The 51315-nt window shown below is 44.0% G+C and overlaps 3 protein-coding genes, 1 long non-coding RNA gene and 2 pseudogenes across 4 annotated transcripts; all 6 read left to right on the forward strand.

Moving 5' to 3' along the window:
* Window positions 1–1538: 1538 nt before the first annotated feature.
* On the forward strand, window positions 1539–8025 carry LOC116503100 (annotated as a pseudogene).
* A 12239-nt stretch (window positions 8026–20264) lies between these two features.
* On the forward strand, window positions 20265–21305 carry LOC116503105. Its single transcript, XR_004254652.1, has 2 exons — window positions 20265–20356; window positions 21136–21305. It is a non-coding gene; the product is annotated as an uncharacterized LOC116503105 (long non-coding RNA).
* Window positions 21306–21658: 353 nt separating this feature from the next.
* On the forward strand, window positions 21659–22243 carry LOC116502448 (zinc finger protein 664-like; the record flags this gene model as incomplete). The annotated part of the gene is made up of 1 exon (XM_032208339.1): window positions 21659–22243. A coding segment is annotated over exon 1 (381 nt), but the record flags the coding sequence as incomplete, so codon positions are not given.
* A 447-nt stretch (window positions 22244–22690) lies between these two features.
* LOC116503104 (endothelial zinc finger protein induced by tumor necrosis factor alpha-like) lies at window positions 22691–25882 on the forward strand (the record flags this gene model as incomplete). Its single annotated transcript, XM_032209280.1, has 3 exons — window positions 22691–22842; window positions 23182–23779; window positions 23851–25882. Coding segments are annotated over 3 exons (975 nt in total), but the record flags the coding sequence as incomplete, so codon positions are not given.
* A 5733-nt stretch (window positions 25883–31615) lies between these two features.
* On the forward strand, window positions 31616–42117 carry LOC116503101 (annotated as a pseudogene).
* A 7543-nt stretch (window positions 42118–49660) lies between these two features.
* LOC116503103 (zinc finger protein 33B-like) lies at window positions 49661–50842 on the forward strand (the record flags this gene model as incomplete). The annotated part of the gene is made up of 1 exon (XM_032209279.1): window positions 49661–50842. A coding segment is annotated over one exon (1182 nt), but the record flags the coding sequence as incomplete, so codon positions are not given.
* Window positions 50843–51315: the final 473 nt, after the last annotated feature.

A 51315-nucleotide genomic window follows, 5' to 3' on the forward strand; every position in this document is an offset into this window, starting at 1 on the left:
ATGTAGATGAGGTAGGGTACGTGGTTCTCTTGCTCCTCCTGTAGAGGGCGTTTTTTAAGAGGCTTTTTTAAACACTTAAGCAGAGTCATCCATTGGGGACTCTGGCAGCCAGTAACCCAGCCTGACCTCAGCAGCTCTTGCCTTTTTCCTTTTATATTTTTACATTTTCATGATGGCAGGCAAGAGCAGAGTTGAAATCCTCTGTGATTGTGAAACAGCTGGAAAAGGTATGTGGGTCGGAGGGAGGGGAGGAATTCAAAATTAATGTAATTTTTAAAGTAATATATGTGTTTTTGTGTGTGTGTGTGCGTGTGTTGTTTCTTCACTCAAACAAACTCTCAATTTGAGAGAGAGTTTGTTTGAGAAGAGGGAGGGTGGTAGAAGAGGCAGCGAGGGCAGCTGGCCAGCTTTCTTTTACCCGTCTCTGCAGCCGGGCTGGCACTTTCTTTCTTTTGCCCAGAGGCGGGCAAAACAAATTAATCCCAAATGAAGATGAAATAATACGAAAGATTATGGATTGTGGCGAAATGGATAAACTAACTAAAAGAAATCCAGGGAAAGGAAGAATCAGAATTCTACCAGATATGGGATAAATGATATAGGTGGATGGAGGAAAGAAACAAAAATCAATGGAAGAATATAACAAAACTCAAAAATAATAGTTCTGAGTAAAATAAGAGGGTTAAGCATGATGAAATCTAAATGAAATACAATACAAGGGGAAATAATATAAGGTGAGCGGTATCGATTGATGATTGCTATTATAAAAAACAGGAAGTTCCCGTTCGTACTGTATTGTATAAATGTGGTGTACGTCTAATTTTTGTGTTTGTGTATTTTACATGTTTGTTAATAAAAACCTTTTTTTTAAAAAGCGGCTTTTGCCCGACCCGCCGCTATGTCCGACATAGAGTCAGGACACTTCTATGTCGGACGTAGAAAGAAAGCGGCTTTTTCCCACCCCACCTCTATATCAGACATAGTGGTGGGGCGGGCAAAAGCCGCTTTTTTCTTTTGCCGCACTGGAAGCTTTCAAAAAGAGATTTGATGGCCACCTCTGAAATGGTAGAGCAGAGGGATGGACTAGAAGACCTTTAAGGTCCCTTCCCACTCTATTATTCTGTTATATATTGTATTCATCTTAATTACAGTGATTCTAGCCAATAATTGCTATACGAAGAATTTGTATTGACCCAAGTCATGGTTGAATGCAAATGTGAACTTGGATCTCCATAATCTTCAATATGTCAAATAAATCATAATTAATCGAAGGTTATTTTAGCATTGTGGAATATTTCCTTTTTACCTTTAATGTATACAGTGTTTTTTTTTACATATAGGAATTGGGCATGTCTAGTCTAATGAGAAGGACTAGCGGAGACATAACAACAGTGTTCCAATATTTGAGGGGCTCCTATGAAGACAAAGACGTCCATTTATTTTCCAAAGTACCAAAAGAAACGATGGATGGAAACTAACCAAAGAGAGATGCAACCTATAACTAAAAGAAAATTCCAAGTAGAATGGTGGTCTTATTTACAGATACAACCAAGGTTTGCACAGGATAGGAAGAAGAAAGGTATTACCAAAGATTACACAATTTTAGATAAACCTTTGATGCAGACAGACAACAGGTTGATCAAAGTGTTATATAGATTTTTCTTGGAACATAAGCTAGAGGAGGAACATGTCAAAGAAATTATGGTCTCCTGGGTGAAAAAATTTGATTATAATGGGGAATTGGCTAAGTGGTAAAAACTTTGGATACTTAATCGGAAACTAACATTGGCTACGTCGTATAAAGAAAAATTTTATAAGATGTTCTACAGATGGCATCTCCCCCCCAACACGGCTATATAATGTGAATGTATGTTCACTTTGACTTTGCGGTACTGCATTGTTTTAAATGTAAAAATAATAAAAATATACTCAAAAAAAAAATCCTACCAATTACAGCAATCAACCAATGGAATAGCTTGCCTTCAGAAGTTTTGGGTCCTCCATCACTGGAAACTTTCAAAAAGAGATTTGACGGCCACTTCTGAGGGGTGGACTAGAAGACCGTTAAGGTCCCTTCCCACTCTATTATTCTGTTATATACTGTAGTCATCTTAATTACAGCGATTCTAGCCAATAATTGCTATTCTAAGAATTTGTATTGACCCAAGTCAACCAGAGAATTCCATGGTTGCATACCAATGTGAACTTGTGTCTCTGTAATCTTCAATGTGTCAAATAAATCATAATTAATCTAAGGTTATTTTAGCATTTTGGGATATTTCCTTTTTACCTTTAATGTATATGGTATTATTTTTTAATATGTATGTCTTCTGCAACCATTTTATAAGCAATTTCTTTGAATCTTACAGGCAAAGAGGATGCCAATAAGAGAACTCCGGATACCTGAGAATAACAAGCAACGTTAAAAAGGAAAGTTAATCAAGCCAGAAATCAAAACATTTCCATCTCCTACAGAAATCCACAAAATTCTCCTTCTTCCCCAGCAGGTAATCAAGAAGAGATTTCGAACTGGAAAACGTAGAATATGCAGAACACAAGGATACATTACACGTAGTTCTCGACTTATAACAGTTCATTTAGTAACTATTCAAAGTGACAGGGCCACTGAAAAACCTGACTGATGACCATTTTTCACACTTATGACTATTGCAGAAGCCCCATGGTAACGTGATCTATATTTGAATCCTTGGCAGCTAACTCACATTTATGACGGTTGCCATGTTTTACGGTGACATGATCCCCTTTTGCGGCTCCACAGATGTGGCTATCATGGGCAAAGTGCGTATTTCAAATCACAACTAAGTGTGCATGAAATGATCCACATTGGAGAAAAGCAATACTAATGTGGCCAAAGCTTTAGTCAGAACTGCTCCTTGTGGTTGGTTCATGGAAGGACCCACATAGGGGAGCCCTACATGTGCTCCCAAGGAACTGAGCTTGGCAACTTGGTGATACATTAGAGAACTCCCACCAGGGAGAATCCTGACTGTGAGAAAAGTTTCACTCTGAACTCCAGCCTGGTAATATATTAAAGGATGCACACAAAAAAGAAATCATATGAATGTTCTGATTGCGGGGAATGTTTCAGCAAGAATTCCAACCTGTTGAGACACCAGAGGACTCACACAGGAGAGAAACCCTTTGAATGTCCTGAGTGTGGGAAAGGTTTCAGGTACAAGTCCATCCTGTTGAGGCACCAGAGGACTCACACAGGAGAGAAACCCTTTGAATGTCCTGACTGTGGGAAAGGTTTCAGTTACAAGTCCATCCTGTTGACACACCAGAGGACTCACACAGGGGAGAAACCCTTTAAATGTCCTGACTGTGGGAAAGATTTCAGTGACAGGTCCAACCTGGTGATGCACCAGAGGACTCACACAGGGGAGAAACCTTTCGAATGTCCTGATTGTGGGAAAAGTTTCAGTTACAAGTCCATCCTGTTGACACACCAGAGGACTCACACAGGGAGAAACCCTTTAAATGTCCTGACTGTGGGAAAGGTTTCAGTCAGAATTCCAGCCTAGTAATACACCAGAGGACTCATACAGGAGAAAACCCTTTAAATGTCCTATTTGTGGGAAAGGTTTTAGTGATAATTCCAGCCTGGTGACACACCAGAGGACTCACACAGGAGAGAAACCTTTCGAATGTCCTGATTGTGGGAAAAGTTTCAGTAACAGGTCCGTCCTGTTGATACACCAGAGGACTCACACAGGAGAGAAACCGTACGAGTGTCCTGACTGTGGGAAAGGTTTCAGTCAGAATTCCATCCTGATGAGACACCAGAGGACTCACACAGGAGATAAACCCTTTGAATGTCCTGACTGTGGGAAAGCTTTCAGTCAGAATTCCTACCTAGTGATACACCAGAGGACTCACACAGGAGAGAAACCCTTTGAATGTCCTGATTGTGGGAAAGGTTTCAGTCAGAATTCCAGCCTAGTGCAACACCAGAGGACTCACACAGGAGAGAAACCCTTTGAATGTCCTGAATGTGAGAAAAGTTTCAGTAACAGGTCCGTCCTGTTGATACACCAGAGGACTCACACAGGAGAAACCCTTTAAATGTCCTGACTGTGGGAAAGATTTCAGTGACAGGTCCAACCTGGTGATGCACCAGAGGACTCACACAGGGGAGAAACCTTTCGAATGTCCTGATTGTGGGAAAAGTTTCAGTTACAAGTCCATCCTGTTGACACACCAGAGGACTCACACAGGGGAGAAACCCTTTAAATGTCCTGACTGTGGGAAAGGTTTCAGTCAGAATTCCCACCTGGTGATGCACCAGAGGACTCACACAGGGGAGAAACATTTCGAATGTCCTGATTGTGGGAAAAGTTTCAGTTACAAGTCCATCCTGTTGACACACCAGAGGACTCACACAGGGGAGAAACCCTTTGAATGTCCTGATTGTGGGAAAGGTTTCAGTCGGAATTCCCCGTGACACACCAGAGGACTCACACAGGGGAGAAACCCTTTAAATGTCCTGACTGTGGGAAAGGTTTCAGTCAGAATTCCCACCTGGTGATGCACCAGAGGACTCACACAGGGGAGAAACCTTTCGAATGTCCTGATTGTGGGAAAAGTTTCAGTAAGAGGTCCGTCCTGTTGATACACCAGAGGACTCACACAGGAGAAAACCCTTTAAATGTCCTGTTTGTGGGAAAGGTTTTAGTGCTAATTCCAGCCTGGTGACACACCAGAGGACTCACACAGGAGAGAAACCTTTCGAATGTCCTGATTGTGGGAAAGGTTTCAGTAACAGGTCCGTCCTGTTGATACACCAGAGGACTCACACAGGAGAGAAACCGTACGAGTGTCCTGACTGTGGGAAAGGTTTCAGTCAGAATTCCCTCCTGATGAGACACCAGAGGACTCACACAGGAGAGAAACCCTTTGAATGTCCTGACTGTGGGAAAAGTTTCAGTCAGAATTCCCACCTGGTGATGCACCAGAGGACTCACACAGGGGAGAAACCTTTTGAATGTCCTGACTGTGGGAAAGGTTTCAGTCACAATTACTACCTAGTTATACACCAGAGTACTCACACAGGAGAGAAACCCTTTGAATGTCCTGACTGTAGGAAATGTTTCAGTCACAAGTCCATCCTGTTGAGACACCAGAGGACTCACACAGGAGAGAAACCCTTTGAATGTCCTGACTGTGGGAAAGCTTTCAGTCAGAATTCCAGCCTAGTAATACACCAGAGGACTCATACAGGAGAGAAACCCTTTAAATGTCCTATTTGTGGGAAAGGTTTTAGTGATAATTCCAGCCTGGTGACACACCAGAGGACTCACACAGGAGAGAAACCTTTCGAATGTCCTGATTGTGGGAAAAGTTTCAGTAACAGGTCCGTCCTGTTGATACACCAGAGGACTCACACAGGAGAGAAACCGTACGAGTGTCCTGACTGTGGGAAAGGTTTCAGTCAGAATTCCATCCTGATGAGACACCAGAGGACTCACACAGGAGATAAACCCTTTGAATGTCCTGACTGTGGGAAAGCTTTCAGTCAGAATTCCTACCTAGTGATACACCAGAGGACTCACACAGGAGAGAAACCCTTTGAATGTCCTGATTGTGGGAAAGGTTTCAGTCAGAATTCCAGCCTAGTGCAACACCAGAGGACTCACACAGGAGAGAAACCCTTTGAATGTCCTGAATGTGAGAAAAGTTTCAGTAACAGGTCCGTCCTGTTGATACACCAGAGGACTCACACAGGAGAGAAACCGTACGAGTGTCCTGACTGTGGGAAAGGTTTCAGTCAGAATTCCATCCTGATGAGACACCAGAGGACTCACACAGGAGATAAACCCTTTGAATGTCCTGACTGTGGGAAAGCTTTCAGCACAAATTCCCACTTAGTGATACACCAGAGGACTCACACAGGAGAGAAACCCTTTGAATGTCCTGACTGTGGGAAAGGTTTCAGTCAGAATTCCAGCCTAGTGCAACACCAGAGGACTCACACAGGAGAGAAACCCTTTGAATGTCCTGACTGTGGGAAAGGTTTCAGTCAGGGTTCCAACCTAGTGATACACCAGAGGACTCACACAGGAGAGAAACCCTTTGAATGTCCTGATTGTGGGAAAGGTTTCAATCGGAATTCCCACCTAGTGACACACCAGAGGACTCACACAGGAGAGAAACCGTAGGAGTGTCCGGTTTGTGGGACAAGTTTCAGTTCCAGTTTCCGCCTGGTGCAACACCAGAGGATAGAAATCATGTCAGTGTCCATATGGGGAATGTTTCATTAGAAAATTCTACCTCATGAGTCACCAGAGAACTCATATAGGAGCAAAACCGAATGAGTGTCCCGTTTGTGGCAAAGGTTTCACTCAGAATTCTAACTTGATGAAACATCAGAGGTCTCACACGGGAGAGAAACCCTTTGAATGTCTTGACTGTGGAAAAGGTTTCACTACAAAATTATAGCTCACAAATCACCAGATGATACACACAGGAGAGAATGCTTTTGAATGTGCTGACTGTGGGAAAAGTTTCACCAAGAATTCCAGTTTGGTTAAACACCAGAGGACACACAAAGGAGAAACCGTATCAGTGTTCTCTTTGTGGCAAAAGTTTCAGTCAGAATTCCAACATGGTGATACATCAGAGGTCACATGAAAAACACGGAATGCCCTATTTAGGAAAAAGTTTTCAATGCAATTCCAACCTAGTGAAACACGAGAGGACTCACATGGGAGCGCCTTTCAAATGGCCAGTGTGGATAGTACTTTTGGCCAAAATGTCTCCTTATCGCAGGGTTGTCAAACTAGATTTCATTGAGGGCTGCATCATGGTTCTGTTTGACCTGGGTGGAGGGCTGTGGTGGAAGTGGACAGGGGGGCATAGCTATCTTGACGTCACTTGTGTTGGGGGCGCCTGTGGAAGCCCGAGTGCTTTACCAACAAAAATGGGATTTCGAGCTCCATTTTCGGCTGCAGTGGTCTCCTGCAACCCTCTATCAATAAAAACGGAGCTCAGGAGGGTCTCCTGCGTCCCCCGCAACCTCCATTTTTAGTTGCAATGGCCTCCTGCAATCCTCTGCCAGTGCAAATGCTGACAGAGGCACCATGGGCCAGTCCGATGTTTTCACGACAGCCCTGCGGCACGGATTTAACCCCCCTGCGGCCCGCATCTGACCCTGGGCCTTGGGTTTGACACCCCTTCCTTATTGCATACAACTAAACATATAAGAGGCAAAAGTTGATGAGTTTGGAGAAGGTTTGAATTTCATTTTGAACTGCCGTTGAGAGTGTAGGTGAGAACACTGAATATTGGCCTCATCTGAATACTGGCTGATCATTTTGCTTCTCTTCCTGATGAAGCCGTCAAATGAATGGGCAAATTGTTAAGCTCAACAGTGGCTACTTCAGAGTTTGGAGAATCCCACCCTTGGGTCCTCCTAGCCCTTTCCCTTCCTCACAGGTCCCAATAGGTCAGTCGTCCCCCATAGGCTCCCCACATGGTTCCTTAGTCCTCCCCACCCCCCCACAAACACAAACAGGATCTCCACTTCTACTGGATCCCTGCAGTCCTTAGGCCTGACTCCCACCCTACCAGGCATCACAGCCTCCTCCATACCTTTTGAAGATCTCTGAATCTCATGTGGGGAAAGGGGACAGGGCATGTATCTCTGGGCTGTGTGACTGCCTAATAGAAGGAGCCATTCCTTTGACTGTGCCCGGGATTCATCCGTAGGCCATGCAGTGAACTTGTGGAAGCAGCTGTCATTTTGCCATGGCTGCCTGTGTCAATAAGGCGGCTGCTTCTTGGTCACTGGGAGTGGGACAAATTGTTCTGTTTTGCTACCTTAACACTTTGTAGACTGTGTTAAGGAATTGTGAGTGCAATGAAAATGGTGTCTGCCTCTGGGAGATCTCCAAAAGGGCAGGCCATGTATCCCTGGGGTTCATGATGAGTGGACAAGTTCCTCTTGGCCAGCATTGTGCTGCAGTTGCCAATAACAGCCAATGTAGTCCTAGGTTGCATCAAGAGGGAATAATGTGAAGACAACAAGAAAATATAGAATTGCTTTACACAATACAACACTTAGAATACATAGTTGAGTGCTGGTCACCATGATATAAAAACGTTGAGACACTGGAAAATGTGCAAGAAGAGCAACCAAGGGGGACAAGATAGCTGTTTTCAAGTACTTATGCATCTGACACAAAGAAGAGCAGATTGACTTACTCTCTAGGGCACCAGATGGCAGGATAAGAATAATGGGCAGAAGCTAGTTAAAATGAGGCCCAGCCTAGAAGATATACATATACATGTATATGTATATTGTATATGGTATATATTTAAAGTCACAACGCCTGGTATGCCCCAATTATGGGAGGAAGCTAACTGCTTCCATTCTCAGTCCATCGGCTCGTCACAAGAGACCATCCAGACAGAAAGCCCAATATTTTAAGATTGCCTTTGTTACATTTATACATACATACATACATACATACATGTATGCATGCATGCATATATTTTGTCAGAGCAATTAATCAGTGGAATAGTTTGCCTCCTGGTTTTGTGGGTCACTGGAGGTTTTCAAGAGTAGACTGGACAACCATTTGAGAGGGATGGTTTAAGTGTCCTGCCTTGAAGAGCAGGTTGGACCAGAAGACCTCTGAGGTCCCTTCCAAGCCTATAATGCAACGTTTCCATGAATTTGGAGGCAGTTTAGAAGATAGGTAAAGAGCAACCACATGAACTTGCTTCTTGTGTCATTTTTTTTGGGGGGGGGGAAATTATTCAGAAAATTAATATCAATAAAACTCCAAAAAACCCCACAAAGCTTTAAAAGCAAAGCAAAAATAGAAACAAGGTTTAAAAAGAATGCAAAAAATGTGCAAAAACAGATTTACATACACTATCCCCTCCCCTTGAGTATTCATACGTATGTCGGAGCAATATGAGTTACCTCCCCTTGTGAAGCAGGCCCAAAATTTATAAAGTTCTACATCTATTTACAAACAATTAGATTTTCATCAATCTACTACACGAGAGGCAAAGTGGTTAACAGGTGAATAAACAGCAAAATTAAAATCGCATTAACAATTTTTTGCATTTAATTTGTATAAAGTCCAGAATGGCTTTTTATTTACCATAATCATTGTCTATGATCTATCCGGGATGAAATATCTTTGTTTGATTCTTACAAATAAAACTTTTTCTTAATATTTTGGTGGACTACAATAAAACAAGTATTGTGTTTTATTTCTCAAAATCATAAATCTTTGTTGTCGATACATTTTCACCACAGTCCAGTCCAATAGTTTTCCAGTTGGATATGGCAAGTCCATTTCCCAGCGACAACCAACTTCAATTCAAAGTCCGTTCATCACACATCGAATCTGTTCACTCCAAATCTGTAGAATCCACATCTCCTTCAGCCTTCTCCAAACAGTTTCCAAACCATGGCGAGGAATCTCTTAAGATGTGGCTGTGCTCCCTATGGAAGCTTCTTGGGAAGAGCTCAGGCTCACCAAGGGATTCATTTCTGTGCGCTCATAATCCCAAACGCTTCCATCAGTTTTTCAGGCCATTTCCAGGCTCTTTTTGGAGCCATTTTTGTGCTGTTTTTGTTTATTTTGGGGTTGTTTTTAAGGAGTTCCTGGGGGGGAGGAGCCGCCGCCGTCGGGAGCTCAACAAAGCTCCTGCCAGGACTCTGGTTCGTATATCTTATAAGATCTATAGATATCTCCCCTTTCTGGCAGAAAGGGGCAGGAGAAGGTCAGTCATTAGGATCTCTTTGTAATTCATAGCTTTTCTTTTTGCTGTGAATGGAGAAGAGGTTCAACATTAGCTGAGTCTTTACTCCGGCCAGTTTTTCCGCGCTGCCTTTTTTGCAGCCTAGGCAGGACTGCCTCCCCCCCCCAGGACCGCCAAGCTATTTAAAAGCCAATCCGGGCGGGATGTACCATTCCCAGGAATTTCTTCCATTACTATAAAATCCAGCTTCAATTTCGCAAAGGCTCCCTTCTTTTTTAGCTGCGTCACAAGAATGGGCTCGTAGCTTTGTGTTTGATGTGACGTACTTAGTTAGCCCTACCCTCCTGAAGGCTTCTCCGTACTAATTGCTAAAAGATTATGGGAGCAAGACTTTGATTTTTGGCTCGCTTGATTGCTTGTCTTTATTTTTATTCTGGAATGGCTCCCAAATCTAAACAGAAGCGCTTCCTTAAAACATAATCTCCAAAAACTGCTATGAAGTCGCTACCCTTGTCTCCTACAACCCTCCACGGGAGAATTGCTAACACAAGATTTCTTCTCAAAACGCTTAATGATTTCAGACAGAGATTAATCAACTGATATCGGATTTATGTCAATTTGATGCTAAAATTGCTCAGGCAAAGCAGGATATGATCGGAGTAATGACAGTCATGACAGATTATATTGCTGAAACGGAGGACAAATTGGAACTTTTGGAAGAAACTAACCTTAATCTGATATCAAAAATTCAAACGTGCAACAGGAAATTGAAACTGCTCAAAAAGAACTTGTTATGATAAATTATGATAAGACTGCTTTTGCTATAAGAGTTAGAGGACTGGCGTGAAAACCAACAGGAGAATTTGAAAAAGACTTCTTTGAGGCTTTCAGCCGCTTGGTGGGAAGTCCGGGACTTAACTTTGATTGGCAGATTCAAAGAATTTACCGCCAGAATTCCTGGGTAGCAAAACAGCGACAGCTTCCGAGGACATAATAATATCTTTAATACAAGGGAATCTAGAAATGAGATAATACAGAGGCTTTACGGAAAGAGGTTGAGAATTGATGGGAGGACTTGATTGTTTTTAAAGAGATACCATTCAAATATTAAGAACAAGGAGACAGTATGCTTTCTTAACCCAGAACTCAGAAACTCTCAGATTCCATACAAATGGGAAGTCCCACTGGTATTACAGTTACATTTGGCAACCAAAAACACCGCATTAATTCTGTCTGTGAAGCCCAAAAATTTTACTACGAGACCTTGAAGGCGGGACTTCCTGATTCATCCAGACCTGGAGAGAGACAAGGAGAAGGAGAAGACAAACAGCGAGACACGTGGCTACAAGGCGGAGGGTGTTGCTTTTCTCTTCCGGAAGGGCAGAAGACTACAGAATAAAGACTAAGCGATGTTTTTAAAGCTTTATGATTTCCGTCTGGGATAAAATGGAAAGTGGCATATCGATGATGAGACATGGAGACTGAAAGAAGCGTTGCTGATTGTGGACATATATTGTACATAAGTTTTGTCTGAACTCTAACTCAAATTGCGCATGAACCATTTTCTAAGGCGAGGAGAGCGAAATTGTGATTTTTCTGAGTTGTGGTTTGGGACGAACGGAGTTGGGAGGTGTGTGGAGAGGGAGGGGTAGCGAAAGCTTAACTAGATTACCTGGGGCTAGAACGCAAGCTGATGTTGTTTGATTGCTATCTCAATATAAGGTTAAGAAAGATTGGTCGGAGAATCTTCAGGAAGTGAGTAAACATGGGCGGATCAATGAATGTGGATAAATATATATGTGGATATGGATAAAGGCAGGGTGGAAGGTAAAAAATTTATATGTGGAGGTGGGTAAGGATAGAAAGGGAGGTGTTGGAAATGAAAAATGAAAGAAGTATTTGAGCTTAATGGTGTTATAGAAAGGTTTGGATATTTGGATAAAAAAAGAGATAATTAAAGGTCTGAATAGATAGACAAAGCAACGAGACTTTTAGTTGGGGAATCCTAATTGATCAACTTACCTGGCTCTAATACAGTTTGAAACCTGCAAGTAGCAAAATAACCGAAATTTGGAATGAACTACATTGTTTAAGGTTTATAGATAATGGGAAGCTGTGTTAACGTAGTGGGTTTATGACCCTTTTTGCTTCTTTCTTCTTTTTGTGTGTGAGTGTGTGTTTTTTTTTTAATTTCTTATTTCTAATATTTTTCCTTTTTCTTTTTGGCTTTACTTTTATTTTATTTTTTTTAATTTTAAAGTTAGCTGGCCTTATTATACTCAAATGCTTGTTAAAGAATTATGCCGGTTATGGGACCTGCGAAGCCGTAAGGGGGTTAGGGAGGGGGGATTATAGGGGGGAGGGGTGGAATTACAGTTTCAATCTTTAGAACAATAAATTCACTTGTATACTGCGGCTCGTTTTTCTTTTTTTTTTTTCTTTTTTTTTTTTTCTACTTTTATTTTAAAAACAAACTGAATTGTATAGATACACCAAAGTGAGGAGAAGAGGGAAAGAGAAGGGAGAAGTAAAGAGGGAGTGAGAGGGAATAGGAGGGTGAGATGGAGGGAGGGGAGATGTCTGAGGGGGTAGGGAAGTAGAAGAGGGGAATGCTGGAGGGGTGAAAGGAAAGTTGGGGGGGAGAAGAGAGGGTGTATGGGGGATGAGTGTTATGTTGGGTTTTCTTTTTCCTTTTTTTTTTTTTTATGCACAGTATATAAGTGATTGTATAAAATGAAAATGAAAAATGAAATAAAAATTTAAGTTGGGATCAAGGAGTTCCTGGGGTATATTTTGGACCATTTTTCAGGCTATTTACGGGCTGTTTCGGGGGCTTTCTTTTGGCTGTTTTTGGCCATTTTTTCAGGCCTTTTGGGGCATTTTCTGGGCTTTTGTCAGGCAGTATTTGGGCTGTATTTGGGATGTTTTGGGCCATTTTTGGCCTGTTATGGATTGTGCTTTTGGCCCAGTTTTGGGGTTGTTCTTAGGCAGTTTCTAGAGTGTTTTGGGGCCATTTTCAGGCCATTTACTGGCTGTTTTGGGCCATTTGGGGGCTGCTTTTTGGGCAACATTTGGACAATTGTGGGCCATTTACCAGCATGTTTTTGGGCCATTTTCAGACTGTTGTCAGATTGTATTCTGGGCGATATTTGGGGCTGTTTTTCAGGGTGTTTCCAGGGTTTTTTGGCCCATTTTTGGCTATTCATAGCCATTTTTTTGTGTGCTGTATTTTGGGATGTTTAGCCGTTTTCTGGGGGGTTTTGATTCTTTTTCAGCCTGTTTCTGGGATGTTTTTGGGGCAGTTTTTTGGCCATTTTTAGACATTTCCAGGGCTGTTTTTTGGACCATTTGTTTTGCCATTTCCAGGCCATTTTCAAGGTGTTTCTGAGAGGGTTTTGGGGGCATTTTAGCTGTTTTTCAGGCCCCAAAAATGTGTGGTGGTGGGACCAGCCAATGGTGGGATTAGCCGTTCACTGAACCGGGCCGAATTTTAACAACTGGCTTGCCCGAACCAATCCGAACTGGCTGAATCCCACCTCTGCCCAGAGGCCACCCTGGACTCAATGGGATCTGATGAGCTCACCTAGTCACTGGTCACTGCCGTGCCAGAGGTGGGCTGCCCTGCCGAGGGGCATCCATTGGTGTCTACTATTAAAAAGTCTTGTTGCCTCACCTTGGTTTTGGCCAGTGCTTCTGCCAAACTCTGTCAAGAAGGGGCCTGGTCCCAGGTCCCCTCACCACTTGGGTCTCCTGAGATCTGCCATGACCATCATCTAGCCGGAGTTTCAGGCTGGCCAGGCAGAACTGGGTGGGTGGACCACTGGCTTGACTGAACTGCAACAGGGCCCTCAGTGTGGCTGCTGCCTCCCCCCATTCAACTCCCCACGCTGCCAGGACCAACGTCACAAAAATGGCCTCACCAAACCGCTCCCAAAGCAGCACCATTGTTTGACTGCCAGGCTCGGTGGAAAAACTCCACCCCCATCATCATCACCTTCAGACAGGCACCTCTTCCGCCACCGCGTCGAATAGCTGCCAGACAGAATCGATGTCAGTAGCAGGGTCCCAAACCACCAGCTGCCAATGAACTCCACCACCATTCTCCGGTGGGTCCCATCTCTTGTCCCGCATCCTGGACTGATGTAACGTGGGCCAGCTGTACATGTCCAAGGGCCTCAGACTCCTTGGGGCATATATCTAACTGGGAAGCCCCATCGTCCTGCGCTGGAATGACTGCCACTAGGGACAGGTCCCCCCTCCCCCCCGCCACTCTGGCAGTGGCCTACATCACTGTTCCCTCAGCATTTCCCATGATACTCCCCTGAGGTGAGAGGGCGGGAGAGAGGATTGCAGAGAGGGTGAGAAGGAAGGGATGGAGTGGACTGGGAGAGAGGAATGGTAGAGGGGGAGGGAAGTAGGGTAGAGGGGAATGATGGAGGGAAGATAGTTGGAGGGGGGCGGAAGAAAGAGGTGTATTGAGAGTGGAAGAGGTATATTGGGTTTCTATTTGAGTTTGAGTTTCATTTTATTTATATTTCTGGGGGAATTGTTGACAAGAGGAATTGCTGTGAAAATAAAAACATTTTAACAGTCGATACTCCCCTGCCTTCTTATACCCTGCAGGGAACAGGTAGGCAACCAGCTGGAGACAAGGAGGGGGAGGAGGATGGAACACTGACTTACAGTCATGTTCCAAGCCTCCCGCGCCAGAAAACGGCAAGTGACACAGTTCTTGGCATGCGATGTGTTTTAATGCAGGCTTGAAAACTCAGCACAAAGTATCTGCAAAGTTATCGCTAGCTGCTGCTGCTTCACATCTGGTTTTAAGAGCCCTGTATGCCCCTCTCCTCCCCAGCAGCTTCTGGGTGCTGAGAATGGCGGAGAAGCTTTGGACCAGGGGTGGGTTCCGGTAGCCACAGCTCCTCTGTGCTCTCTTCTTTTTGGAAATTGATTGGCAGCCGTGGTGGAAGCTTCCTTTCGGTCGGCCCTCCTCCTCCTCTCGCAAGGGGGTGCCTGGCTGTGATAAGGCCGGGAGGGTGCACGCAGGCGCAGGGAGACGACCCCCCCCCCCTTTAAGCGAGTGCCAAAGGGCAGCAAACGCTCCAGCGGGGCCACTGGCTGCTTGCTTAAGGAGGATCCTAGCAGGACGCAAAAGAACGTGGCTTCTCTCCTGCATTAAGGCCCCAGCCTTGCCGTGTCCCCCAGCTGCTAAGCCGAGCGCGGAAGGCGCAAGCGGGCGGCTAACGCTGCGTTACACGCAAATGTGGCGTGACATGATGTACGGGGCCGTTTCTCTCGTGCGCTAAGGCTAAAGAGACCCTCCTCCTCCTCTCGTGGGGGGGGGGGAGGAATAACAGGGCAAGGCGATGGCTGGAGCCTTAGTGCAGGAGAGAAGCCGCGTCCTTTTTTCATCCTGTTAAGATCCTCCTTAAGCGATCCTTTGCTGTTCTTTGGCGCATGCTTGAGGGGGTCCCGGCTACAGAAAGCAGCTAGATGGGGAGGGGGTGTCTACCTGCTTTCTGTGTGTATGTGTATTGGGGGGGGGGCATGGATTGTTCGGCGCTGAGAGAGAAGCAGCTGCGGCAGCGGGGAAACGAGGCTCCTTTGCCAGCCTTCCAGCTGAGAAAACAGAGATATTCGCCCGTTCTGTGGGCGTGGCTAGGTGGGGGGCATTAACTGTGTGCTTGAGTGCCCCCATCTAGCCACGCCCACAGAGCCTTTAGCTTTAAAAAAATTGAAATCCACCCCGTGACTGTTTCAGAAGAGGAAGTTCCTCTGGGCTTCTCGCCTGCTCCTATCCTTTCTAGCAAAGCAGTTCTCGATGGTTTTAACTACTTTAAACTCAGCCACAGAGGCCGCAATTGTACTGTTGGCTCTTCAGTCACAGATGCTGCCATCTCTTGATAGGAGGCCGAAAAACAGAGTTGAGTCTTGCTGTGTGGTGGTAACGAAGGGGCTTTGGGCATTATGGCTTAAAGACTTTGTCCTTGTTTGGATCTGAATGAGGAGGGCTAATCCCATCACCCTGGAGCTCTTTTGTGTTGCAGATGAGATGTCTTTTGTCTTTCTGGAGCTATTAACAAAGGTGGGGGCTGCTTTCCAATAGAATGTGTCTCCTTTTCTCATCCAGGGAGGTATAATATTCTGCCTTTTTAATATTTCCTGCATTTCATTTTTCTAGGAGAGGGTGGGGGCTGTCTTTCTACACCGCCTTCGCATCAACTGAGTTACATGTTCCCCAAGTTCAAAATGGAATTAGGCACAGGAGACATAGGACACCACAACAAAGCTCTATATCACAATGCCAACCTAACTGAGGGCAGTTCATGCAAGCTTCTTTCCTAACTGCTATCAGCATTTGCAATATTTTTTTCAAAAACAGATTCAGGAGGGATCTTGAAAATCAAGGGGAAGGCATAAGGTACAGTGTTTCCTTCCTGTTTGATTGGCAGCAACATATTTACCTGTTTGGTGCTTAGGGAAGTTTCAATCAGCTGTTACTTATTTTCATCTCTGTACCTGTTGGCACCTCTATTTGGTTGCTAATTGACACTGCACTGAAGCTCCCTACTGTTTGGAGTCTCAGGAAGACAAGGCTTGGGAGAAGCACACAGTCCTCAGGATTTCTGTTTATACCTTGGTGGTAAAAGTTTGGAACTCTACTCCTGCAAAACGTGGGTTTTGAAAAGCATCTTTGGGACAGCAGCTTGAGTGCTAGAATATCCAGTTTGTTCAAACATGACTTAGATGAAGAGATTGGAAGAGAATCATCAAATTTGCAGGTGACATTCCGTTGCAGGGAACAGCCAATGCTTTAAACCATTGATGGCGAACCTATAGCACATGTACAATGCAGAACCATGTTGGCTGGCACATGCAGCATCGCCCCACTCCTCTTCTGGATTTCTGGCACACGTGCACTTGTGACAATCAGCTTTTCTTAACGTGTGTGGCAGTTTCCGGAAACTGGAAGTGCTGGTCTTCTGGTTTCTATTGTGGCATGTGAAATGGCCAGCTGATTGTTGTGCACGCATGCACGCCAGTAACCGGAAGAAAAGCTGGCTGGTGCACATGGGTGTGTCAGAAACGGGATGTTCATTTCCCAGTGCTTGTATGCCCACTTGGCACCTTCTGTTCCGGGTCACGTCCCTGAAAAGGTCTGCCCTCACTGCTTTAGAGGATAAGCCCAAGATACAGAAGGATCTTGACAGATGTGAGCACTGGGCCCTTTCCAGTAAAATGCAATTCAGTGGTGAGAAACTAACACTTAGGCAAGAAAGTCTAAATGCACATCTATGGAAGAGGTTGTACTTGGCTCAAGAGCAGAAATTGTGTCTGGGACCTAGAAACAATCACAGTGCACTGTAATTGCCGAAAAAGTCAATTCAGTCGTCCTCTGCAACATCACAGGGATAGTATCAAGATCATATAAAGTGTTAGTACTGTGTTATACTGTAGTAAGGCTACACTTTCAATCCTGCATCCAGTTTTGGTCACCAGAATACAAAAGTCTTGAGGCTGCAGAAAGAGTGCAGAGAAGAAGAACAAAGTCATTAGGGACTGGAGGATAAAACTACGATGAACAGTTTGTAGGATTTGGGTAACAGAGAGAAGGACTGGAGTGATGTGATAGCAGTTTTTCAGTACTTATTATATTTCTCTTGACTCAGCTGCAAATATAGGTTGCTAGGAGTCTGAACATGACTGATAGCACATAATCAGTGACAGGATCTGGCAATGCATAGTTAGATAGGACAAGCCTGTTTTTCAGCCTCCTGTCAGGAGATGGCAGCATCTGTGACTGAAGAGCCAACAGTAAAATTGCGGCCCTTCCAGTTGACCTTAAAGGAGTTAGAACATCGAGTACTGAATTGCTAGAAAGGATAGGGGAAAAGGAGCACAGAGGAACTTCTTCCGAAACACTCACGGAAGACGAGAGGGGAGAGTGACGCGCAGAGAGACTCTGGCGCCTCTTCCAAGGATCGAAGCAGGAATCTGGTAACCAACCTCATCTTTCCTTAACGTCTTGGAATAATTATATGTAATCCTTGGTTTCATCCCTTGTAATATAAACTCAGAGATCTCCATCTGCAATTGTTTAAATGGAGTATCACTTACAAGTATTTGTAAAGTCTAAAACAGAAAATGTATTTTTGGTAATTTGGGTTCTGGAGGTTAAAACGTACAAAGAATGGTTATAGGAATTGGGCATTTCTAGTCTAATGAGAAGGACTAAGGGAGACATGACAACAATGTTCCAATATTGAGGGGCTCCTATGAAGACAAAGGCGACTATTTATTTTCCAAAGTACCAAAAGGATGTAAACTAACCAAAGAGAGATACAACCTATAACTAAATAGAAAATTCCAAGTAGAATGGTTATTTACAGATACAACCAAGGTTTGCACAGGATAGAAAAAAGGAAGGTATTACCAAAGATTACACAATGTTAGATAAACCTTTGATACAGACAGAAAAGAGATCGATCAAAGTGTTACATAGATTTTCGTTGGAACATAAGCTAGAGGAGGAACATGTCACTGGGTGAAAAAATTTGGTTATTATGTGGAATTGGCTAAGTGGGAAAAACTTTGGATACTTAATCGGAAACTAACATTGGCTACGGCGTATAAAGAAAAATTTATAAGATGTTCTACAGATGGCATCTCCCCCAACATGGCTCTCCAAAATGTTTAAAAATCTGGCCCCAAATTGTCGGAAGGCACTTTTATCGTATGTGGTGGATATGCAATGAGGCCAAAAATACATAGGAAAATGATCAATCATGGTTAGAACAATGGTGGGAGACAAAATTCTGTTTAAACCAGAAATTTTTCTCCTAGGTATAATACCAGAAGGGTTTAAGAAAGATACACTTTATCTAATTATATCAGTGACCTGCAATCAGGGGAGGCAGAGCCTCACCACTGTCATCATGAAAGAAAGGAAAAAGGAAAAAGGCTGAGGTAGTTGCTTCCAGAGTCACAGTGGATGACTCTGCTTAGTGTTTAACTGTTTAAAAAAGCCTCTAAAAAAGTGCCCACTACAGGAGGAGGCGGGAGAACCACGTGCCTCATTTAGTCTGACTTTATGTTCACTCGAGCAGAGTTAAGCAAGGGTTGAAAGCCGAAAAATTCCTTATGTAGATGAGGTACATGGTTCTCTTGCCTCCTCCTGTAGAGGGAGTTTTTTAAGAGGCTTTTTTAAACACTTAAGCAGAATCATCCATTGGGGACTCTGGCAGCAGCTAACCCAGCCTGACCTCAGCAGCGCTTGCCTTTTTCCTTTTATATTTTTACATTTTCATGATGGCAGGCAAGAGCAGAGTTGAAATCCTCTGTGATTGTGAAACAGCTGGAAAAGGTATGTGGGTCGGAGGGAGGGGGAGGAATTCAAAATTAATGTAATTTTTTAAGTAATATGTGTGTTTTTGTGTGTGTGTGTGTGTGTGCGCGTGTGTTGTTTCTTCACTCAAACAAACTCGCAATTTCAGAGAGAGTTTGTTTGAGAAGAGAGGGAAGGTGGTAGAAGAGGCAGGGAGGGCAGCTGGCCAGCTTTCTTTCTCTGTGTCGGGGCAGCCTTTTACCCTCCTCTGCTGCCGGGCTGGCACTTTCTTTCTTTTGCCCAGAGGCGGGCAAAACAAATTATCCCAAATGAAGATGAAATAATATGAAAGATTATGGACTGTGGCGAAATGGATAACTAACTAAGAAATCCAGGGAAAGGAAGAATCAAGAATTCTAGCAGATATGGGATAAATGGCATAGGTGGATGGAGGAAAGAAACAAAATCAATGGAAGAATATAACAAAACTCAAAAATAATAGTTCTGAGTAAAATAAGAGGTTAAGAATGATGAAATCTAAATGAAATACAATACAAGGGAAATAATATAAGGTGAGCGGTATCGATTGATGATTGCTATTATAAAAAACAGGAAGTTCCTGTTCGTACTGTATTGTATAAACGTGGTGTACGTCTAATTTTGTGTTTGTGTATTTTACATGTTTGTTAATAAAAACCTTTTTTTTAAAAGCGGCTTTTGCCTGACCCGCCGCTGTGTCCGACATAGTGGTGGGGCGGGCAAAGCCGCTTTTTTCTTTTGCCGCACTGGCAGCTTTCAAAAAGAGATTTGACGGCCACTTCTGAAATGGTAGAGCAGAGGATGGACTAGAAGACTTTTAAGGTCCCTTCCCAATCTATTATTCTGTTATATATTGTATCATCTTAATTACAGTGATTCTAGCCAATAATTGCTATACTAAGAATTTGTATTGACCCAAGTCATGGTTGAATAATCTTCAATATGTCAAATAAATCATAATTAATCGAAGGTTATTTTAGCATTGTGGAATATTTCCTTTTTACCTTTAATGTATATACTGGTTTTTTTTTACATATAGAATTGGGCATGTCTAGTCTAATGAGAAGGACTAGCGGAGACATAACAACAGTGTTCCAATATTTGAGGGGCTCCTATGAAGACAAAGACGTCCATTTATTTTCCAAAGTACCAAAAGAAACGATGGATGGAAAACTAACCAAAGAGAGATGCAACCTATAACTAAAACAAAATTCCCAAGTAGAATGGTGCTCTTATTACAGAAGAAGAAAGGTATTACCAAAGATTACACAATATTAGATAAACCTTTGATACAGACAGAAAACAGGTTGATCAAAGTGTTATATAGATTTTTCTTGGAACATAAGCTAGAGGAGGAACATGTCAAAGAAACTATGGTCGCCTAGGTGAAAAATTTGATATAATGGGGAATTGGCTAAGTGGTAAAAACTTTGGATACTTAATCGGAAACTAACATTGGCTACGTCGTATAAAGAAAATTTTATAAGATGTTCTACAGATGGCATCTCTCCCCAACACGGCTATATAATGTGAATGTATGTTCACTTGGACTTTGCGGTACTGCATTGTTTTAAATGTAAAAATAATAAAACATACTAAAAAAAAATCCTACCAATTACAGCAATCAACCAATGAAATAGCTTGCCTTCAGAAGTTTGGGTGCTCCATCACTGGAAACTTTCAAAAAGAGATTTGACAGCCACTTCTGAGGGTGGACTAGAAGACCGTTAAGGTCCCTTCCCACTCTATTATTCTGTTATATACTGTAGTCATCTTAATTACAGCGATTCTAGCCAATAATTGCTATTCTAAGAATTGTATTGACCCAAGTCAAACCAGAGAATTTCATGGTTGCATACAAATGTGAACTTGGGTCTCTGTATCTTCGATGTGTCAAATAAATCATAATTAATCTAAGGTTATTTTAGCATTGTGGGATATTTCCTTTTTACCTTTAATGTATATGGTATTATTTTTAATATGTATGTCTTCTGCAACCATTTTATAAGCAATTTCTTTGAATCTTACAGGCAAAGAGGATGCCAATAAGAGAACTACGGATACCTGAGAATAACAAGCAACGTTAAAAAGGAAAGTTAATCAAGCCAGAAATCAAAACATTTCCATCTCCTAGAGAAACCCACAAAATTCTCCTTCTTCCCCAGCAGGTAATCAAGAAGAGATTTCGAACTGGAAAACGTAGAGTATGCAGAACACAAGGATACATTACACGTAGTTCTCGACTTATAAGTTCATTTAGTAACTATTCAAAGTGACAGGGCCACTGAAAAACCTGAACTGATTGACCATTTTTCACACTTATGACTATTGCAGAAGCCTCATGGTAACGTGATCTATATTTGAATCCTTGGCAGCTAACTCACATTATGACGGTTGCCATGTTTTTACGGTCACATGATCCCTTTGCGGCTCCATAGATGTGGCTATCATGGGCAAAGTACGTATTTCAAATCACAACTAAGTGTGCATGAAATGATCCACATGGAGAAAAGGAATACTAATGTGGCCAAGCTTTAGTCAGAACTGCTCCTTGTGTTGGTTCATGGAAGGACCCACATAGGGGAGGAGCCCTACATGTGGTCCCAAGGAATTGAGCTTGGCAACTTGTGATACAGTAGAGAACTCCCACCAGGGAGAATCCTGACTGTGAGAAAAGTTTCAGTCTGAACTCCAGCCTGGTAATATATTAAAGGATGGACACAAAAAGAAATCATATGAATGTTCTGATTGCGGGGAATGTTTCAGCAAGAATTCCAACCTGTTGAGACACAGAGGACTCACACAGGAGAGAAACCCTTTGAATGTCCTGAGTGTGGGAAAGGTTTCAGGTACAGGTCCATCCTGTTGAGGCACCAGAGGACTCACACAGGAGAGAAACCCTTTGAATGTCCTGACTGTGGGAAAGGTTTCAGTTACAAGTCCATCCTGTTGACACACCAGAGGACTCACACAGGGGAGAAACCCTTTAAATGTCCTGACTGTGGGAAAGGTTTCAGTCAGAATTCCCACCTGGTGATGCACCAGAGGACTCACACAGGGGAGAAACCTTTCGAATGTCCTGATTGTGGGAAAAGTTTCAGTAACAGGTCCGTCCTGTTGATACACCAGAGGACTCACACAGGAGAGAAACCCTTTAAATGTCCTGTTTGTGGGAAAGGTTTCAGTGCTAATTCCAGCGTGGTGACACACCAGAGGACTCACACAGGAGAGAAACCTTTCGAATGTCCTGATTGTGGGAAAAGTTCAGTAAAAGGTCCGTCCTGTTGATACACCAGAGGACTCACACAGGAGAGAAACCCTTTGAATGTCCTGACTGTGGGAAAGGTTTCAGTCAGAATTCCCACCTGGTGATGCACCAGAGGACTCACACAGGGGAGAAACCTTTTGAATGTCCTGACTGTGGGAAAGGTTTCAATCACAATTACCACACTGGTGGTACACCAGAGGACTCACACAGGAGAGAAACCCTTTAAATGTCCTGTTTGTGGGAAAGGTTTTAGTGCTAATTCCAGCGTGGTGACACACCAGAGGACTCACACAGGAGAGAAACCTTTCGAATGTCCTGATTGTGGGAAAAGTTTCAGTAAAAGGTCCGTCCTGTTGATACACCAGAGGACTCACACAGGAGAGAAACCCTTTGAATGTCCTGACTGTGGGAAAGGTTTCAGTCAGAATTCCCACCTGGTGATGCACCAGAGGACTCACACAGGGGAGAGAAACCTTTTGAATGTCCTGACTGTGGGAAGGTTTCAATCACAATTACCAACTGGTGGTACACCAGAGTACTCACACAGGAGATAAACCCTTTGAATGTCCTGACTGTAGGAAATGTTTCAGTCACAAGTCCATCCTGTTGAGACACCAGAGGACTCACACAGGAGAGAAACCCTTTGAATGTCCTGACTGTGGGAAAGCTTTCAGTCAGAATTCCAGCCTAGTAATACACCAGAGGACTCATACAGGAGAGAAACCCTTTAAATGTCCTATTTGTGGGAAAGGTTTTAGTGATAATTCCAGCCTGGTGACACACCAGAGGACTCACACAGGAGGAGAAAACCTTTCGAATGTCCTGATTGTGGGAAAAGTTTCAGTAACAGGTCCGTCCTGTTGATACACCAGAGGACTCACACAGGAGAGAAACCGTACGAGTGTCCTGACTGTGGGAAAGGTTTCAGTCAGAATTCCATCCTGATGAGACACCAGAGGACTCACACAGGAGATAAACCCTTTGAATGTCCTGACTGTGGGAAAGCTTTCAGTCAGAATTCCTTCCTAGTGATACACCAGAGGACTCACACAGGAGAGAAACCCTTTGAATGTCCTGACTGTGGGAAAGGTTTCAGTCAGAATTCCCACCTAGTGCAACACCAGAGGACTCACACAGGAGAGAAACCCTTTGAATGTCCTGTTTGTGGGAAATGTTTCAATCAGAGTTCCAGCCTAGTGCAACACCAGAGGACACACGCAGAAGAGAAACCCTTTGAATGTCCTGTTTGTGGGAAATGTTTCAATCAGAGTTCCAACCTAGTGCACCACCAGTGGACTCATGCAGAAGAGAAACTCTTTGAATGTTCTGACTGTGGGAAAAGTTTCAGTCGGAATTCCTACCTAGTGACACACCAGAGGATTCACACAGAAGAGAAACCCTTGAATGTCCTGATTGTGGGAAAGGTTTCAGTTGGAATTCCCAATTAGTGAGACACCAGAGGACTCACACAGAAGAGAAACCCTTTGAATGTCCTGACTGTGGGAAAAGTTTCAGTCAGAATTCCTACCTAGTGACACACCAGAGGATTCACAAAGGAGAGAAACCCTTTGAATGTCCTGATTGTGGGAGAGGTTTCCGTTGGAATTCCCAATTAGTGACACATCAGAGGACTCACACAGGAGAGAACCCTTTAAATGTCCTGTTTGTGGGAAAGGTTTTAGTGCTAATTCCAGTGTGGTGACACACCAGAGGACTCACAAAGGAGAGAAACCCTTTGAATGTCCTGACTGTGGGAAAGGTTTCAGTGATAAGTACACCCTGTTGAGACACCAGAGATCTCACACAGGAGAGAAATACTTTGAATGTCCTCTTTGTGGGAAAAGTTTCAGTCGGAATTCCCACCTAGTGACACACCAGAGGACTCACACAGGAGAGAAACTGTAGGAGTGTCCGATTTGTGGAACAAGTTTCAGTTCCAATTTCCACCTGGTGCAACACCAGAGGACTCGCACAGGAGAGAAATCATATCCTTGTCCATATTGTGGGGAATGTTTCATTACAAAATTGTACCTCATGAGTCACGAGAAAACCCATACAGGAGCGAAACCGTATGAGTGTACTGTTTGTGGCAAAGAATTCAGAACTCAGAATTTAGCTTAATGAAACATCAGAGGTCTCACACGGGAGAGAAACCCTTTGAATGTCTTGACTGTGGAAAAGGTTTCATTACAAAATTACAGCTCACAAATCACCAGATGATACACACAGGAGAAAATGCTTTTGAATGTGCTGACTGTGGGAAACGTTTCACCAAGAATTCCAGTCTGGTTAAACACCAGAGGACTCACACAGAGGAGAAACTGTATCATTGTCCTCTTCGTGGCAAAAGTTTCAGTTAGAATTCTAACATGGTGATACACTGGAGGTCACATGAAAAACATGGAATGCCCTATTTAGGAAAAAGTTTTCATTTCAATTCGAACCTAGTGAAACACCAGAGGACTCACATGGGAGTGCCTTTCAAATGGCCAGTCTGTGGATAGTACTTTTGGCCAAAATGACTCCTTATCGCAGGGTTGTCAAACTAGATTTCATTGAGGCCTGAATCATGGTTCTGTTTGACCTGGGTGGAGGGCTCTGGTGGAAGTGGACAGGGGGGCATAGCTATCTGACGTCACTTCTGTTGGGGGTGCCTGTGGAAGCCCAAGTGCTTTGCCAACAAAAATGGGATTTCGAGCTCCATTTTTAGTTGCAATGGCCTCCTGCAATCCTCTGCCAGTGCAAATGCTGGCAGAGGCACCACGTACCAGTCCGTGGTTTCACGACAGCCCTGCTGGCTGGATTTAACCACCCTGCGGCCCGCATCTGACCCTGGGCCTTGACTTTGAACCCCTTCCTTAATGCATACAACTCAATATATATGAGGCAAAAGTTGATGAGTTTGGAGAAGGTTTGAATTTCAGTTCTGAACTCCCGCTGAGAGTGTAGGTGAGAACACTGAATATTGGCCTCATCTGAATACTGGCTGATCATTTTGCTGAATTACCCTCACCGCTTGCTCTTCCTTATGAAGCCATCACATGAATGTGCAAATTGTTAAGCTCAACAGTGGCTACTTCAGAGTTTGGAGAATCCCGCCCTTGGGTCCTCCTAGCCCTTTCCCTTTCTCACAGGTCCCAATAGGTCCGTCGTCCCCCTTAGGCTCCCCACATGGTTACATAGCCCCACCACCACCCTCACAAACACAAACAGGATCTCCACTTCTACTGGATCCCTGCAGTCCTTAGGCCTGACTCCCACCCTACCAGGCATCACAGCTCCCTTAACACTTTGTAGACTGTCTTAAGGAATTGTGAGTGCAATGAAATGGTGTCTGCCTCTGGGAGATCTCCAAAGGGCAGGCCATGTATCCCTGGGGTGCCTGATGAGTGGACAAGTACCTCTTGGCCAGCATTGTGCTGTAGTTGCCAATAACAGCCAATGTAGTCCTAGGTTGCATCAAGAGAGGAATAATGCAAGACAACAAGAAAATATAGAAATGCTTTACGCAATATCGTACTTAGAATACATAGTGAGTGCTGGTCACCATGATATAAAAACGTTGAGACACTGGAAAATGTGCACAGAAGAACAACCAAGGGGGACAAGATAGCTGTTTTCAAGTACTTATGCATCTGACACAAAGAAGAGCAGATGACTTATCCTCTAGGGCACCAGATGGCAGGATAAGAAGCAATGGGCGGAAGCTAGTTAAAATGAGGCCTAAACTAGAAGATTTTTTTTTTGTCAAAGCAATTAATCAGTGGAATAGTTTGCCTCCCGGTTTTGTGGGTCACTGCAGGTTTTCAAGAGTAGACTGGACGACCATTTGGGAGGGATGGTTAAGTGTCCTGTCTTGAAGAGCAGGTTGGACCAGAAGACCTCCGAGGTCTCTTCCAAGCCTATAATTCAACGTTTCCATGAATTTGGAGGCAGTTTAGAAGATAGGTAAAGAGCAGCCACATGAACTTCCTTGTGGATTTTTTGGGGGAAAAAATTATTCAGAAAATTAATATAAATAAAACTCCCAAAAACCCCACAAAGCTTTAAAAGCAAAGCAAAAATAGACACAAGGTTTAAAAAGAATGCAAAAAAATGTGCAAAAACAGATTTACATATACTATCCCCTCCCCTTGAGTATTCATACGTATGTCGGAGCAATATTACTTACCTCCCCTTGTGAAGCAGGCCCAGAATTTATAAAGTTCTACTTCTATTTACAAACAATTTGACTTTCATCAATCTACTACACAGAGAGGCAAAGTGGTTAATAGGTGAATAAACAGCAAAATTAAAATAGCATTAACAATTTAGTTTTGCATTTAATTTGTATAAAGTCCAGAATGGCTTTTTATTTACCATAATCATTGTCTGTTATCTGTCCGGGATGAAATATCTGTTTGATTCTTATGAATAAAACTTTTTCTTAATATTTTGGTTGAGAACAATAAAACAAGTATTGTGTTTTATTCCTCAAAATCATAAATCTATGTTGTCGATCCATTTTCACCACAGTCCAGTCCAAATAGTTTTCCAGTTGGATATGGCAAGTCCATTTCCCAGCGACAACCAACTTCCCTTCAAAGTCGGTTCATCACACATCGAATCTGTTCACTTCAAATCTGTAGAATCCACATCTCCTTCAGCCTTCTCCAGCCAACCAGCAGTTTCCAAACCATGGCGAGGAATCTTTTAAGAAGTGGCTGTGCTCCCTATGGAAGCTTCTTGGGAAGAGCTCAGGCTCACCAAGGGATTCATTTCTGTGCGCTCATAATCCCAAACGCTTCCATCAGTTTTCAGGCCATTTCCAGGCTCTTTTTGGAGCCATTTTTGTGCTGTTTTTGTTTATTTTGGGGTTGTTTTTAGGCAGTTCCTGGGGTGTATTTTGGCCCATTTTTCAGGCCATTTACTGGCTGGTTTGGGGCCATTTTGGGGGCTGCTTTTTGGGCAATATTTGGACAATTTCTGGGCCATTTACCAGCCCATTTTGGCCCATTTTCAGACTGTTGTCAGATTGTATTTTGGGCGATATTTGGGGCTGTTTTCAGGGTGTTTCCAGGGTGGTTTTTGGCCCATTTTTGGGCTGTTCACAGCCATTTTGTGTGCTGTATTTTGGGATGTTTGGCCATTTTCTGGGCCATTTCCAGGTTGTTTTCTAGGGTGGGTTTTGGCTCTTTTTCAGCCTGTTTCTAGGATGGTTTTGGGGCTGTTTTTGGCCATTTTTAGACATTTTCAGGGCTGTTTTTTGGACCATTTTTTTGCCATTTCCAGGCCATTTTCAAGCTGTTTCTGAGTGGGTTTTGGGGGGCATTTTTAGCTGTTTTTCAGGCCCCAAAAATGTGGGGGGGGGGACCAGCCAATGGTGGGATTAGCCGGTTCACTGAACCGGGCCGAATTTTAACAACTGGCTTGCCCCAACTGATCCGAACTGGCTGAATCCCACCTCTGCCCATAGGCCACCCTGGACTCAATGGGATCTGATGAGCTCACCTAGGCACTGGTCACTGCCGTGCCAGAAGTGGGCTGCCCTGCTGAGGGGGCATCCATTGGTGTCTACTATTAAAAAGTCTTGTTGCCTCACCTTGGTTTTGGCCAGTGCTTCTGCCAAACTCTGTCAAGGAGGGGCCTGGTCCCAGGTCCCCTCACCACTTGGGTCTCCTGAGATCTGCCATGACCATCATCTAGCCGGAGTTTCAGGCGGGCCAAGCAGAATTGGGTGGGTGGACCCACTGGCTTGACTGAACTTCAACAGGGGCCTCGGTGTGGCTGCTGCCTCCCACCCTTCAATTCCCCATGCTGCCAGGACCAACGTTGCAAAAATAGCCTCACCAAATCACTCCAAAAGCAGTATCATTGTTTGACTGCCAGTCTCGGTGGAAAAACTCCCCCCCTCCCCCCCATCATCATCACCTTCAGACAGGCTCCTCTCCCGCCACCGCGTTAAATAGCTGCCAGACAGATTTGATGTCAGTAGCAGGGTCCCAAACCACCAGCTGCCAATGAACTCCACCACCATTCTCCGGTGGGTCCCATCTCTTGTCCTGCATCCTGGACTGATGCCATGTGGGCCAGCTATACATGCCTGAGGGCTTCACACTCCTTGGGGCATATATCTATCTGGGAAGCCCCATCGTCCTGCGCTGGATGGACTGCCAGTAGGAACAGGTCCACTGCCACTCCACCAGTGGCCTCTATCACTGTTCCCTCAGCATTTCCCATGATACTCCCCAGCCTTCTTATACCCTGCAGGGAACAGGTAGGCAACCAGCTGGAGGAAAAGGGGGGAGGAGGGAACACTGACTTACAGTCACGTTCCAAGCCTCCCGCACCAGAAAACAGCAAGTGACAATAGTTCTTGGCATGAGATGTGTTTTAATGCAGGCTTGAAAACTCAGCACAAAGTAACTGCAAAGTTATCGGTAGCTGCTGCTGCTTCACATCTGGCTTTAACAGCCCTGTATGCCTAAGGTGACCAGATTTTCAGATTGGTAAAGAGGGACACCATTGACCGGGGGTGGGGTGGGGGCTTGATTAAAATTTTTATATTTTGTCAAACATGACCACCGGACACCGAAACCATCATAAATATGAATCAGTTGCCGAACATCAAAATTTTGATTACGCGACCATGAGGATGCTGCAACGGTCGCTAAATGTGAAAATGGTCGCTAAGTGTGAAAATGGTCATGAGACACTTTTTTCAATGCCATTGTAACTTTGGTCACTAAATGAACTGTTTGAAAGTTAAGGCTAGCTTGCATTATAATGCCTTATGCTAGCTTACATTTTCAAGAGAGAGAAGCTAAACTCCTTGTTAGATTTGAAATAGAAATGAGTAGAGTAAAATAGAATAGAATAGTTTATTAACCAAGTGTGATTGAACACACAAGGAATTTGTCTTTGGTGAATATGCTCTCAGTGTACATAAAGAAAAATAAAATAGTAAGATAGTGGGATCCTTGCTGCACCAAGCCTTCACTAATCCTCTCACTTTCATCAAAAACAGTAAAAATCAATCATGCTTTTTTATTTCTATTTATTATTTTGCTATGGCCACATATGAATATATATGCACATTCCAAACAGATTTTCTTACTAAACAGCCACCATTCTCATCCATAGGCCACTAAATGCCTCACCAACCTTTTCTGTATTCTTTCGTTTCCATCCATCCATTTTATTTATTTAACACAGAGTAGATTAGGCTGTCAGCCTTAGTCATTCTTCTAACATGACAACAATTCTTACCAACAAGGACGGTATTGGCACATTTTAGCTAATGCAACCTAAACATAACCAAAGCCTATTTCACTTCAAGTATGCTAACTTTATTCTATGCAAGCTGCAATCTCTAATCTAAAGACCACTTTTCAAGCCAACATGCTGTTAACTACAATTTACTAACTAAACTGCTGATAATATTTATTCCCTTTTGAAAGGGGATCCAAATGGTTACCTCTGATCTTCTACTCCCCTCCCTAATAGAGGTCCAGTTCACCTTTTTCAAATCTTCACATAAGGAGCCTTTCTAAAATTTTGCAAGTAAATTTTGCAAGAATCTTGCCAGGAAAATATGGTCCTGTTTTGTTTTGTTTTTTGTTAGCTCTTGAGCCTCACACTTTCTTCACCAGCCCAACCACACATCTTGGAAATAACCTACTCCCAAATCTCATTCAATTATACCATTAAGATGAAGAACAAAATGGTTTAGTTTATTAAGGCTCAAATGCAGGCAGTAGTTGTGGCTGGGTGAGCTTTTGCACCGCTTCATGTTTACACCAGTTGCGCCTGTATTGGAACTGTGAGACCCTCCTGCGCATAGTCACTCCTGCCTTGATAGCCTCTCAGTTAGATTGCTGCAATGTGCTCTGCATGAGGCTATGCTTGAAGATTATTCAGAAGCTACAGCCGGTGCAGAATGCAGCGGCGCAGAGTTCTGGGGGCGCCCTAGGGTGGCTCATTTAAGATTGCTGTTACATTAGGTGCATTCGTGCCAGTTTGCTTCTGGGTCCAATTCAAGGTATTACATTTAAGACCCTATAATGGCATACAGCCAAGGTGTCTGTGGAATTATCTCATCCTAATGGACCTAGCTTGCCCCACTAGTTCCAGTGGAAGGGGCCTTTGGCAGATGCCATCTGCTAAGGAATTCTGATGGGTGGGATCAAGAAGAGCCTTTTCCACTGTGATCCAGAGGTGCAACTACTCCCACCCTTCTGGCTCCCTGCTGGAGGATGGGGTTAGAAGATCTTCGCGCCCTGCGGAGTTTCTCGCACACAGGACGGGAGCGACCTGGGAGACACAGGGAAAGGCGCCCGCTCGCCAGCCCACCCACCCTTGGGCTTCGGGGGCAGCACCTTCCCAGCGCCGCCGCTGCCGCGCTCGTTCCTTCGCGCCCTGCGGGGTTTCCCTGTGTCTCCCAGGTCGCGCCCGTCCTGTGTGCGAGAAACTCCGAAGGGCGCGAAGGAACTCTCCTCCCCAGCAGCTTCTGGATGCTGAGAATGGCGGAGAAGCTTTGGACCAGGGGTGGGTTCCGGCAGTCACAGCTCCTCTGTGCTCTCTTCTTTTTGGAAATTGATTGGCAGCCGTGGCTACAGAAAGCAGCTAGATGGGGAGGGGGTGTCTACCTGCTTTGTGCGATGTGTGTGTTGGGGGGAGGCATGGATTGTTCGGCGTTGAGAGAGAAGCAGCTGCGGCAGCGGGAAAACGAGGCTTCTTTGCCAGCCTTCCAGTTGAGAAAACAGAAATATTCGCCGGTTCTGTGGGCGTGGCTAGGAGGGGGGGCATACGACTGAGTGCCCGTGAGTGCCCCCATCTAGCCACGCCCACAGAGCCTTTAGATTTAAAAAAATTGAAATCCACCCTGGGACTGTTTCAGAAGAGGAAGTTCCTCTGGGCTTCTCGCCTTCTCCCATCCTTTCTAGCCATGCAGTTCTCGATGGTTTTATCTCCTTTAAACTCAGCCTCAGACGACGCAATTGTACTGTTGGCTTTCCAGTTACAAATGCTGCCATCTCTTGATAGGAGGCCGAAAAACAGGGTTGAGTCTTGCTGTGTGGGGCTTTGGGCAATTCCTATTATGGCTTAAAGACTTTGTCCTTGTTTGGATCTGAATGAGGAGGGCTAATCCCATCACCCTGGACGTGAAGATCGTTTGTGTTGCAGATGAGATGTCTTTTGTCTTTCTGGGGCTATTAACAAAGGTGGGGGCTGCTTTCCAAGAGCATGTTTCTCCTTTTCTCATCCAGGGAGGTATAATATTCTGCCTTTTTAATATTTCCTAGATTTCATTTTTCTAGGAGAGGGTGGGGGCTATCTTTCAACACCCCCTTTGCATCAACAGAGTTACATGTCCCCCAAGTTTAAAATTGAATTAGGCACAGGAAACAAGGGACACCACAACGAAGCTCTACATCACAATGCCAACCTAACTGAGGGCATTTCATGTAAGCTTCTTTCCTAACTGCTATCAGCATTTGCAATAATTTTTTCAAAAACAGATTCAAGAGGGATCTTGAAAATCAGGGGAAAGGCATAAGGTACAGTGTTTCCTTCCTGTTTGATGGGCAGCAACATATTTATCTGTTTGGTGCTTAGGGAAGTTTCAATCAGCTGTTACTTATTTTCATCTCTGCACCGGTTGGCACCTCTATTTGGTTGCTAATTGACACTGCACTGAAGCTCCCTACTGTTTGGAGTCTCAGGAAGACAAGGCTTGGGAGAAGCACACAGTCCTCAGGATTTCTGTTTATACCTTGGTGGTAAAAGTTTGGAACTCTACTCCTGCAAAACGTGGGTTTTGAAAAGCATCTTTGGGACAGCAGCTTGAGTGCTAGAATATCCAGTTTGTTCAAACATGACTTAGATGAAGAGATTGGAAGAGAACTCATCAAATTTGCAGGTGACATCCAGTTGCAGGGAACAGCCAATGCTTTAAACCAGTGATGGCGAACCTATAGCACATGTGCAAATGCAGAACCATGTCGGCTGGCACATGCAGCATCGCCCATTCCTCTTCTGGATTTCTGGCACACGTGCACTTGTGACAATCAGCTTTTCTTAACGTGTGTGGCAGTTCCGGAAACTGGAAGTGCTGGTCTTCTGGTTTCTATTGTGGCATGTGAAATGGCCAGCTGATTGTTGTGCACGCATGCACGCCAGTAACCGGAAGAAAAGCTGGCTGGTGCACATGGGTGTGTCAGAAACGGGATGTTCATTTCCCAGTGCTTGTATGCCCACTTGGCACCTTCTGTTCCGGGTCACGTCCCTGAAAAGGTCTGCCCTCACTGCTTTAGAGGATAAGCCCAAGATACAGAAGGATCTTGACACATGTGAGCCCTGGGCCCTTTCCAGTAAAATGCAATTCAGTGGTGAGAAACTTACACTTAGGCAAGAAAATCTAAATGCACATCTATAGAAGAGGTTGTACTTGGCTCAAGAGCAGAAATTGTGTCAGGGACCTAGAAACAATCGCAGTGCGCTGTAATTGCCGAAAAAGTCAATTCAGTCCTGCTCTGCAGCATCACAGGGATGGTATCAAGATCATATAAAGTGTTAGTATTGTGTTATACTGTAGTAAGGCTACACTTTGAATCCTGCATCCAGTTTTGGTCACCAGAATACAAAAGTGTTTAGGCTGCAAAAAGAGTGCAGAGAAGAAGAACAAAGTCATGTAGGGAACAGGAGGGTAAAACATACGATGAACAGTTGTAGGAATTGGGTAACAGAGAGAAGGACTGGAGTGATGTGATAGCAGTTTTTCAGTACTTATTATATTTCTCTTGACTCAGCTGCAAATATAGGTTGCTAGGAGTCTGAACATGACTGATAGCACATAATCAGTGAGAGGATCTGGCCAATGCCATAGTTAGATAGGACAAGCCTGTTTTTCAGCCTCCTGTCAGGAGATGGCAGCATCTGTGACTGAAGAGCCAACAGTGAAATTGCGGCCTCTCCAGTTGACCTTAAAGGAGTTAAAACCATCGAGTACTGAATTGCTAGAAAGGATGGGGGAAAAGGAGCACAGAGGAACTTCTTCCGAAACACTCACGGAAGACGAGAGGGGAGAGTGACATGCAGAGAGGCTCTGGTGCCTCTTCCAAGGATCGAAGCAGGAATCTGGTAAACCAACCTCCTCTTTCCTTAACGTCTTGGAATAATTTATATGTAATCCTTGGTTTCATCCCTTGTAATATAAACTTAGAGATCTCCATCTGCCATTGCCCAAATGGAGTATCACTTACAAGTATTTGTAAAGTCTAAAACAGAAAATGTATTTTGGGCAATTAGGGTGCTGGAGGTTAAAACCTACAAAGAATGGTTATAGGAATTGGGCATCTCTAGTCTAATGAGAAGGACTAGCGGAGACATGACAACAATGTTCCAATATTTGAGGGGCTCCTATGAAGACAAAGACGTCCATTTATTTCCAAAGTACCAAAAGAATCGATGGATGGAAACTAGCCAAAGAAGGAAGCAACCTATAACTAAAAAGAAAAGGCTTTTTTAAACACTTAAGCAGAGTCATCCATTGGGGACTCTGGCAGCAGCTAACCCAGCCTGACCTCAGCAGCTCTTGCCTTTTTCCTTTTGTATTTTTACATTTTCATGATGGCAGGCAAGAGCAGAGTTGAAATCCTCTGTGATTGTGAAACAGCTGGAAAAGGTATGTGGGTCGGAGGGAGGGGGAGGAATTCAAAATTAATGTAATTTTTTAAGTAATATGTGTGTTTTTGTGTGTGTGTGTCTGTGTGTGCGCGTGTTTGTTTCTTCACTCAAACAAACTCTCTCTCAATTTCAGAGAGAGTTTGTTTGAGAAGAGAGGGAAGGTGGTAGAAGAGGCAGGGAGGGCAGCTGGCCAGCTTTCTTTCTCTGTGTCGGGGCAGCCTTTTATCCGCCTCTGCTGCCGGGCTGGCACTTTCTTTCTTTTGCCCAGAGGCGGGCAAAACAAATTAATCCCAAATGAAGATGAAATAATAAGAAAGATTATGGACTGTGGCGAAATGGATAAACTAACTAAAGAAATCCAGGGAGAGGAAGAGCAGAATTCTACCAGATATGGGATAAATGATATAGGTGGATGGAGGAAAGAAACAAAAATCAATGGAAGAATATAACAAAACTCAAAAATAATAGTTATGAGTAAAATAAGAGGGTTAAGAATGGTGAAATCTGAATGAAATACAATAGAAGGGGAAATAATATAAGGTGAGCGGTATCGATTGATGATTGCTATTATAAAAAACAGGAAGTTCCTGTTCGTGCTGTATTGTATAAATGTGGTGTACGTCTAATTTTTGTGTTTGTGTATTTTACATGTTTGTTAATAAAAACATTTTTTTTAAAAAGCAGCTTTGCCCGCTTCGCCGCTACGTCCGACATAGAGTTGGGACGCCTCTATGTCAGACATAGCGGCGGGGCGGGCAAAAGCCTCTTTCTTTTGCCACACTGGAAGCTTTCAAAAAGAGATTTGACAGCCACTTCTGAAATGGTAGAGCAGAGGGATGGACTAGAAGACCTTTAAGGTCCCGTCCCACTCTATTATTCTGTTATATATTGTATTCATCTTAATTACAGTGATTCTAGACAATAATTGCTGTTCTAAGAATTTGTATTGACCCAAGTCAACCAGAGAATTTCATGGTTGCATACAAATGTGAACTTGGATCTCCGTAATCTTCAATATGTCAAATAAATAATAATTAATCTAAGATTATTTTAGCATTGTGGAATAGTTCCTTTTACCTTTAATGTATATAGTTTTCTTTTTTACATCTTCTGCAACCATTTTATAAACAATTTCTTTGAATTTACAGGCAAAGAGGATGCCAATAAGAGAACTCCGGACAACTGAGAATAACAAGTAACGTTAAAAAGGAAATTCAATCAAGCCAGAAATCAAAACATTTCCATCTCCTACAGAAACCCACAAAATTCTCCTTCTTCCCCAGCAGGTAATCGGGAAGAGATTTCGAACTGGAAAAAGTAGAGTATGCAGAACACAAGGATACATTACAGGTAGTCCTCGACTTATAACAGTTCATTTAGTAACTATTCAAAGTGACAGGGCCACTGAAAAACCTGACTGATGACCATTTTTCACACTTATGACTATTGCAGAAGCCTCATGGTAACGTGATCTATATTTGAATCCTTGGCAGCTAACTCACATTTATGACGGTTCTAGGGTCATGTGATCCCCTTTTCCAGGTCCACATATGTGACTATTGTGGGCAAAGTGCGTATTTCAAATCACAACTGAGTGTGCACGAAATTATCCACATTGGAGAAAACCAATATTAATCTGGCCAAAGCTTTAGTCAAAACTGCTCCTTGTGGTTGGTTCATGGAAGGACCCACATAGGGGAGGAGCCCTACATGTGCTCCCAAGGAAGTAGGCTTTGCCACTTGCTGATACATTAGAGAACTCAAACCAGAGTGAATCCTGATTGTAAGAAAAGTTTCAGTCTGAACTCCAGCCTGGTAATATATTTGACGATGCACACAAAAAAGGAATCATATGAATGTTCTGACTGTGGGAAATGTTTCAGTAACAGATCCAAACTGGTGATACACCAGAGGACTCATACAGGAGAGAAACCGTACGAGTGTCCGGTTTGTGGGAAAGGTTTCAGTAATTATTCCAGCCTGTTGAGACACCAGAGGACACACACAGGAGAGAAACCCTTTGAATGTCCTGACTGTGGGAAAGGTTTCAGTCGTTATTCCAGCCTAGTGATACACCAGAGGACTCACACAGGAGAGAAACCCTTTGAATGTCCTGACTGTGGGAAAGGTTTCAGTCGTTATTCCAGCCTAGTGATACACCAGAGGACTCACACAGGAGAGAAACCTTTCGAATGTCCTGACTGTGGGAAAAGTTTCAATCAGAATTCCGACGTAGTGCAACACCAGAGAAACGATGGATGGAAACTAACCAAAGAGAGATGCAACCTATAACTAAAAAGAAAATTCCAAGTAGAATGGTGGTCTTATTTACAGATACAACCAAGGTTTGCACAGGATAGGAAGAAGGAAGGTATTACCAAAGATTACACAATATTAGATAAACCTTTGATGCAGACAGAAAACAGGTTGATCAAAGTGTTATATAGATTTTTTTGGAACATAAGCTAGAGGAGGAACATGTCAAAGAAACTATGGTCGCCTGGGTGAAAAAATTTGATTATAATGGGGAATTGGCTAAGTGGTAAAAACTTTGGATACTTAATCGGAAACTAACATTGGCTATGTCGTATAAAGAAAAATTTTATAAGATGTTCTACAGATGGCATCTCCCCTAAAGACGGCTATATAATGTGAATGTATGTTCACTTTGACTTTGCGGTACTGCATTGTTTTAAATTTAAAAATAATAAAAATATACTAAAAAAAAATCCTACCGATTGCAGCAATCAACCAATGGAATAGCTTGCCTTCAGAGGTTTTGGGTGTTGTAACTTTCAAAAAGAGATTTGACGGCCACTTCTGAAATGGTAGAGCAGAGGGGTGGACTAGAAGACCTTTAAGGTAGTTTCCCACTCTATTATTCTGTCATATACTGTAGTCATCTTAATTACAGCGATTCTATTCAATAATTGCTATTCTAAGAATTTGTATTGACCCAAGTCAACCAGAGAATTTCATGGTTGCATACAAATGTGAACTTGGGTCTCTGTAATCTTCAATGTGTCAAATAAATCATAATTAAGGTTATTTTAGTGGGCTATTTCCTTTTTACCTTTAATGTATATGGTATTTTTTTTAAATATGTATATCTTCTGCAACCATTTTATAAGCAATTACTTTGAATCTTACAGGCAAAGAGGATGCCAATAAGAGAACTCCGGACAACTGAGAATAACAAGCAACGTTAAAAAGGAAAGTTAATCAAGCCAGAAATCAAAACATTTCCATCTCCTAGAGAAACCCACAAAATTCTCCTTCTTCCCCAGCAGCTAATCAAGAAGAGATTTCGAACTGGAAAACGTAGAATATGCAGAACACAAGGATACATTACAGGTAGTCCTCGACTTATAACAGTTCATTTAGTAACTATTCAAAGTGACAGTGCCACTGAAAAACCTGACTGATGAACATTTTTCACACTTATGACTATTGCAGAAGCCCATGGTCACATGATCTGTCTTTGAATCCTTGGCAGCTAACTCACATTTATGACAGTTGCCCTGTTTTACAGTCACATGATCCCCTTTTGCAGGTCCACAGATGTGGCTATTGTGGGCAAAATTCGTATTTCAAATCACAACTGAGTGTGCACGAAATGATCCACATTGGAGAACAGCAATATTAATGTGGCCAAAGCTTTAGTCAGAACTGCTCCTTGTGGTTGGTTCATGGAAGGAGCCACATAGGGGAGGAGCCCTACATGTGCTCCCAAGGAAGTGAGCTTGGCAACTTGGTGATACATTAGAGAAATCCTACCAGGGAGAATCCTTACTGTGAGAAAAGTTTCAGTCTGATCTCCAGCCTGGTAATATATTAGAGGATGCACACAAAAAAGAAATCATATGAATGTTCTGATCGCGGGGAATGTTTCAGCAAGAATTCCAACCTGGTGATGCACCAGAGGACTCACACAGGAGAGAAACCTTTTGAATGTCCTGACTGTGGGAAAGGTTTCAGTCACAATTCCCACCTAGTTATACACCAAAGGACTCACACAGGAGAGAAACCTTTCGAATGTCCTGATTGTGGGAAAAGTTTCAGTAAGAGGTCCAACCTGGTGATGCACCAAAGGACTCACACAGGAGAGAAACCATTTGAATGTCCTTTTTGTGGGAAAAGTTTCAGCAGGAACACCCCTCTGGTGGTACACCAGAGGATTCACATGGGAGAGAAACCCTTTGAATGTCCTATCTGTGGGAAAAGTTTTAGTTATAATTCCAGCCTGGTGAAACACCAGAGGACTCACACAGGAGAGAAACCTTTCGAATGTCCTGACTGTGGGAAAGCTTTCAGTCAGAATTGCAGCCTAGTGATTCACCAGAGGACTCACACAGGAGAGAAACCCTTTGAATGTCCTGACTGTGGGAAAGGTTTCAGTAACAGGTCCAACCTGGTGACACACCAGAGGACTCACACAGGAGAGAATCCCTTTGAATGTCCTGTTTGTGGGAAAAGTTTCAGTCGCAATTCCCAGCTGGTGGTACACCAGAGGTCTCACACGGGAGAGAAACCCTTTGAATGTCCTGACTGTGGGAAAAGTTTCAATCAGAATTCCGACCTAGTGCAACACCAGAGGACTCACACAGGAGAGAAACCTTTCGAATGTCCTGATTGTGGGAAAAGTTTCAGTAACAGTTCCAGCCTAGTGCAACACCAGAGGACTCACACAGGAGAGAAACCCTTTGAATGTCCTGACTGTGGGAAAGGTTTCAGTCAGAATTTCCGCCTAGTGATGCACCAGACGACTCACACAGGAGAGAAACCCTTTGAATGTCCTGACTGTGGGAAAGGTTTCAGTAACAGGTCCAAACTAGTGATACACCATAGGACACACACAGGAGAGAAACCCTTTGAATGTCCTGACTGTGGGAAAGGTTTTAGTGACAAGTACACCCTGTTGAGACACCAGAGGACTCACACAGGAGAGAAAGCCTTTGAATGTCCTCTTTGTGGGAAAGGTTTCAGTCAGAATTCCGACCTAGTGTCACACCAGAGGACTCACACAGGAGAGAAACCCTTTGAATGTCCTGACTGTGGGAAAGGTTTCAGTAACAGGTCCAACCTGGTGACACACCAGAGGACTCACACAGGAGAGAAACCCTTTGAATGTCCTGTTTGTGGGAAAAGTTTCAGTCGCAATTCCCATCTGGTGGTACACCAGAGGTCTCACACGGGAGAGAAACCTTTTGAATGTCCTCTTTGTGGGAAAAGTTTCCGTTGGAATTCCGACCTAGTGACACACCAGAGGACTCACACTGGAGAGAAACCCTTTGAATGTCCTGTTTGTGGGAAAAGTTTCAGTCGCAATTCCCGGCTGGTGGTATACCAGAGGACTCACACAGGAGAGAAACCGTAGGAGTGTCCGATTTGTGGGACAAGTTTCAGTTCTAATTTCCACCTGGTGCAACACCAGAGGACTCACACAGGAGAGAAATCATATCTTTGTCCATATTGTGGGGAATGTTTCATTAAAAAATTCTACCTCATGAGTCACCAGAGAACTCATATAGGAGCGAAACCGTATGAGTGTCCCGCTTGTGGCAAAAGTTTCACTCAGAATTCTAACTTGATGAAACATCAGAGGTCTCAAATGGGAGAGAAACCCTTTGAATATCTTGACTGTGGAAGAGGTTTCATTACAAAATTACAGCTCACAAATCACCAGATGATACACACAGGAGAGAATGCTTTTGAATGTGCTGACTGTGGGAAACGTTTCACCAAGAATTCCAGTCTGGTTAAACACCAGAGGACACACAGAGGAGAAACCGTATCATTGTCCTCTTTGTGGCAAAAGTTTCAGTTAGAATTCTAACATGGTGATACACTGGAGGTCACATGAAAAACATGGAATGCCCTATTTAGGAAAAAGTTTTCATTTTAATTCGAACCTAGTGAAACACCAGAGGACTCACATGGGAGTGCCTTTCAAATGGCCGGTCTGTGGATAGTACTTTTGGCCAAAATGACTCCTTATCGCAGGCTTGTCAAACTAGATTTCATTGAGGACTGCATCATGGTTCTGTTTGACCTGGGTGGAGGGCTGTGGTGGAAGTGGATAGGGGGGCATAGCTATCTTGACGTCACTTCTGTTGGGGGCACCTGTGGTTCTCCTGCGTCCCCCGCAACCTCCATTTTTAGTTGCAATGGCCTCCTGCAATCCTCTGCCAGTGCAAATGCTGGCAGAGGCACCACGTACCAGTCCGTGGTTTCACGACAGCCCTGCTGGCCGGATTTAACCACACTGCGACCCGCATCTGATCCTGGGCCTTGACTTTGACACCCCTTCCTTATTGCATACAACTAAATATATATGAGGCAAAAGTTGATGAGTTTGGAGAAGGTTTGAATTTCATTTCTGAACTCCCGCTGAGGGTGTAGGTGAGAACACTGAATATTGGCCTCATCTGAATACTGGCTGATCATTTTGCTGAATTACCTTCACCGCTTGCTCTTCCTGATGAAGCCGTCACATGAATGTGCAAATTGTTAAGCTCAACAGTGGCTACTTCAGAGTTTGGAGAATCCCACCCTTGGGTCCTCCTAGGCCGTTCCCTTCCTCACAGGTCCTAATAGGTCAGTTGTCCCCCATAGGCTCCCCACATGGTTCCATAGACCTCCCCCCCCCAACACAAACAGGATCTCCACTTCTACTGGATCCCTGCAGTCCTTAGGCCTGACTCCCACCCTACCAGGCATCACAGCCTCCTGCATACCTTTTGAAGATCTCTGAATCTCATGTGGGGAAAGAGGCCAGGGCATGTATCTCTGGGCTGTGTGACTGCTTTATGGAAACAACCATTATTTTGACCGGGATTCATCCGTAGGCCATGCAGTGAACTTGTGGAAGCAGTTCTCATTTTGCCATGGCTGCCTGCGTCAATATAGTGGCTGCTTCTTGGTCACTGGGAGTGGGACGAATTGTTCTGTTTTGCTACCTTAACACTTTGTAGAGCGTGTTAAGGAATTGCGGGTGCAATGAAAATGGTGTCTGCCTCTGGGAGATCTCCAAAAGGGCAGGCCATGTATCCCTGGGGTGCCTGATAAGTGGACAAGTACCTCTTGGCCAGCATTGTGCTGCAGTTGCCAATAACAGCCAATTTAGTCCTAGGTTGCATCAAGAGAGGAATAATGTCAAGACAACAAGAAAATATAGAATTGCTTTATACAATACAACACTTAGAATACATAGTTGAGTGCTGGTCACCATGATATAAAAACGTTGAGACACTGGAAAATGTGCACAGAAGAGCAACCAAGGGGGACAAGATAGCTGTTTTCAAGGACTTATGCATCTGACACAAAGAAGAGCAGATTGACTTACTCTCTAGGGCACCAGATGGCAGGATAAGAAGTAATAGGCGGAAGCTAGTTAAAATAAGGCCCAAACTAGAAGATATATTTTTTTGTCAGTGCAATTAATCAGTGGAATAGAGTGGGCTGGACGACCATTTGAGAGGGATGGTTTAAGTGTCCTGCCTTGAAGAGCAGGTTGGACCAGAAGACCTCCGATGTCCCTTCCAAGCTTATAATGCAACGTTTCCATGAATTTAGTGGCAGTTTAGAAGATAGGTAAAGAGCAGCCACATGAACTTCCTTGCGGATTTTTTTGGGGAAGAAATTATTCAGAAAATTAATATAAATAAAACTCCAAAAAACCCCACAAAGCTTTAAAAGCAAAGCAAGAATAGACACGTTTAAAAAGAAAGCAAAAAAAATGTGCAAAAACAGATTTACATATACTAATCCCTCCACTTGAGTATTCATGCATATGTCGGGGCAATATTAGTTGCCTCCCCTTGTGAAACAAGCCCAAAATTTATAAACTTCTGCCTCTATTTACAAACAATTTGACTTTCATCAATCTACTACACAGAGAGGCAAAATGGTTAACAGGTGAATAAACAGCAAAATTAAAATAGCGTTAACAATTTAGTTTTGCATTTCATTTGTATAAAGTCCAGAATGGCTTTTTATTTACCATAATCATTGTCTGTGATCTGTCCGGGATGAAATATCTTTGTTTGATTCTTACGAATAAAACTTTTTCTTAATATTTTGGCTGAGAACAATAAAACAACTATTGTGTCTTATTCCTCAAAATCATAAACCTCTGTTGTCTCTTCATTTTCACCACAGTCCAGTCCAAATAGTTTTCCAGTTTGATATGGCAAGTCCATTTCCCAGCGACAACCAACTTCCCTTCAAAGTCCGGTTCATCACACATCGAATCTGTTCACTCCAAATCTGTAGAATCCGCAATTCCTTCAGCCTTCTCCAACCAACCAGCAGTTTCCAAACCATGGCGAGGAATCTCTTGAGAAGTGACTGTGCTCCCTATGGAAGCTTCTTGGGAAGAGCTCGGGCTCACAAAGGGATTCATTTCTGTGCGCTCATAATCCCAAACGCTTCCATCAGTTTTTCAGGCCATTTCCAGGCTGTTTTTGGAGACATTTTTGTGCTGTTTTTGTTTGTTTTGGGGTTGTGTTTAGGTGGAATGTGAAATGATTTGCAGGCAGTATTGGACTTGGCTGGGGAGAGGATTGATAAATCTTTGAATATCCTCCCCAGTGCCACTGGCAAACTCTGTACTGCAGTGTACCAAAATCGATTGGCTCTTGATTACCTCCACGCAAGGGAAGGAGGGTCTGTGGGAAGTTTAACTTGTTTAATTGCTGCCTTCACATTGATGAGACTGAACGTGTCATTAAGCAGCTCACCACAGAAATAAGGCAACTCACTCATGTCCCAGGGCAGAAATGGAAAGGTTTTGATTTAACCTCCACTTCTAACTCCTGGTTCCCGAAATTGCCAGGGTTTCACCCCTCTTGATGGAGAAATGGGCCACTGCAAAGGTTCTGGCCCTGGTGGGACGCTCAGAAGAAGGACGCTCGAGCAAATATGTTGGGCTCATGCTTCATGGAGAGGAACCTGCCATTTATGAAACTACACAGTAATCTTAGGATTGGGTGAAGTTTCAATAGGGGAGAATGATACAGCATGGGTTGCACAGGTAAACCCACCAGTGGCTGGCCAGGTTAGGTGGTCTTAATAGAATGGACCTTATAGATTCATTTTAGTTTGGCCTTTTACTCCAGTGCCCTGGAGTCCCAAAGTTGACTTTTAACTTCCTCATATTACAAATAGGGCTGAACAGTGTGGCAAGACTCTGTAAAGGAGGGGCACAGGAAGCCATACGCGGGGGAGAGATAGAATAGAGAAGTTGCAGAAAACTGTTGGTATGAATATCTGCTTTTGTATTTTTCCAAGATGTACTTCCCTGTTCTGGACAGGGGTTTTTACGTTTTGTATGAATACGCCTCTTTAAACGCCCTCTGATTGACGAAGTTTGATTAAAGGTATAAAATCACTGCCCTGGGCGTAGCCAGGCCAGTTCAGATGTTGGTGTGTGAACACGCTGAACTCGATGCATCCAATAAACCTGTTTCTCTTCCTTCGTGGTCTCAAGTCCTGATCTTTCGTAAGTAGATTACAAACCACAATCTGCTGCAACAGGATTAGAAAAATATCAGTTGGAAAAGTTACCAGGGGATAGAAAAAGAAAAAGAATGGAGGGGGAATTTGGAAATACGCCTAACAAAATATATTTAAAATTACAACACGAGACCTAAAAAATATTGGTGCTTACTGATGTATAACTATGTAATAGTATTATGGGGATAGCTGGAAACCTGAATCCCTCTCACATTTCGGCCAAAAAAGAGGCTTGGGGGGGGGGCGGGGAAACCAATTGAACTCGTATATAGGTAGACCTTTAAAAGGAGAAGGTATGTAAAATTAGTAATAAGAAAAATAGTTTTTTTGAATATAATTATTAATCCCATTGATATTGAATGGGGTTTGCTGAAATGCTGAAATACACCATGCAAAATAGAGACTGGAAGGGAGAAAAAGAGAGGGAAAGCGAGAGAGAGGAGACAGGAGAGAGGGAAGCAGAAGGGAGGAAGGAGAGAAGGAAGGTCTGGAAAGAGGGCAGAGGAACAGAGCAAGGGGAAGTAGAGAACAGAGAGATAGAGGCAGTTTTTGGCTGTTTTTCAGGCCCATTGGGGGCATTTTCTGGCCTGTTGTCAGGCAGTAATTTGGGCCATTTTTGGCCTGTTATGGATTGTTTTTTGGCCCAGTTTTGGGGTTGTTTTTAGGCGGTTTCTAGAGTGTTTTGGGGCCATTTACAGGCTGGTTTGGGGCCATTTGGGGGGCTGCTTTTGGGGAAATATTTGGACAATTTGTGGGCCATTTACCAGCCCTTTATGGGCCATTTTCAGACTGTTGTCAGATTGTATTTTGGGGGATATTTGGGGATGTTTTCAGGTGTTTTGTGGCCTTTTTTGAAGTTTTTTGTGGCCATTTTGGGGCTGTTTTTTAGGCTGTTTCCAGGGTGGTTTTTGGCCCATTTTGGGCTGTTCATAGCCATTTTGTGGGCTGTATTTTGGGACTTTTTTGGCCGTTTTCTGGACCATTTCCAGGCTGTTTTCTGGGGTGGGTTTTGGCTCTTTTTCAGCCTGTTTCTCGGAGGTTTTTTGCGCTGTTTTTGGCCATTTGTAGACATTTTCAGGGCTTTTTTTTTGGACCAATTTTTTGGCCATTTCCAGGCCATTTTTCAGGCTGTTTCTGAGAGGGTTTTGGGGGGCATTTTTAGCTGTTTTTCAGGCCCCAAAAATGTGTGGTGGTGGGACCAGCCAATGGTGGAATTAGCCGGTTCACTGAACCGCGGAGAATTTTAACAACTGGCTTGCCGAAACTGATCCGAACTGGCTGAATCCCACCTTTGCCCAGAGACCACCCTGGAATCAATGGGATCTGATGAGCTCCCCTAGGCACTGGTCACTGCCGTGCCAGAGGTGGGCTGCCCTGCCGAGGGGGCATCCATTGTTTTCTACTATTAAAAAGTCTTGTTGCCTCACCTTGGTTTTGGCCAGAGCTTCTGCCAAACTCTGTCAAGGAGGGGCCTGGTCCCAGGTCGCCTCACCACTTGGGTCTCCTGAGATCTGCCATGACCATCATCTAGCCGGAGTTTCAGGCTGGCCAAGCAGAACTGGGTGGGTGGACCCACTGGCTTGACTGAACTTCAACAGGGCCCTCGGTGTGGCTGCTGTCTCCCCCCCTTCAACTCCCCACGCTGCCAGGACCAACGTCTCAAAAATGGCCTCACCAAACCGCTCCCAAAGCAGCACCATTGTTTGACTGCCAGGCTCAGTGGAAAAACTCCACCCCCCATCATCATCACCTTCAGACAGGCAACTCTCCCGCCACCGCGTCAAATATCTGCCAGACAGATTCGATGTCAGTAGCATGGTCCCAAATCACCAGCTGCCAATGAACTCCACCACCATTCTCCGGTGGGTCCCATCTCTTGTCCTCTGTCCTGGACAGATGCCGCATGGACCAGCTGTACATGTCAGCGGGCCTCACACGTCTTGGGGCATATATCTTAACTGGGAAACCCCATCGTCCTGCGCTGAAAGGACTGCCACTAGGGATAGATCCACCGCCACTCCGGCAGTGGCCTCCATCACTGTTCCCTCAGCATTTCCCATGATACTCCCCTGCCTTCTTATACCCTGCAGGGAACAGGTAGGCAACCAGCTGGAGACAAGGAGGGGAGGAGGAGGGAACACTGACTTAGTCATGTTCCAAGCCTCCCGCACCAGAAAACGGCAAGTGACACAGTTCTTGGCATGCGATGTGTTTTAATGCAGGCTTGAAAACTCAGCACAAAGTAACTGCAAAGTTATCGCTAGCTGCTGCTGCTTCACATCTGGTTTTAAGAGCCTTGTATGCCCCTCCCCTCCCCAGCAGCTTCTCGATGCTGAGAATGGTGGAGAAGCTTTGGACCAGGGGTGGGTTCCGGTAGCCACAGCTCCTCTGTGCTCTCTTCTTTTTGGAAATTGATTGGCAGCCGTGGCGGAGGCTTCCTTTCGGTCGGCCCTCCTCCTCCTCCTCTCGCAAGGGGGTGGCTGGCTGTGGGAAGGGCGGAAGGGTGCACGCACGCGCAGGGAGACGACCCCCCCCCACTTTAAGGGAGCGCCAAAGTGCAGCGAAGGCTCCAGCGGAGTAGCTGTCTGCTCGCTTAAGGAGGATCCTAGCAGGACGCAAAAGAACGTGGCTTCTCTCCTGCATTAAGGCCCAGCCTTGCCGTGTCCCCCAGCTCCTCAGCCGAGCGTGAAATAATGTACAGGGCTGTTTCGCTCGTGCGCTAAGGCTCCAGCGACTCTCCTCCTCCTCCTCCTCTCGTGGGAGGGGGGGGAATAACAGGGCAAGGCGATGGCTGGAGCCTTAGTGCAGGAGAGAAGCCGCGTCTTTTTTTCATCCTGTTAAGACCCTCCTTAGGCGAGCTTTTGCTGTTTAAGACCCTCCTTAAGCGAGCCTTTGCTGTCCTTTGGCGCATGCTTGAGGGGCGTCTCCCCGCACGCACGCACCGTCCCGGCCAGACAAAGCAGCTAGATGGGGAGGGTTTGTCTACCTACTTTGTGCGATGTGCTTGTGTGTGTGTGTGTTGGGGGGGGGGGGCATAGATTGTTCGGAGCTGAGAGAGAAGCAGCTGCGGCAGCGGGAAAACGAGGCTCCTTTGCCAGCCTTCCAGCTGAGAAAACAGAAATATTCGCCCGTTCTGTGCGGGGAGGGGGGCAAATCCACCCCGTGACTGTTTCAGAAGAGGAAGTTCCTCTGGTCTTCTCGCCTGCTCCCATCCTTTCTAGCCATGCAGTTCTCGATGGTTTTATCTCCTTTAAACTCAGCCACAGAGGCCGCAATTGTACTGTTGGCTCTTCAGTCACAGATGCTGCCATCTCCTGATAGGAGGCCGAAAAACAGGGTTGAGTCTTGCGGTGTGGTGGTAATGAAGGGGCTTTGGGCAATTCCTATTATGGCTTAATGGCTTGTTTGGATCTGAATGAGGAGGGCTAATCCCATCACCCTGGAGCTGAAGGTCGTTTGTGTTGCAGATGAGATTTCTTTTGTCTTTCTGGGGCTATTAAGAAAGGTGGGGGCTGTTTCTCCTTTTCTCATCCAGGGAGGTATAATATTCTGCCTTTTTAATATTTCCTTGAAAATCAAGGGGAAGGCATAAGGTACAGTGTTTCCTTCCTGTTTGGCAGCAACATATTTACCTGTTTGGTGCTAAGGGAAGTTTCAATCAGCTGTTACTTATTTTCATCTCTGTACCTGTTGGCACCTCTATTTGGTTGCTAATTGACACTGAACTGAAGCTCCCTACTGTTTGGAGTCTCACAAAGACAAGTCTTGGGAGAAGCACACAGTCCTCAGGATTTCTGTTGACACCTTGGTGGTAAAATTTTGGAAGTCTACTCCTGCAAAAGTTGGGTTTGGAAAAGCATCTTTGGGACAGCAGCTTGAGTGCTAGAATATCCAGTTTGTTCAAACTTGACTTAGATGAAGAGATTGGAAGAGAACTCATCAAATTTGCAGGTGACATCCAGTTGTGGGGAACAGCACTTTGAATCCTGCATCCAGTTTTGGTCACCAGAATACAAAAGTGTTTAGGCTGCAGAAAGAGTGCAGAGAAGAAGAACAAATCATGTAGGGGACTGGAGGGTAAAACATATGATGAACAGTTGTAGGAATTGGGTAACAGAGAGAAGGAGCGGAGTGATGTGATAGCAGTTTTTCAGTACTTATTATATTTCTCTTGACTCAGGTACAAATACAGGTTGCTAGGAGTCTGAACATGACTGATAGCACATAATCAGTGACAGGATCTGGTCAATGCCATTGTTAGATAGGACAAGCCTGTTTTTCAGCCTCCTATCAGGAGATGGCAGCATCTGTGACTGAAGAGCCAACAGTAAAATTGCGGCCCTTCCAGTTGACCTTAAAGGAGTTAAAACCATCGAGTACTGAATTGCTAGAAAGGATGGGGGGAAAAGGAGCACAGAGGAACTTCTTCCGAAACACTCACGGAAGACGAGGAGAGAGTGACGTGCAGAGAGACTCTGGCGCCTCTTCCAAGGATCGAAGCAGCAATCTGGTAAACCAACCTCCTCTTTCCTTAACGTCTTGGAATAATTTATATGTAATTCTTGGTTTCATCCCTTGTAATATAAACTCAGAGATCTCTATCTGCAATTGTTTAAATGGAGTATCACTTACAAGTATTTGTAAAGTCTAAAACAGAAAATGTATTTTTGGTAATTTGGGTGCTGGAGGTTAAAACGTACAAAGAATGGTTATAGGAATTGGGCATGTCTAGTCTAATGAGAAGGACTAGAGGAGACATGGTAACAGTGTTCCAATATTTGAGGGGCTCCTATGAAGCCAAAGACTACTATTTATTTTCCAAAGTACCAAAAGGATGGAAACTAACCAATGAGAGATGCAACCTGTAACTAAAAAGAAAATTCCAAGTAGAATGGTGCTCTTATTTACAGATACAACCAAGGTTTGCACAGGATAGAAAAAAGGAAGGTATTACCAAAGATTGCACACTGTTAGATAAACCTTTGATACAGACAGAAAAGAGATTGATCAAAGTGTTATATAGATTTTTTTTGGAACATAAGCAAGAGGAGGAACATGTTGCCTGGGTGAAAAAATTTGGTTATTATATGGAATTGGCTAAGTGGGAAAAAGTTTGGACACTTAATCGGAAACTAACATTGGCTACGGCGTATAAAGAAAAATTTTATATGATGTTCTACAGATGGCATCTCCCCCCAACACGGCCATATAATGTGAATGTATGTTCACTTTAAAAAAAATATGGTATTTTTTTTAATATGTATATCTTCTGCAACCATTTTATAAGCAATTTCTTTGACTCTTACAGGCAAAGAGGATGCCAATAAGAGATCTCCGGACACCTGAGAATAACAAGCAACGTTAAAAAGGAAAATCAATCAAGCCAGAAATCAAAACATTTCCATTTCCTTCAGAAACCCACAAAATTCTCCTTCTTCCCTAGCAGGTAATCAAAAAGAGATTTCGAATTGGAAAACGTAGAATATGCAGAACACAAGGATACATTACAGGTAGTCCTCGACTTATAACAGTTCATTTAGTAACTATTCAAACTCACAGTGCTACTGAAAAACCTGACTGATGAACATTTTTCACACTTATGACTATTGCAGAAGCCCCATGGTCACATGATCTGTCTTTGAATCCTTGGCAGCTAACTCACATTTATGACAGTTGCCCTGTTCTAGGGTCACATGATCCCCTTTTGCAGGTCCACATATGTGGCTATTGTGGGCAAAGTTCGTATTTCAAATCACAACACTGTGTGCACGAAATGATCCACATTGGAGAAAAGCAATATTAATGTGGCCAAAGCTTTAGTCAGAACTGCTCCTTGTGGTTGGTTCATGGAAGGACCCACATAGGGGAGGAGCCCTTCATGTGCTCCCAAGGAAGTGAGCTTGGCAACTTGGTGATACATTAGAGAACTCACACCAGGGACAATCTTGACTGTGAGAAAAGTTTCAGTCTGAACTCCAGCCTGGTAATATATTAGAGGATGCACACAAAAAAAATATCATATGAATGTTCTGATCGTGGGAAAGGTTTCAGCAAGAATTCCAACCTGTTGAGACACCAGAGGACTCACAAAGGAGAAAAAACCCTTTGAATGTCCTGACTGTGGGAAAGGTTTCAGTCACAATTCCTACCTAGTTATACACCAAAGGACTCACACAGTAGAGAAACTTTTCGAATGTCCTGATTGTGGGAAAAGTTTCAGTAAGAGGTCCAACCTAGTGAAACACCAGAGGACTCACACAGGAGAGAAAGCCTTTGAATGTCCTGACTGTGCGAAAGGTTTCAGTCAGAATTCTCACATGAAGACACACCAGAGGACTCACACAGGAGAGAAAGCCTTTGAATGTCCTGACTGTGGGAAAGTTTTCAGTCAGAATGCTCACCTGAAAAAACACAAGAGGACTCACACAGGAGAGAAACCTTTCGAATGTCCTGACTGTGGAAAATGTTTCAGTCACAAGTCCAGCTTGTTGATACACCAGAGGACTCACAGAGGAGAAAAACCCTTTGAATGTCCTGACTGTGGGAAAAGTTTCAGTAACAGGTACAACCTGGTGATTCACCAGAGGACTCACACAGGAGAGAAACCTTTTGAATGTCCTGACTGTGGGAAAAGTTTCAATCATAATTCCGACCTAGTAATACACCAGAGGAGTCACACAGGAGAGAAACCTTTCGAATGTCCTGAATGTGGGAAAGCTTTCAGCAGCAATTCCCACCTAGTGAAACATCAGGCGACTCACACAGGAGAGAAACCCTTTGAATGTCCTGACTGTGGGAAAGCTTTCAGTCAGAATTTCTACCTAGTGATACACCGGAGGACTCACACAGGAGAGAAACCCTTTGAATGTCCTGACTGTGGGAAAGGTTTCAGTCACGGGTCCAGTCTGGTGACACACCAGAGGACTCACACAGGAGAGAAACCCTTTGAATGTCCTGACTGTGGGAAATGTTTCAGTCACAAGTCCACCCTGTTGAGACACCAGAAGACTCACACAGGAGAGAAACCCTTTGAATGTCCTGACTGTGGGAAAGGTTTCAGTCACAAGTCCAGCTTGTTGATACACCAGAGGACTCACACAGGAGAAAAACCCTTTGAATGTCCTGACTGTGGGAAAGGTTTCAGTAAGAGGTCCAACCTGGTGATGCACCAGAGGACTCACACAGGAGAGAAACCTTTTGAATGTCCTGACTGTGGGAAATGTTTCAGTCACAAGTCCAACTTGTTGATACACCAGAGGACTCACACAGGAGAGAAACCCTTTGAATGTTCTGACTGTGAGAAAGGTTTCAGTCAGAATTCCTACCTAGTGATACACCAGAGGACTCACAGAAGTTGATGGATTTGGAGAAGGTTTGAATTTTATTTCTGAACTCCCGCTGAGAGTGTAGGTGAGAACACTGAATATTGGCCTCATCTGAATACTGGCTGATCATTTTGCTGAATTACTCTCACCCCTTGCTCTTCCTGATGAAGCCGTCAAATGAATGTGCAAATTGTTAAGCTCAACAGCGGCTACTTCAGAGTTTGGAGAATCCCACCCTTGGGTCCTCCTAGCCCTTTCCCTTCCTCACAGGTCCCAATAGATCAGTCGTCCCCCATAGGCTCCCCACATGGTTCCATAGTCCTCCCCCCTACCACAAACACAAAGAGGATCTCCACTTCTACTGGATCCCTGCAGTCCTTAGGCCTGACTCCCACCCTACCAGGCATCACAGCTACCTTAACACTTTGTAGACT

The sequence above is a fragment of the Thamnophis elegans genome, chromosome 2 (genome assembly GCF_009769535.1).
Source record: "Thamnophis elegans isolate rThaEle1 chromosome 2, rThaEle1.pri, whole genome shotgun sequence".
NCBI lineage: Eukaryota > Metazoa > Chordata > Lepidosauria > Squamata > Colubridae > Thamnophis > Thamnophis elegans.